Consider the following 72089-nt stretch of genomic DNA (forward strand, 5'->3'; position numbering starts at 1 on the left):
AACTGAGGTTTAATGAATAAAAGCTAAATTATGAAACTAATGATCGGCTAGGCCATAATGAAGCATGAACTAGAAGTCACCTCTGTTATGCCAGGAACATGGTAACCTTGGGCAAGAAACCAAGGAATGCTTCAGTTAGACACAGAGGGCAAAATACAATGAAAGCTCTTTTCATGACATCAATAAATGTTATAACTAGTAGCAGAAATTGTAAAATAATATAACATTTTAATTAAAGAAATTGGCAGAGAAAAGCGTGAAATGCTTTAACCAATGGAATTGTCATTAATGAGTTTTAATGTAAGAAAAATCCATAGCGTGAGATGTTTAAACCAATGAAATTATCACCAATGTATTTGAATGGAAAAATAATGTATAAGTATTAGTGCTGTAAAATCTCCCGTTGCGACTTCCGAAGTCCCTTTTGGAACTCGCCCAATCTTCGAAGATCGAATAAACATCTGTTGCTCCGTTTGTGTGTGTCTCACAGTATTTCGATTTGCCACGGGAAAAATGACAGCCGGTGGGGATAAGGGCTGATACCAGTCAACTTGGAGTTCGCCTTTTTGAACTTAACCTTGCAGACAGTCTCCCTTGATACAAGGGTTAAAGGACAGTCCGCGGTTGGCAGAGTTCGGAGGCAGGACCCGGTTGTTCTGAATCAGATCCCTAGAGTTAGAATAGTTAGCCAAGTGTCAGGAACTATTCTCCGGAGATTCAGAAAGCCTAGACAGAAATCACTTATAACAAATTTGGGGGCTCGTGTCCGGGATCCTAAACAGAACTCCCACGGGAGGCTCTGAATGATTCTGGGACACTGTGACACACACAGATGTTTGAGCAAACGATGTGAATAGGTGGCGCTCGCAATAAAGTAAAAAGGTTGAAGCTTCGAAAAGTAAAAAGGTGATTTTTTTACTTTGAGTCGGACAACTCCGTGCACAGGATCAAGGTAAGAACCTTCTCTGGTATTTTGGGGCTTTCACAGTAGGGAAGGGTACACTGCCTTGTCGACTCGGTGGTTGTGACAGGTAACCGGGGTTAATTGAGTAACCAGAGTGTAGGTTAGCCTGAAGACCAACCATGGGTGGCCGAGGTTCCAGGTCTAAAAAGGAACGGGAAAACGAAACCCCACAGATTCCCCATAATAGTCCGCTGGGACGAAAATTGGGGAATTGGAGTCCCTACGAAAGTTGGCGCTTAGGAAATGATAAAATACTGTTGTTTTGTTTGGGTAAAAGAACCCATCCCGTCCGCCATCAGTGATCTGGCCAAAATTTGGATCGGACGAGGATTGGGTTTGTCAAATTTTAAATGATTATGTAAAGAATAAACAGTATCCAGGTTTAAAGGAGAGCGAGTATGCTGCATGTTGGGTAGGGAACCTGACAGCAACTGCTCCAACCCCAGTACCCTTATATCCTTTAACCCCACTGAATGAGAGTAAGTGGGAAGTGTTAGAGAACTTACCCCTGTCTGTGGCACCCCCGCCATATGCTCTTCAGGAGGAACAACGGCAGCGGCCGTTGGAGAATCAGGGAGCGGGATCAAGGGGATCTGGCGAAGGGGACGTAGAAGCCACAGCAGCAGGGGCTGAGGGGGTAAGGAGATCTGCACGACTAAAGGAGAGAGAGATGAGGGGAAAAGGTGAGAAAGAAGTAGTGAGACTGTGTCCCCTACGGGAGGTCCCGTTTGGGGAATGGACCACAGGATTTGTTGTAGCCCCATTAAACTCAAATTATATAAGACAACTGAAGTTTATTTTTTACCAGCAGCTTGCAGTAAGACCGACAGAGACAGAGAGAGTGCGAGAACTGCTCGCAAAACATTTAACCCTCTGTGATTCGGTTTGAATGCACATTGGTTTGTTGGTGATTGAATGAGGAAGTTTTATTCACTGGAGCTTGAGTTCCAGGATTGTTTTAAATGTGATCTTTATGTAAACTTAACATGATTTATTTTCAATATGTGAAGGACAGTTGTAGTTTCAGTTCAACAGTAGACTGTCGGGAAAAAAAGACGATAACTTCCATGGTTATTATCTGAGACCTTGGATTCGGCCATTAGAATTTTTTTTTAAACTTGAATTGACAAATTATTGTAAGACAGCTCTGATTATTTTACGACCTAAAGTATTGTAATTGAGAAATAATTGGTCAGGAGTACATCAGAAAACTAATTTTGGATCTAAATTAGAGTACTAAATCTGGGTGAATACAGTGGATTTCAAAATTGGGAACTGTATGCATTTTACATTTTAAATATTAAATACTGAATAAATGGACGTAAATATATAAATATGTTTACAAGTTAGGAACAGGCTTTAAAGTTAGTCAAGCATGAATTAATAAATTGGTGTTTGAGGATATGAGAAGCTAGGAACATTGCAATATTTCTTAAAAAAAGGAAGAACGTATCGACTAAAGTGCCGATAGGGGACAAGGAGATTGGGTTTGTGTGTGACACCCTCACCAGTGGGGAGGTCGGAACATTTAGAAGGAAATGACGGTCCTGGATGAGAATCCGATAGGATTGTCAGAACAAATTAATTTTTGAGGCCCAGTCTGTATATGTGGGCTGAGTTAATGTCAATTTTTGAATATACTATTTACTGGGGGAGAAAGGAGACTTATATGGGGATACTGGATAGGGAAAGTGTTAATTGAGATTAAAAAAAAACTAGTAGCAGTGCCGGTATTAAGCTTGCCGGACAATTTGGCATGAGAGGGGGATGGTTAGGGGTGAAGACAAATATCCCCTTCAGAACCCTAACTGGGACCACCACAATATAGAAGGGTGGAATAATATGTTAGACATGCAAAATTTGATAATCCAAGGGATACAAACTTGCATCCCCAAACAACAAAATTTAGCCAAGGTTTTCGACCTGAGGCAGGGAAAGGACGAGTCTCCCTGTGCATTCTTACACAGATTAAGGGAGTCGGTTAGGAAATGTTCGGGTATAGACCCAGATGGGGAAATAGGATGACGGATGGTAAAGGTTCACTTCGTGAAGGGAGGACTGTATGAAAGACAAAAGGAGTCGGATAAATAAGGTGGTTATCTAAATCTGAATATTTATGTCTTTGTGGGCCGGCCCCCGATAGGAATTTTGTGTTGGTGAAGATTTATGTGTGTCTTTGTGTGTGTAAATTTGATTGTAAAAAAAAAGTCTCTGTGGATGTGAGAATTTGTGTTTGTGTATTGATTTTTTTTATAAAAGGCTTCTCAGCTAACAAGCAGTTTAACACTTTGTGCTCTGGCTTGAATTCATCTGTTTGTTAATGGTTTTATGTGTGAAACTTGTTGTTTGTCATTTGATTCAGTGCGCTATTTTTGATTGTAATTTTATGAACGCTCAACGTTATTTTTTTTTCTCATGATATGATTTTATTAGAACTTAAGGAGGACCCTGATACTGGGAGAAAACAGCAGTATAGGTGGACTGTCTTAGCTGAAGGTTTTACCGAGTCACCAAACTTGTTTGGACAGATCCTAGAACAAGTTCTTGAGGGCTTGACTTTAAGACCAACTTTAAAGTTAATTCAGTATGTGGACGACCTCCTGTTGTCCGGTCCCACCCAAATTGACACACAGCAGGGAACCAATGATTTATTAAACTACCTTGCAGTGAAGGGATTGCGAGTTAGTCAGAACAAACTACAGTATGTGGAACGGGAAGTAAGATATTTAGAGCATTTGATCAGTCAAGGGCAGAAGAGAATAAGCCCTGAAAGAGTAAAGAGAATTGTAGAATTAGGACTACCCCGAATTAAAAGAGAACTCAGAAAGTTCCTGGGTTTGCTGGGTTATTGCAGACTCTGGATAGATGACTATGCTATTCTTACAAAAAGCTATATCTACAGCTAACAGAAGAAGCTCCGGACAGAGTTAAATGGGACCCAGAAGGAAAAATGCTGATTGAAACTTTAAAAGAAAAATTAGTTACAGCACCCGTTTTGAGCTTGCCAAATTTTAATAAAGATTTTAGACTATTTTGTTAATGCTAAAAGCGGGACAGCTTTTGGGGTCTTAACTCAAGAATGGGGGGGGGGCATAGAAAACCTGTAGCTTTCCTCTCCAAAATTCTAGACCCTGTCTCACGGGGTTGGCCTGAATGCGTTCAAGCAGTAGCAGCCACTGCTAAACTAGTGGAAGAAAGCCAGAAACTGACGTTTGGAGCACCACTGACTGTGGTTACTCCTCACCAAGTCCGCACTATTCTGAATCAAAAAGCGGGACGATGGCTCACAGACTCCCGAATCCTGAAATATGAGGCAGTGCTCTTAGATAGAGGGGACCTTAAGATAGAGGTGGGTGCATGTTCAAATCCGGCTGACTTCTTATGGAAAGGAGGACCATTCATGAGATTGAGTGCAAAGTAGTAATAAGTTAGAACAATTCCAAATTCACACGACATGAGGGGTGGTATCCACCTTCAGGAAAATGAGGCAGGGGAGCAGTGGCTCCGGAACAGATGTACAAAGAAATAGGCTGCTGATAAGGCAGGGGGGAACAGAAACTCTGAGGGTAGATGTGAATTAATATGGGTAACTTGAGAGTGAGTTTCAGGACGTTGAGACAGTAAGTAGACTGTATTGCGCTGAGATTGTTCGTGGGGGCTATACGGCGCGTAGGGCCGCATTGAAAAATGGTAGGTAAGGAGCGGGAGCTCCAGGGGCGGATGCGCCCAGACACAGGGAAAACATTACATTTGACAACTGCGATGTGCTTGAAAGAATTAAAATGTTACTGACAACCGACCCTGAACAGTTCCATTTGTAGAGCAGTGACCTCCGGGAAAAAGGGGGGGAAGATCTGCCACATGGGGACTGCCCAGCAGTACTGGAGACTGCGAGTGGAGATAGTTGGGGAAACGAATTAGCACTTGAAGACCTGGTGGTCGAGGGGAGGTCGCTATGAGCTCCGATGCGCAGACACAGGAGACAGTAACAGGCAGACATAGACAGAGAGACCAACACCGTATGAGAGAGAGAGAGAGAGAGAGAGAGACTGGCTGTGTGTGAGGACCTACAGAGAGAGAACGGAAGCTATTACATTTTGTTGTGTTTCTGGCTGAAAGTCATCTGTTCGTTAGTGCATGAATGTTTGAGTTTTTATCACCTAGAGCTTGAGTCACGAGATATGTGTATATGTAAATATGTTGAGACCCTGGTCTTCGCTATTTCTCTTTTACTTCACCAGGGACTCCTGACTCAGACACCACCTCTGGATTTCGCTGTGCACACTATTGAACCCGGTGAAGGGGTTTTGATCAAACATTAACAACAGTTAACTCTCGAACTTGTGTGGGACGGCCCGTTTCTAGTACTCCTCACCATTGAACGGCGGAGAAAAGCTGGCAAATGGCCAGTCACCTCTCCAGTTAAGAAAGGAGTCTGGACAGCCGAATCAACACGTGACCCACTATAACTCAGACTGAACAGACTTTGATTAACTGACTATACTATGGTGACGTGAGTGCGGGGACTGTTTCTTCAGAATTGTATGTTAATCTTGTTTTGTGCTTTGATATATTGTTTAAGTTCTTAGCACTAGTCAGAATTATGCTGCTATTCCTGTTACTTCTGAGTTTTGCTCATATATCTTTTTCAGATGTTGTGTTAATGATTTCTGTTTCGGAATTTCCACAAGTTATAAAAATTGATGCTTGCAGCCTAAGTAGAATGCCCAGATGTAGAGTTTCAAAGGGAATATCTTTCCTCCAAGATATTTATTCACACCATACCGAACTGCAAAAGCCACCGCCTAGCATCACTATCCATAGAGCCCCCTTTAGCCCAGCCCTAAACTGTTTTGACAGGAAGTGTCATCCTATATATATATATCTCACCATTAAAAATGCTTCCTCTGAAGACTCATTTCCCCATAAAAATGGGTCCCAACTCCTTAGTAAAGATTTAAAGATAGAGATGACAGTGTATGGGAAGCGTTTTGTGGGCTGCTATTTTTGCTAAACTGCAACCTTTAACCCCTTACACTGATCCAAAGTCACTGCAGATTATAGAGGTTAAAGACCTGAGACAGACTCTTGAAATAGAAACAGGATATGGATAAACAAATGCCTGGATTGAATGGGTTAAATATACTGTAAAAAGTCTGAACAAAAGCAATTGCTATGCATGTGCCTCTGGTAGGGCAGTGTCTCAGGTAGTTCCCTTTCCGCTCGGGTGGGAGCGAAACAAACAGGGCATGGAATGCATGATAGCCCTATATCAAGATGAGACTGCATGGAAAAATCCGAATTGTGCTTCTTTGTCTTTGATGTTCTCTTCCTTAAAAGGACATAAGAGGCAAGCTCCCCCTGTGTTTTCTGCCGCTGTTGGGAATCACACATCGTGTGTTTATAGACAGGGTGGATCTATTGATTTGGGGGAGCTGAGATTGTGTTCGGTGATTAAAAACGTTACTGAAGCAGTGGAAGGAAGAAATTACTCATCTTTAAACGTTCCCCGAGCGGATCTGTGGTGGTATTGTGGAGGAAAACTACTGAGACCCACCCTGCCCCCTGATTGGAAGGGGATATGTGCAATTGTACAATTGGCAATACCATTCACCTTGGCATTTGAAAGAGAACAGTTAGTTGGGAGAAAAGGAAGAGATAAGAGATCACTGCTACCCACTTCTGTTGATGAAAGGATTTATCTTGATTCAATAGGGGTCCCTGGGGGGGGGGGGGGGTGCCTGATGAGTTCAAAGCTCGTAACCAGACTTCAGCAGGCTTTGAATCATCCCTATTCTGGTGGGTTACTATTAATAAGAATGTGGATTGGATAAACTACATTTATTATAACCAAGCACGGTTTATTAACCATACTAGAGATGCAGTAAAGGGTTTGGCCGAATAACTGGATGCCACCAGTCGTATGGCTTGGGAAAATAGACTGGCCTTGGACATGCTCTTAGCTGAAAAGGGGGGCGTTTGTGTCATGATAGGCTCTCAATATTGTACTTTTATTCCCAACAATACGGCTCCTGATGGCTTGGTCACCCGTGCCCTGGAAGGTCTCCAGTCACTGGCTGATGAGATAGCTGAGAATTCAGGTGTAAATACTAATTGGACTGGCTGGCTAGAGCGGTGGTTTGATAAATGGAAGGGGGTGATGGTCTCAAGTGGTGATTACACTTCTGTTGGTAATCGGGATTTTAGTTGCTTTGGGCTGTTGTATAATTCCATGTCTGCGTGGTCTAATTACCCGCCTTATTGAGACTACTTTGATTAAGAGTGACTCGCATACAGTTGTGGGTATTCACCTTCAAGCTGATGCAAATGATCCTGAGGCTGATTGGAATAGACAGGCCATGATTATGTTGCAGAAATTACAGACTGTATAAAAAGACAGGGGGGATTGATATGGTTAATGTAATTTCTGCAGTTTCATGCATTCACACACACACACACACACCTCACACATAACCCACACACATACACACACACACATACATACACACACCTACTCACACACATACACGCACACACATACACTCACTCACACACACACACACATACTCACACACACACACATACACACACACACACGCATACACACACACATACACACACACACACACACATACACACACACACACATACACACACACTCACTCACACACCTACACACACACTCACTGTACTAAAACTGAGGTTTAATGAATAAAAGCTAAATTATGAAACTAATGATCGACTAGGCCATAATGAAGCATGAACTAGAAGTCACCTCTGTTATGCCAGGAACACGGTAACCTTGGGCAAGAAACCAAGGAATGCTTCAGTTAGACACAGAGGGCAAAATACAATGAAAGCTCTTTTCATGACATCAATAAATGTTATAACTAGTAGCAGAAATTGTAAAATAATATAACATTTTAATTAAAGAAATTGGCAGAGAAAAGCGTGAAATGCTTTAACCAATGGAATTGTCATTAATGATTTTTAATGTAAGAAAAATCCATAGCGTGAGATGTTTAAACCAATGAAATTATCACCAATGTATTTGAATGGAAAAATAACGTATAAGTATTAGTGCTGTAAAATCTCCCGTTGCGACTTCTGAAGTCCCTTTTGGAACTCGCCCAATCTTCGAAGATTGAATAAACATCTGTTGCTCCGTTTGTGTGTGTCTCGCAGTATTTCGATTTGCCACGGGAAAAGTGACAGCCGGTGGGGATAAGGGCTGATACCAGTCAACTTGGAGTTCGCCTTTTTGAACTTAACCTTGCGGACAGTCTCCCTTGACACAAGGGTTAAAGGACAGTCCGCGGTTGGCAGAGTTCGGAGGCAGGACCCGGTTGTTCTGAATCAGATCCCTAGAGTTAGAATAGTTAGCCAAGTGTCAGGAACTATTCTCCGGAGATTCAGAAAGCCTAGACGGAAATCACTTATAACAAGGTCTCAAAGGATGTGTGGTGAAGGGAGCTCGGGATGATCACAGCCAGGAATTATATGAAGAATAAGTTTTCTAAATTGTTGTTGCTTATGAATAGGAGCCTTTTGATGGATCAACATGTTTTGGGAGAAGTGAGCACATGGGTGACAGTTTTCAATTTTTCTTGAGATTACAGGGTGGTTGAATTTGGGAGGCTGGCCAGAAGTGTGTTTGGATAATTAAGTCTGGAGATAACACACGATGGATGAGAGTTTCAGTATATGAGCTGAGATGAGGGTGGAATCAGCTAGAAATAGTGGTGTTGGAGTGGGACTGGGCTGTCACTCTCTCCTCACCTCTGGGATTCAGCTGGTTGTCAGGTTGTGAATCAGGGCAGTAACACAATCGGGAGCTGAGTTGCCCTGGTGGAGCCTAAAATGAGTGTCACTCAGCTGGCTGTTGCTGAGCAGCTGCTGCTTGGACGTCCTGCTAATGATTACTTCCATCACTTTACTGCTGATCGAGTGGGACTGATGGAGGGAAATTGTCTGGATTGGATTTGCCCTGTGTTTTTATTTGAACATCCCTGGGCATTGTTGGTAGCTGCCAGTGCTGGAGCGGTACGTGGCTTGGTGGGTGGCAAGTTCTGGAGCACAAGCTATCAGTATTATTGCCCGAATGTTAGCCTTTACACTACTTAACCATTCTGTTGATATTATTCAAACTAAATTGAACTGGCTTAAAGTTCACATCCGTCACGTTCAGAACCACTGGAGAAGGCTGAGATGGATCATCCCACTTTCAATCTTGCTGAAAATTGCTGCAAATGCTGTCATCTTATCTTTTACATGGATGTTTTGATTAGATTACTTAGATTACTTACAGTGTGGAAACAGGCCCTTCGGCCCAGCAAGTCCACACCGACCCGCCGAAGCGCAACCCACCCATACCCCTACATTTACCCCTTACCCCTATGGGCAATTTAGAATGGCCAATTCACCTGACCCGCACATCTTTGGACTGTGGGAGGAAACCGGAGCACCCGGAGGAAACCCACGCAGACACGGGGAGAACGTGCAAACTCCACACAGTCAGTCGCCTGAGTCGGGAATTGAACCCGGGTCTCCAGGCGCTGTGAGGCAGCAGTGCTAACCACTGTGCCACCGTGCCGCCCATGTGTGAAACCCCTCCATCAGTAAGGGTGGGGATATCTGTGGTGCTTCCTGCAACTAGTTGTTTAAATGTCCATTACCATTCACAACTGGGTGTAGCAGAACTGCAGAGCCCTGATCCACTCCATTGGTTGTGGGAGCACTTAGCTCTGTTGCTTGCTGCTGATGCTGTTTGAAATGCAGATGGTCCTGCTTGGAAGCTTCACCAGGTTGGCACTTCATTTTTAGGAATGCCTGGTGCTGCTCATGGCATGCCCTCCTTTCCTGTCCATTGTGATGGGTAAGTGCAGGATGTACAAACCCATGAGATTACAGATTGTGCTGGAGTACAGTTCTGCTGCTGTTGTTATCCCACAGTGCCTCAGAGAGATCCAGTGTGAGTTCCTACATCTGTCCCATTTAACACGGTGATTGTAGCACTCAACACAAGGGAGGTTTTTCTCAACTTTATGGCGAGGCTTTGCCTCCAAAAGGACTGTGGGATGGTCGCTCTTACCGACACTGTGATGGACAGATGCATTTGCAGCTGGTAGATTCATAACGATAAGATGTAGTACCTTGTTCCCTCACCACCTGCTGCAAACCCCATTTGAACAGTTATGTCCTTGAGGACTGAGACAGCTCAGTCTGAGCTACTCTCTCAGCTACTGAGTTAGACTCACCTTCCCAGAAGTCCTTCGCTCCTACCTCGCACCTCTAATATTCCATGTCTTTTTTTTCACTGGAGAAGGATGTGGAAGCTTGAGAGTTTGGAGAAATGAATAGTGATAACTTGAAAAGTGTCTGTTACAGAGGAGGAGTTTCAGGATGTCTTAAATTGCATCAAGGTGGATAAAGCCTTGGGACCTGATCAGGTGTATTCCAGAAATTTGTGGGAAGCTCGGGAAGTGATTGCTGGGTCCCTCCCTGACATATTGGTTTTATCGTTCGTGACAGGTGAGGTGCTGGAAGACGGGTGCCATTTTTTTTAAAAATAAAGGTGGTAACAAAAGGCCAAGGAACACGAGAACAGTGAGCCTGAAGTCAGTGGCTGGCAAGTTGTTGGAAGGGATTCTGAGGGACAGGATTTACATGTATTTAGAAAGACAAGGAATGATTAGAGAGTCAGCATGGCTTTGTGCGTGGGAAATTGTCGCTCTAACCTGATTGAGTTTTTTTTGAAGAAGTGTTCGGAAGATTGATGAAGACAGACTGTAGATATTGTCTATATGGGCATTGAACAAGGTTCCACAGAGCAGACTGGTTAGCAAGGTTAGATAACATGGAATGCAGGGAGAACTATCTATTTGGATACAAAACAGGCTTGAAGGTAGGAGACAGTGGGTGGTGATGAAGGGTTGCTTTGTGGACTGGAAGTCTCTGAAAAGCAGTGTGCTGCAGGAATCGATATTGGGTCCTTAAATAAATGACTTGGATGTGAATATATGAGGTAGGTTTACAGAAAATACAAAATTGTAGGTGTAGTGGACAGTGAAGAAGGTTAGTTTAAAATACAACAGGATCTTGATCAGATGGGCCATTCGAGTGAGGAATGGCAGATGGAGTTCAATTTAGACAAATGTGAGCTGCTGCATTTCGGTAAGGCAAATCAGGACAGGACTTAATGTATTTAATGGTAAGTTCCTGGGGAGTGTTGCTGAAAAAAGAGTTACATTGTTCCTTGAATGTAGAGTCGCAGGTCGGCAGGTAGTGAAGGTGGTGTTTGGTATGCTTATATTTATTGGTCAATGCATTGAATACAGAAGCTGGGACGTTATATTGTGGCTGGATAGGACATTTGACAATGAGAACCTTTTTCCACGTATGGAGTCCGCTATTACGAGGGGGCATAGCTTTAAATTAAGGGGAGGTAGGTATAGGACAGATGTTAGGGGTAGATTCTTTACTCAGCGAGTCGTGAGTTCATGGAATGTCCTGCCAGTAGCAGTGGTGGACTCTCCCTTTTTATGGGCATTTAAACGGGCATTGGATAGGCAAATGGAGGGTAGTGGGCCCGTGTCGGTTCGTTGGGCTTGGGTCAGCGCAACATCGAGGGTCAAAGGGCTTGGACTGCGCTGTATTTTTCTGTTCTTTGTTCTATGATAAAGCCATTTCAGGAATTCCGTTGTCAGTTCGAATTTTCCTGTTCTGAGAAGGATGTTGTGAAACTTGAAATGGTTCAGACAAGATTTACAAAGATTTGCTACAGTTGGAGGATTTGGGCTACACAGAGAGGCTAAATAGGCTGGGGTTAATTTCCCTTGAGAATCAAAGACGGAGAGGTGGCGTTTGGGAGATTTATAAAATCACGAGGGGTGTGGATATGGTGAACAGCTGGGGTCTTTTTTCCCCCCCAGGTTAGGTGAGTCCAAAACAAGACCATGTGGGTTTAAGTTGAGAGGGCAAAGATGTAAAAGGGATCAAAGGGGCAACGTTTTCAAGCTGAGTGTGGTGTGTGAATGGAATGAGCTGCCAGATGAAGTAGTGGAGACTGATACTATTACAACATTGAAAAGGCATCCAATTGGGTACGTGATGAGGAAGGGTTTTGAGGAATTCAGACCAATATCCGGCAAGTGGGACTCCGTTAGTTTAGGATTCCTAGTTGGCATGGGCGAATTGGTCCATTGTTTCTGAGCTGTACATCTCAGCACAGATAATTCTTGGATCTGAGAAGGTTAAGCAGTGATTTCGACAAGGGGGAGATTTGTTTCTAGGATATTTTAATTTTCAGAGAGAGGGGAATTGTTAACAATGTTACAATATTAGTAACTACTTGAAGTTAAATGGAAAATAATGTGAATATGTGACCTATATTTTACTGAGTGCATTCTGAGCATCTGGAACAGTCTGAACAGCGGGTGGACACAGATTCAGCAGGTGTTCTCAAACAGATTTGCAATTTTACTTCTTACGGAAAGATTGGGAAGCTGTGGGTAAATGCGAGGGGAGTTGGGACGGATTTGCAGCATCTCCAGAGGGAGAGCGTACAGCCTCAATGTGCTGAATAGCCCCCAGCCACTGTGCTCTGTGATACTGCCCCATTCACTGTGAAGTATGAATCTCATCCCAAGGCATAGAGAGCGAGGAGCCCACCACTCACCTCACAATGGGGGATGGTTTGATTGATGGCAGCTCCAGACCAATGGGAGGAGAGTCTGTGCGGTCCTGCAGCCAATGGGAGTGAATGAGGGGTGTGGCCAGCAAGCCAACACCTGTCCATGAGCTGTGGAGGTGCAGTGTCACTGGGTGGGGGTGGGAGAGACAGCAGAGACTGGGACAGTGGCTGTTGGACCTGAATTACTAACTCCCGGTAAATTAAAACCAAAAGAACTGCAGATGCTGTAAATCAGAAACAACAACCAGGAGGTTCTGGAGAAGCTCAGCAGGTCTGGCAGCATCTGTGACGAGAAATCAGAGTTAAATCAGATCCGGTGTCCCTTCCTCACAGCTGATGTTACTGTGAGTACAAATGTTGGTTTATATGCAGAAGGTAGGGTTTAGGGGAGGATGTAAGGAGTAAAGGATAGGTAGGGATAGAGTGAGAAGAACGGTTGGATAAAGGAGTAGATAACTATCTGGCTGGGGGAGGGTGACGAGCTGTTAATGGAGACTATTAGTGGCAAACCATAGGTAGAGTGTAATGACAGGCTGTGAGCGCAACGCCTAGTGTGTGGGGTAGGGGGCTAGCACGTGGGGTTGTTAAGCTATGGTTAACCACTAACTTTTTCCGTTGTAAGCTGTTCCCCACATACATCACTCCACGATTGGAGCTGCAGATGGGCGGCACAGTGGTTAGCACTGCTGCCTCACAGCGCCTGTAGACCCGGGTTCAATTCCCGACTCAGGCGACTGACTGTGTGGAGTTTGCACGTTCTCCCCGTGTCTGCGTGGGTTTCCTCCGGGTGCTCCGGTTTCCTCCCACAGTCACAAAGATGTGCGGGTCAGGTGAATTGGCCATGCTAAATTGCCCATAGTGTTAGGTAAAGGGGTAAATGTAGGGGTATGGGTGGGTTGCGCTTCGGCGGGTCGGTGTGGACTTGTTGGGCCGAAGGGCCTGTTTCCACACTGTAAGTCTAATCTAATCACATCGCCAGAGACCAGCGTTCAATTCCCACTTCAGGCAACTGTCTGTGTGGAGTTTGCACATTCTCCCCGTGTCTGTGTGGGTTTCATCCGGGTGCTCCGGTTTCCTCCCACAGTCCAAAAGTGTGCAGATTAGGTGAATTGGCCATGCTAAATTGCCCGTAGTGTTAGATGTAGGGGATTGGGTCTGGGTGGGTTGCTCTTAGAGGGTTGGTGTGGGCTTGTTGGGCCAAAGGGCCTGTTTCCACACTGTAAGTAATCTAATCTAGAAAAAAAAACTCTTGAATATCTTTCCTAATCCCCTCTGTCCTCCTTAAATATGTATCTTAAAGTTTTTCTCTTTAATCAATGTTTCCAGCATTCGTGAAACACTTTCGGAGAATTGTCAGTGTGAAAGGCTCCATAAAATGCAGGTAGTTGTTGTTAATGTCTGACATCAGGAGAAATGGGAATGAACCCTCACTCTTATACCTCTTATAAGAAGATGGGGATGGGACTGGAAGACCAGGCAGTGCCTGTCGGTCCTCCAACCAATCGGAGTGAATGAGGGGCGTGGCTATAAGCAACCACGTGATCAGCTTCACTGGCAGCACAGTGTGTGTTGTGACCAAGGCATTGGGAATGTGTGAAGGTGCAGGGCAGGGGAAAGGAAAGACATATTGACCAGGAAGAGAAGGAAATTTTAATGCAGCGGGCTGAGACGTTTTCCAGAACTTAGTGCACATCGGAAAACACAAATCTGAAAATCCCAGGCCCGTGTTTGTGGCAAACGGGAAAATGCTTCAAATGGTGAATGGTGCGAGTGAGCGCCGCCATCTTTATTGGGGGCAGTGATTCATGGGACATGAGTGTGGCAGCCAACTTTGTGAGGGGCAAGCTGCAGGGGGGCGCATGCACAGCTTTGCCTGGCAGGGAGTGATAGGGCAGGATTTACAGAGTGTCAGAGTCAGGGTGTTTCCAGTGTCAGAGTGTGATGCTGGAAAAGCACAGCCGGTCAAGCAGCAGCCAATCGGTGGGAAGGAAGATGGACAAGAAGGTGGTGCCGAGTTGGAATGCTGGATCTGGGATAAGGTGGGGGGAGTGGAAATGAGGAAACTGGTGAAATCCACATTGATCCCATCTGGTTGGAGGATCCGAACACAGAAGATGAGGCGTTCTTCCTCCAGGCATCAAGTGCCTGGGATTTGGCGGTGGAGGTGGCCCAGGCCCTGCATGTCCTTGGTGGAGCGGGAAGGGGAGTTAAAGTGTTGGGAAACAGGGTGTTTGGGTTGTTTAGTGTTTTACTGTTACTTTCACAGACCTTTTGTAAGTTAATTTTCCTCTGCTGCCCAACCCCTGACAACGTGCTGCTCTCTCAACGGACTGAATTTTCCACAATCACTTTGCCAGTGAATCATTCCTTTTTACAACAAAAGAGGGCATTTTCCTTCCATTTCTGACCATCAAATTCTGCAACATTTTCATTCCCTGAAATATCAACTGTGTTTCTCCCTCCACAGATCCCAGTGATTAATGCCAAAGCCCCATTGCCTGGGGAGAGGGTGATGTTTGACTTCCTGTACAGCTGCAGTTTGTGTGGTGAAGGTGCTCCCACAATGTGGTTGGGTAAGAGATGTTACAGATTATTCACTCAGCAACAGAGAAAAGTTGAAAATGTATGTGCAAATCAACAACAGTTTGTATTTTTATCATTTTTATAATTTCACGAAATACTATTGATGATTTCTGACATTAGGCAACAGATGGGTATATTAGGTCAGGTGATCAAACGAATTGCCAAATAAGCAGGTTTTCGGGAATACCTTAAAGGAGAAAAACAGATATGAAAGGGTTAGGATAGGAATTCCAGACCGTGTTGCCTTGGCAACAGTAGAAACAGCCAAGCTGGAGAAGCAATGAATAAATGCATCGTTGGGAGTCTGACAGAAAATGAGTTGTCGAGATCTCACAGGTTGTGTGGTGCAGGGAGACAGGGATGTTCACAGCCAGGAATTACATCGAGTGAGAATTTGAAGTTGCTTGTAAACGGGAGCCTTTTGTTGGATCAACAAGTTATAGAGCAAGCAAACACTTGGGCAGTAGAGTTTAAGATATTCTTGAGATTATATGTAAGTTGAATGTGGGAGGCTGGCCAGGCGTGTGTTTGGATAATGAAGTCTGGAGATAACACAGGGATGGAGCAAGTATTTCTGTAAATGAGCTGAGACTAGGGTGGGGTTGGGTAATCTCACGAATGTAGAAATAGAATGTAGAGTCAGGCTCCTCCTCCTCCTCATCATCATCATCATCACTCCCCCTCACCCATTCACAGATATTGTTCCTTGTTCTGTCTGTCTGTTCTGGTTATGTCCTGCTCACCCATTCTGCTACTAACTAATATTTGACTTCAAGGTTGTTGGAAAATCCTTCTCCATCTCCACTCTCCCTTTGCTTTCTGAATTCCTTGTATTTGGTGTAACTCAAAGATCTATCCTGGGTCCCTTCAGTTTCTCACCTACATAGTGCCAGGAGGTGACATCGTCCAAAATCACTGTTAGGTTTCACATGTACACTGGCAATGTCCAGCTCTACCTCCCCATCATCCCTCTCCAATGCTCCACTGTTATTCTGTTATCAAACGCTTGCCACACTCCCACTACTCGATTAGCTGCAATTTCCTCCAATGAAACATTGCAATGGTTCAACCCATTGCCTTCAATTGCTATTACAAATTCCTTTCCCTTACTGCTGAGCCCCTCTCTCTCACTGGGAACTGAGGCAGAACTACACTTCACAATATTGCTCTCCTATTCTGACCCCAAGGTGACCTTCTGCTCAGACATCTACACAATCACAAGCACCAGGAATTCCAATCTGTAAAATTTTGCTTGTCTCCCCCTCGCCCGTAGGAAGCCGATATGTTTGAAAGAGTTCACTTCTCATTCTTCCCAAATCGAGTGAGTAGAGTCCCGACTTCTTCAGCCTTTTCTTAAAAGAGAATGCCTTCAAACCAAGGATCATCCCAGTCAATCGTCTCTGAATGCCTCCGATGAAGCGATGTATTACCTTAAATAAAGGGACCAAAACTTCTCTCATTACTCCAGATGTGGTCTCACTCACACTGTATAAAGTTGCTCTCAGGTATATACTTCAAACTCTTATACTGCAAATCCCTTGAAATCCGGAGCAATATTCCATTCCCCTTCCTGATGACCTGGTGTAACTTTGTGCTAGCTTGCTTTGTTTCCTGCACATTTCCCTCTTGGTCCCTTTGTGGTGCAGCTTTCGACAGTTTCCACAAATTAAACAGTCCTCTGTTCTTTTTATTATCTCCTCCAAAATGAACAACTTCACATTTTCCCAAGTGATACTCCATTTGCCAACTTGTTGCCCACTTCTCCAATGGATCCCTCTGTGTAAACTGTTTATAATCCTTTTGGAACTTTACTGTTATGCCTTTCCTAGGAGATTTTCCCCATCATTCTTATAAACTTTTCCTGGGAACACTGGGCAGTGGGAAGCATACAGAGTTGCTGGCTTTTAAGGGATACTCTATGGAATGGCTGGGAGGAGCTTGCTGCCTATTTGGTCAGAATGGAGACATCTTGCCCCTGAAGCTGCATGAGCCTTTCAGCCCCCCCCCCCCCCCCCCCCCCGCCATGTCTTATTGATGAGGCACAGCGGCAGCACAGAAGGAAAGAAGAAGCAGCAAATCCTGCTCTCCACATCTCACTAAAACTTGGAACATTCTCTCCCATGTGTCAAAGATCTGCCCTGTTCAGTCACATGAAGTCCCAAGATGGAAACTGATAGAAACCCACATACATTTCCCCCTGAACTGACTGCTGACCTCCACAAGGGGTAATGTGTCCAGTCATCCTGGGCCAGGAGGAGGGGATGGTGCGGGTTTCTAACCTGATCTGACAGTGACGGATTTTGTAAACTTGTATTACAGGTGGACATTCAGATGGTAACCTCAGTATTTGTAACACCAAACTCTGACAGAATTACTCAATTCATCAGGACCTGGATATTTGCATTTAGTTGTGAGTATTGTGTTCCAGCTCATTCCTATTTGATGCATACAAGTTCTCCTTTGAATCAAACCATCCTGTCAATAGATCTCCCTCCAAGTCTTTCATATATGTCTTGTCAACAGTTTATGATGAGCTGATGAGTGTAAGGTTGATTATTCTAATGTATAATTTCTGTAAACCCCTCTGTCACAGGGCACCCACAATTTCCTCTGCTACAAGGAGAACAACCTCAGTTTCCCCAAACCCCTGATTCCCCAATGTCTGTTTGCTCTCTCTAAGGTACACATCAGGATTGTGTTGGAACATTCCCCACTTGCCTGCATCAGTGCAGCCCTCAACAATATTAAAGAAAGTGACCATCCTCCAGGACAAGGCACTGTGCCTGAGTGGTGTCCCATCCACCACCTTCAGCATTCCCTCTCCCCACCCCCGGGGTACAGTGGCATCACTGTGTGAAAGGGAAAGGCAGCATTGTCCTCCCAGACCATAGGGCTGCTCTCTCATTAGGGAGAGATGGCTGGTGGTGGGTTTAACCTGAAGGTTACCACAGCCCAGGCAAGGGGAGAGGTTAGAAAGGAGAGTCCATCTATTGTAGATGGATATTCTCTAAGTATTAAAATCACCAATATCATAAAAATGAATAGTATAAAAAAAAATCCAAAACACACTACTAAAATCCCCCATTCCTTGTACCATCCTGGTAAATCTCCTGTGCCCCCTCTCGGGGACCCTGCTATCCTTCCCAATGTGTGGGTGATCTTTGGTTTGCACAGACCCAGCTGCTCTGTGTTCCTGTGGGTGATGGCATCATCGAGCACCAGTTGCACTAAACCTCACTGTCTTTCAGGGTGGGAGACACAGAAATCCCGAAAACATTTAAGATGTATTTAGGTGCATGCTTGCGATGCCATGATAGATGATGCGAATGTCTGTGTATTGGAAAATGGATTAGGAGAGTTCGGTGATAGTTTTCTTTACTGAAATAGACTCAACGGCCCACAGAGCCTTTTTCTGTGCTGTCAACCTCGAGACAATTAATATAGGGATATGACAGGCCACATGGCTTGGAAAGGGTGGATACTAGGAAATTGTTTCTGTTAGGCGAGAAGACTAGGACCCGTGGACACAGCCTTAGAATTAGAGGGGGTCAATTCAGAACAGAAATGCGGAGACATTTCTTCACCCAGACAGAGGTGGGCCAGTGGAATTCATTGCTGTGGATTGCTCAGCCTGACCCTCACTACCACGCACTCACCGCACCCAGCCTGACCCTCACTACCGTCCACACACCGCACCCAGCCTGACCCTCACTACCACCCAAACACCGCCCCCAGCCTGACCCTCACTACCACCCACACACCGCACCCAGCCTGACTCTCACTACCACCCACACACCGCACCCAGCCTGACCCTCACTGCCTCCCACCCACCGCCCCCAGCCTGACCCTCACTACCACCCACAAACCACCCCCAGCCTGACCCTCACTGCCACCCACACACCGCCCCCAGCCTGACCCTCAATACCAACCACACACCGCACCCAACCTGACCCTCACTACCACCCACACACCGCCCCCAGCCTGACCCTCACTACCACCCACACTCCGACACAGCCTGACCCTCACTACCACCCACACACCGCCCCCAGCCTGACCCTCACCGCCGTATACACACCGCACCCAGCCTGACCCTCACTACCACCCACACACCGCCACAGCCTGACCCTCACTACCACCCACACACCGCCCCCAAACTGACCCTCACTCCCACCCACACACAGCCCCCATCCTGACCCTCACCGCCACCCACACACCGCACCCAGCCTGACCCTCACCGCCACCCACACACCGCACCCAGCCTGACCCTCATTGCCGTCCACTCACCGCACCCAACCTGACACTCACTGCCACCCACACACCGCCCCCAGCCTGACACTCACTGCCACCCACACACCGCCCCCAGCCTGACCCTCACTACCACCCACACACCGCCCCCAGCCTGACCCTCACTACCACCCACACTCCGACACAGCCTGACCCTCACTACCACCCACACACCGCCCCCAGCCTGACCCTCAACGCCGTACACACACCGCACCCAGCCTGACCCTCACCGCCACCCACACACCACACCCAGCCTGAGCCTCACTGCCAGCCACACACCGCACCCAGCCTGACCCTCACTACCACCCACACACCGCACCCAACCTGAACCTCACTACCACCCACACACCGCACCCAGCCTGACCCTCACTGCCACCCACACACCGCATCCAGCCTGTCCCTCACTGCCACCCACACACCGCCACCAGCCTGACCCTCACTGCCACCCACACACCGCACCCAGCCTGACCCTCACCGCCACCCACACACCGCATCCAGCCTGTCCCTCACTGCCACCCACACACCGCCACCAGCCTGACCCTCACTACCACCCACACACCGCCCCCAGCCTGACGCTCACTGCCACCCACACACCGCCTCCAGCCTGACCCTCACTGCCACCCACACACCGCCCCCATCCTGACCCTCACTCCCACCCACACACCGCCCCCATCCTGACCCTCACTACCACCCGCACACCACCCCCAGCCTGACCCTCACTACCACCCGCACACCACCCCCAGCCTGACCCTCACTGCCACCCGCACACCGCCCCCATCCTGACCCTCACTCCCACCCACACACCGCACCCAGCCTGACCCTCACTGCCACCCACACACAGCACCCAGCCTGACCCTCACTGCCACCCACACACAGCACCCAGCCTGACCCTCACTTCCACCCAGACACCGCACCCAGTCTGACCCTCACCGCCACCCACACACCGCACCCAGCCGGACCCTCACTGCCACCCACACACCGCCCCCAGCCTGACACTCACTACCACCCACACACCGCCCCCAGCCTGACCCTCACTACCACCCACACTCCGACACAGCCTGACCCTCACTACCACCCACACACCGCCCCCAGCCTGACCCTCACCGCCGTACACACACCGCACCCATCCTGACCCTCACTACCACCCACACACCGCCACAGCCTGACCCTCACTACCACCCAGACACCGCACCCAGTCTGACCCTCACCGCCACCCACACACCGCACCCAGCCGGACCCTCACTGCCACCCACACACCGCCCCCAGCCTGACACTAACTACCACCCACACACCGCCCCCAGCCTGACCCTCACTACCACCCACACTCAGACACAGCCTGGCCCTCACTACCACCCACACACCGCCCCCAGCCTGACCCTCACCGCCGTACACACACCGCACCCAGCCTGACCCTCACTACCACCCACACACCGCCACAGCCTGACCCTCACTACCACCCACACACCGCCCCCAAACTGACCCTCACTCCCACCCACACACAGCCCCCATCCTGACCCTCACCGCCACACACACCGCACCCAGCCTGACCTTCACCGCCACCCACACACCACACCCAGCCTGACCCTCATTGCCGTCCACTCACCGCACCCAACCTGACCCTCACCGCCGTCCACACACAGCACCCAGCCTGATCCTCACTACCACCCACACACCGCTCCCAGCCTGACCCTCACCGCCACCCTCACACCGCACCCAGCCGGACCCTCACTGCCACCCACACACCGCCCCCAGCCGGACCCTCACTGCCACCCACACACCGCATCCAGCCTGTCCCTCACTGCCACCCACACACCGCCCCCAGCCTGACCCTCACTACCACCCACACACCGCCCCCAGCCTGACCCTCACTGCCACCCACACACCGCCCCCAGCCTGACCCTCACTGCCACCCACACACCGCCCCCATTCTGACCCTCACTCCCACCCACACACCGCCCCCATCCTGACCCTCACTACCACCCGCACACCACCCCCAGCCTGACGCTCACTACCACCCGCACACCACCCCCAGCCTGACCCTCACTGCCACCCACACACCGCCCCCATCCTGACCCTCACTCCCACCCACACACCGCACCCAGCCTTACCCTCACTTCCACCCAGACACCGCACCCAGTCTGACCCTCACCGCCACCCACACACCGCACCCAGCCGGACCCTCACTGCCACCCACACACCGCCCCCAGCCTGACACTCACTACCACCCACACACCGCCCCCAGCCTGACCCTCACTACCACCCACACACCGCCCCCAGCCTGACCCTCACCGCCGTACACACACCGCACCCATCCTGACCCTCACTACCACCCACACACCGCCACAGCCTGACCCTCACTACCACCCACACACCGCCCCCAGCCTGACCCTCACTACCACCCGCACACCACCCCCAGCCTGACCCTCACTGCCACCCGCACACCGCCCCCATCCTGACCCTCACTCCCACCCACCCACAGCCCCCAGCCTGACCCTCACTGCCACCCCCACACAGCACCCAGCCTGACCCTCACTGCCACCCACACACAGCACCCAGCCTGACCCTCACTACCACCCAGACACCGCACCCAGTCTGACCCTCACCGCCACCCACACACCGCACCCAGCCGGACCCTCACTGCCACCCACCCACCGCCCCCAGCCTGACACTAACTACCACCCACACACCGCCCCCAGCCTGACCCTCACTACCACCCACACTCAGACACAGCCTGACCCTCACTACCACCCACACACCGCCCCCAGCCTGACCCTCACCGCCGTACACACACCGCACCCAGCCTGACCCTCACTACCACCCACACACCGCCACAGCCTGACCCTCACTACCACCCACACACCGCCCCCAAACTGACCCTCACTCCCACCCACACACAGCCCCCATCCTGACCCTCACCGCCACACCGACACCGCACCCAGCCTGACCTTCACCGCCACCCACACACCACACCCAGCCTGACCCTCATTGCCATCCACTCACCGCACCCAACCTGACCCTCACTGCCACCCACACACAGCACCCAGCCTGATCCTCACTACCACCCACACACCGCTCCCAGCCTGACCCTCACCGCCACCCTCACACCGCACCCAGCCGGACCCTCACTGCCACCCACACACCGCCCCCAGCCGGACCCTCACTGCCACCCACACACCGCACCCAGCCTGACCCTCACTACCACCCACACACCGCCCCCAGCCTGACCCTCACTACCACCCACACACCGCCCCCAGCCTGACCCTCACTACCACCCACACACCGCCCCCAGCCTGACCCTCACTACCACCCACACACCGCCCCCAGCCTGACCCTCACTACCACCCACACTACGATACAGCCTGACCCTCACTGCCACCCACACACCGCCCCCAAACTGACCCTCACTCCCACCCACACACAGCCCCCATCCTGACCCTCACCGCCACCCACACACCGCACCCAGCCTGACCCTCACCGCCACCCACACACCACACCCAGCCTGACCCTCATTGCCGTCCACTCACCACACCCAACCTGACCCTCACTGCCACCCACACACAGCACCCAGCCTGATCCTCACTACCACCCACACACCGCTCCCAGCCTGACCCTCACCGCCACCCTCACACCGCACCCAGCCTGACCCTCACTACCACCCACACACAGCACCCAGCCTGACCCTCACTGCCATCCGCACACCGCACCCAGCCTGACCCTCACTGCCATCCGCACACCGCACCCATCCTGACCCTCACTGCCACCCGCACACCGCACCCAGCCTGACCCTCACTGCCATCTGCACACCGCCCCCAGCCTGACCCTCACTAACACCAACTCACCGCACCCAGCCTGACCCTCCCTACCACCCACACACCGTCCCCAGCCTGACCCTCACTGCCTCCCACACAACGCACCCAGCCTGACCCTCACCACCAATAACATACCGCCCACAGCCTGACCCTCACCGCCGTCCACACAAAGCACCCAGCCTGACCCTCACCACCAATAACATACCGCCCACAGCCTGACCCTAACCGCCGTCCACTCACCGCACCCAGCCTGACCCTCACTACCAGCCACTCTCTGGCCCCACCCTGACCCTCACTACCACCCACACACCGCACTCAGCCTGGCCCTCACTACCACCCACTCACCACCCCCAGCCTGACCCTCACTGCCACCCACACAACGCCCCCAGCCTGACCCTCATTGCCGTACACACACTGCCCCCAGCCTGACCCTCACTACCACCCACACACCTCACCCAGCCTGACCCTCATTGCCGTACACACACCGCCCCCAGCCTGACCCTCACTATCAACCACACACGGCGCCCAGCCTGACCCTCACTGCCATCCGCACACCGCACACAACCTGACACTCACTACCACCCACATAACGCCACCAGCCTGACCCTTACCAACAATAACATACCTCCCACAGCCTGACCCTCACTGCCGTCCACACACCATACCCAGCTTGACCCTCACTGCCGTCCACACACCGCACCCAGACTGACCCTCACTGCCGTCCACACACCGCCCCTAGCCTGACCCTCACTGCCGTCCACACACCGCCCCCAGCCTGACCCTCACTGCCACCCATACACCGCACCCAGCCTGACCCTCACTGCCATCCACACACCGCACCCAGCCTGACCCTCACTGCCATCCACACACCGCACCCAGCCTGACCCTCACTGCCACCCACACACCGCACCCAGCCTGACCCTCACTACCACCCACACACCGCACCCAACCTGACCCTCACTACCACCCACACACCGCACCCAGCCTGACCCTCACTGCCACCCACACACCGCCCCCAGCCTGACCCTCACTCCCACCCACACACCGCCCCCAGCCTGACCCTCACTCCCACCCACACACAGCCCCCAGCCTGACACTCACTGCCACCCACACACAGCACCCAGCCTGACCCTCACTGCCACCCTCACACCGCACCCAGTCTGACCCTCACCGCCACCCACACACCGCACCCAGCCGGACCCTCACTGCCACCCACACATCGCCCCCAGCCTGACACTCACTACCACCCACACACCGCCCCCAGCCTGACCCTCACTACCACCCACACTCCGACACAGCCTGACCCTCACTACCACCCACACACCGCCCCCAGCCTGACACTCACCGCCGTACACACACTGCACCCAGCCTGACCCTCACTACCACCCACACACCGCCACAGCCTGACCCTCACTACCACCCACACACCGCCCCCATCCTGACCCTCACTCCCACCTACACACAGCCCCCATCCTGACCCTCACCGCCACCCACACATCGCACCCAGCCTGACCCTCACCGCCACCCACACACCGCACCCAGCCTGACCCTCACCGACACCCACACACCGCACCCAGCCTGACCTTCACTGCCACCCACACACTTCACCCAGCCTGACCCTCACCGCCACCCTCACACCGCACCCAGCCGGACCCTCACCGCCACCCACACACCGCCCCCAGCCTGACACTCACTACCACCCACACACCGCCCCCAGCCTGACCCTCACTACCACCCACACACCGCCCCCAGCCTGACCCTCACTACCACTCACACACCGCCCCCAGCCTGACCCTCACTACCACCCACACTACGACACAGCCTGACCCTCACTACCACCCACACACCGCCCCCAGCCTGACCCTCACTGCCACCCACACACCGCCCCAAGCTTGACACTCACTGCCACCCACACACTGCACCCAGCCTGACCCTCACTGCCACCCACACACTGCACCCAGCCTGACCCTCACTGCCACCCACACACTGCACCCAGACTGACCCTCACTGCCAGGCACACACCGTCCCCAGCCTGACCCTCACTACCACCCACACACCGCACCCAGCCTGACCCTCACTACCACCCACACACCGCACCCAGCCTGACCCTCACTGCCACCCACTCACCGCCCCCAGCCTGACCCTCACTGCCACACACACACCGCACCCAGCCTGACCTCTCACTACCACCCACGCACCGCCCCCAGCCTGACCCTCACTACCACCCACACACCGCACCCAGCCTGACCCTCACGACCACCCACACAAGGAACCCAGCCTGACCCTCACTGCCACCCACTCACCTCCCCCAGCCTGACCCTCACTGCCACACACACACCGCACCCAGCCTGACCTCTCACTACCACCCGCACACCGCCCCCAGCCTGACCCTCACTGCCACCCGCACACCGCCCCCATCCTGACCCTCACCCCCACCCACACACAGCCCCCAGCCTGACACTCACTGCCACCCACACACAGCACCCAGCCTGACCCTCACTGTCACCCACACACAGCACCCAGCCTGACCCTCACGACCACCCACACACCGCACCCAGTCTGACCCTCACCGCCCACCCACACACCGCCCCCAGCCTGACACTCACTACCACCCACACACCGCCCCCAGCCTGACCCTCACGACCACCCACACTCCGACACAGCCTGACCCTCACTACCACCCACACACCGCCCCCAGCCTGACCCTCTCCGCCGTACACACACCGCACCCAGCCTGACCCTCACTACCACCCACACACCGCACCCAGCCTGACCCTCACCGCCACCCACACACCGCACCCAGCCTGACCCTCATTGCCGTCCACTCACTGCACCCAGCCTGACCCTCATTGCCGTCCACACACAGCACCCAGCCTGACCCTCACTGCCACCCACACACCGCTCCCAGCCTGACCCTCACCGCCACCCACACACCGTCCCCAGCCTGACCCTCACCGCCACCCACACTCCGACACAGCCTGACCCTCACTACCACCCACACACCGCCCCCAGCCTGACCCTCACTGCCACCCACACAGAGAATTTTTCCCAGTGCAGAAATTGTTAACACGAGGGGTCGTAGTTTTAAGCTGGTTGGACGAAAGTATAGAGGGGATGTCAGAGGTGGGTTCTTTACACAGAGAGTTGTGAGAGCATGGAATGCGTTGCTAGCAGCAGTTGTGGAAGCGAGGTCATTGGGGATATTTAAGAGACTGCTGGGAATGCATATGGTCACAGACATTTGAGGGTTTGTACATTAGGTTTACGTTCCATAAGGATCAATGGTCGGCACAACATCGTGGGCTGAAGGGCCTGTTCTGTGCTGTACTGTTCTGTGTTCCATGAAGTGTATCTGTACCTTTCGACCATCTGCACCCTGTACTGACAGGTAGGGCTCCCTCAATACCTTAGAAACCATCCCCCAGTATGTTTAAGTAAAAAATGAGGTCTGCAGATGCTGGAGATCACAGCTGCAAATGTGTTGTTGGTCAAAGCACAGCAGGTTAGGCAGCATCTCAGGAATAGAGAATTCGACGTTTCGAGCATAAGCCCTTCATCAGGAATAGGAGAGAGAGAGCCACCAACCTCCGCATACAACGTATCATCACCAACCTCCGCATACAACGTATCATCACCAACCTCCGCATACAACGTATCATCACCAACCTCCGCATACAACGTATCATTTTCTCACCAACCACCCCACCAACCTCCGCATACAACGTATCATCCGCCGCCATTTCCGCCACCTCCAAACGGACCCCACCACCAAGGATATATTTCCCTCCCCTCCCCTATCAGCGTTCCGCAAGGACCACTCCCTTCGTGACTCCCTCGTCAGATCCACACCCCCCACCAACCCAACCTCCACCCCCGGCACCTTCCCCTGCAACCGCAGGAAATGTAAAACTTGCGCCCACACCTCCACACTCACTTCCCTCCAAGGCCCCAAGGGATCCTTCCATATCCGCCACAAGTTCACCTGTACCTCCACACACATCATCTATTGCATCCGCTGCACCCGATGTGGCCTCCTCTATATTGGTGAGACAGGCCGCTTACTTGCGGAACGCTTCAGAGAACACCTCCGGGCCGCCCGAACCAACCAACCCAATCACCCCGTGGCTCAACACTTTAACTCCCCCTCCCACTCCACCGAGGACATGCAGGTCCTTGGACTCCTCCACCGGCAGAACACAACTACACGACGGCTGGAGGAGGAGCGCCTCATCTTCCGCCTGGGAACCCTCCAACCACAAGGTATGAATTCAGATTTCTCCAGTTTCCTCATTTCCCCTCCCCCCACCTTGTCTCAGTCGGTTCCCTCAACTCAGCACCGCCCTCCTAACCTGCAATCCTCTTCCTGACCTCTCCGCCCCCACCCCACTCCGGCCTATCACCCTCACCTTGACCTCCTTCCACCTATCCCACCTCCATCGCCCCTCCCCCTAGTCCCTCCTCCCTACCTTTTATCTTAGCCTGCTTGGCTCTCTCTCTCCTATTCCTGATGAAGGGCTTATGCTCGAAACGTCGAATTCTCTATTCCTGAGATGCTGCCTAACCTGCTGTGCTTTGACCAGCAACACATTTGCACCCCAGTATGTTTATCCCAGAACACCTCGTAAACCTGTTTGTCAACTTTCAGCAGAGGCTGCCTCAGGGCATTGAGCACAGACTGAATGACTCAGTGACGCTTGGATCAGGTCAGATCAAATTCTCAAGCAAACAGATGGCTGGGGATATTCAGCAGCAACGGTGAGGAGAGAGAGGAACAATTCACATTTCAAGTGACCCTTCCTCAAAACGGTCTGTTCTGAAGGAGCTTTCCCGCAGAAATCACTGGATTGAAAGGTGAACTCTCTCTCTGTCTCTTTCTCCCTCTCCCATCAGAGATGCTGCTGGACATGCTTAGCTTCTTCAGCAATCTCTGTATTGATGTTTCAGGTCTCCAGCGGGTCCGTACAGATTGGTTTTAGTGTTGAATTCTCAAGCTTGCTCTGTTCAAGGGATTGAACCCCTCGGCTACAAAGGGGGGGTCAGTTACCTCAGCTAACAGGTTTGTGATGCCAACACTGTTGGCTCAATCTCTATCATGTCTGAAATTACCATGAAGGCCCCAGCTTCTCAACCTCGCCCCTCACCTGAGGTGTGTCACCCACCAGGCCTCTCTCTCTGACAGGACAGCAGCTCTCGGGTCCTCCTGGTCTATACTAACTTCCCAACTTTAAAAAGGCACTCCAGGAAGAGAGCTCTTTACATGGTTCAGGCCAAAATCCTGGAGCTCCCTCCCTAACATCACTGTGGGACACCCAAGGACTGCAGCAGGAGAGTACAGCTCACCCCCACCTTCCAGGTAACTATTAGAGGGTGTGGGACTCACATGCAAGCCCCATTTGAAAATAAGTGTATTACAGGGTGACGGTGGATGGTCACTAAGACTGTTTCTGTACCTGTGCTGCAATCAGCATAACGATGAAGCAAAGGGTGGGTTGAAGATGACAGTGATACCCTTTTGTAGGTTGGTGTTTATTGGAGTTTGTATCGACAGTATGAATGTTTGAGCACTTATTCAAGGGCATGCGGGTAGCTGCCAGAGGAAGTGATGGGGGCTGGTACAATTGCGACATTTAAATGTATGAGTATGTGAATAGGAAGGGTTTAGAGAGATATCAGCCAAGTGCTAGAAAATGGAACGAAATGAGATGAGAATATCTGGTTGGTATGGTCGCGTTGGACAGGAAGGATTGTTTCCAAGCTGTGTATCTCTGTGACTCTGAGGGAGTGCTGCACTGTCAGAGGGTCAGTACGGAAGGAGAGCTGCACTGTCAGAGTCAGTTCTGAGGGAGAGCTGCACTGTCAGAGGGTCAGTACGGAAGGAGAGCTGCACTGTCAGAGTCAGTTCTGAGGGAGAGCTGCACTGTCAGAGGTATTTTCATGAGATTGGGCCACACTGTCGGAGGGTCAGTACAGGGTCACTTCCACACTGTCAGAGTCAGTACTGAGGGAGTGCATCACTATCAGAGGATCTGTGTGGAGGGAGTGCAGCATTGTCAGAGGGTCTGTGTGGAGGGAGTGCAGCATTGTCAGAGGGTCTGTGTGGAGGGAGTGCAGCAATGTCAGAGGGTCAGTGTGGGGGGAGTGCAGCATTGTCGGAGGATCAGTGTGGAGGGAGCGCAGCATTGTCAGAGGGTCTGTGTGGAGGGAGTGCAGCATTGTCAGAGAGTCAGTGTGGAGGGAGCGCAGCATTGTCAGAGGATCAGTGTGGAGGGAGTGCAGCACTGTCAGGGGGTCAGTGTGGAGGGAGTGCAGCATTGTCAGAGAGTCAGGACGGGGGGATTGTTATGCAGTGAGAGAGTCAGCAATGATGAAGTGCGCACTCTCTGAGGGTCAGTGCTAATGGATGGCCATGCTGTCAGAGTGTTGCACTGAGAGGGTTACTACTGATGGAGCGCCACACTCTGAGGTAGTTAGTACTGAGGGATCACCGCGCTGTGAGGGGGTCAGTACTGATGGAGCGCCACACTATGTGTCGGACAGTCAGTACTGAGTAATTGCCGCATTGCCAGAGGGTCAGTACTGAGGGGGTGATGGACTGTCAAAGGGTCATTACTGAGGGAGCGCTACACGGTCAGTGTGTCAGTTCTGAGGGAGTGTTGTTTCAGAGGGTTAGTACTGAGGCAGTGCTGCACTGTCAGAGGGTCAGTACTGAGGGAGAGCTGCACTGTCAGAGGGTCAGTACTGAGGGAGTGCTGCACTGTCAGAGGATCAGTACTGTGGGAGAGCTGCACTGTCAGAGGGTCAGTACTGAGGGAGTGCTGCACTGTCAGAGGGTCAGTACGGAGGGAGTGCAGATTGTCAGAGGATCAGTGTGGAGGGAGTGCAGTAGTGTCAGAGGGTCAGTGTGGAGGGAGTGCAGCACTGTCAGAGGGTCAGTACTGAGGGAGTGCAGCATTGTCAAAGGGTCAGTGTGGAGGGAGTGCAGCATTGTCAGAGGGTCAGTACTGATGGAGTGCAGCACTGTGAGAGGGTCTGTACTGAGGGAGTGCTGCAATGTCAGAGGGTCTGTACTGTGGGAGAGCTGCACTGTTGGAGGGTCTGTACTGAGGGAGAGCTGCACTGTCGGAGGGTCAGTACTGAGGGAGAGCTGCATTGTCAGAGGGTCAGTACTGAGAGGGTGATGGACTGTCAAAGGGTCATTACTGAGAGAGTGCGACACGGTCAGTGTGTCAGTTCTGAGGGAGTGTTGTTTCAGAGGGTCAGTACTGAGGCAGTGCTGCACTGTCAGAGGGTCAGTGTGGAGGGAGTGCTACACTGTCAGAGGGTCAGTACTGAGGGAGAGCTGCACTGTCAGAGGGTCAGTGTGGAGGGAGTGCTGCAGTGTCAGAGGGTCAGTACAGAGAAAGTGCTACACTATCAAACGGTCAGTACTGTGGGAGTGCCGCACTGTAAGAGGGTCAGTATTGAGGGAGTGCTGCACTGTCAGAGGATCAGTACTGAGGGAGGGCTGCACTGTCAGCGCATCAGGCTGGGGGATACCTGCATTGTAAGAGAGTCAGTACTGAGTGAGTGCCACACTGTCAGATGGGCTGAATGGCCTAATTTCTGCTCCCATGCCTTGTGGTCTACGAGGAATATCTGGAATTGTTCAGTACATTTCTGCTTCTGCGTCCTACAGACCCTGCTCAGCAATGATTCCCGTGTCCAGATTCCAGAGACTGTTCAAACAGACCGTCTTCATTTGGTTTTTGAACTTGAAGAGGTTACATCCTCTTTTCTCAGGGTTGGAGGGTTCGTTTCACGTGATTGACATGCCAGCTCAAAGGGATATTTTCATGCTGCAGGGCGAGGTTTATTCCTCAGCTTCCGTGTGCAAATCCCAAATGGATCCCACTGCCCCACACTCAGCACAGTCGTGTGTTCCTTATTTCTGAGCTTCCCAATGCTCATCCACTTCCAGAATGACATCCCACACTCCTCCAAACCGTATCGCAGGCTAATTGCCTGGGAGAGAGGAGGGCTAAGAGAGGAAATAAAAATCTGAAAATTCCTTACAGTGACATTAAGGGTGAATTGATAATGAGAGAAAGAGTAGGTTGTGGAACACAGGGAGAGTTTGTGCATGAACCCAGAGGTTGTAGTGAATGGATGCATTTTGCCAGTGCTCACTGGGACAGGGTTGATAATAAATCGTGGAGATGCTCTGTGATATAATTAAATGAATTAGCATATATATAGAGAGAGATGGTTCTGAGTGGTCTGGCCTCCTTACAACCCAATAAATCTCCAAAGACGGTGGAAATGTATCTCAGTTTACAGAATGAGGTGTTGGAGGAAGTGACAGGTACACTAGCAAGCATTTTCAAATCCCCTCTGGCCACAGGAGAGTTGTCTGTAGACTGACCATGTGGTACTGTTATTCAAGAGGGAGCATGGGATATACCAGGCAGCTCCAGGCCAGTCAGGCTAATATCGTGGGTGGGATGTCTGTTGGAAGCAAGTTTGGGAGATAGAATTAATCAGCATTTAAAGAGACTGGAGTTCATGAAGAACAGTCAGAATGGCTCTGTTAAGGGGAGGTCAGGTCTGACCAATGGGATTGCACTGTTTAAGGAGGTGACCAGGTGTGTAAATAAGGGCAATACTTTCCTGTCGCCTGCTTGGAGGTTAGTGAGGCTTTTATCAGGATCCATACCGGAAACTGATAGTGAACACAAAAACTCAAGATCCAAGGAATTTGGCGCAGAATGCTGAGTGACAGGAAGCAGACAGTGATGGCCCAATGAGAAATCTCTGTCCGTTCATGTCTCACTGTTGGGGTCTTGCTGATGTGGCTGATAGAAAAGATGTAGGTTTGAATGGTGGATGGTTAATCATTGGGTTCATGAATGATGTGAAGATTGGTTGGGTGATAAATACTGAGGAGGATAGCCTTAGGTTACAGAAGGATGGAGATGGCCTTGTCAGATGGACCGATCAGTGACAACGGGTGAGGTGCCTGAAGACTGGAGGGTGATTAATGGTGGGCCATTATTGAAGTAAGGCTGCAAGGTACAGCCATTGTACTATGGAGCTGTGAGCCTGATGGCAGTGGTGGGTCAGCTGTTGGAGGGCATTCTGAGAGACAACTTACATACATTTGGAAAAGCAAGAATTGATTAGGGATGGTCAGCTTGGCTTTGTTTGTGGAAATGATGTGTCCAACTTGATGGAGCTTTTGAAGGGATGACCAAGGACACAGATGAGATGTTTTCACATGGGAGACTGCTTAGTAAAAGGTTAGATGAGATGACATCCAGGGAGAGAGGACAGCAAGGTGCCTCAGTGGTTTGATTCTAACTCCCGGTGACTGTCTGTGTAGAGTTTACACATTCTCTCTCTATCTGTGCGGGTTTCCTCCGGGTGATCCAGTTTCCTCCCACAGTCCAAAGATGCCATGGGAAATGCAGCATTACAGGGATAGAGTAGAGGATGTGAGTCTGGGTGGGATGCTGTTCAGACAGTCAGAGTGGGCCCAATGGACGGAATGGCTTGCTTCTACACTGTAGGAATTCTAAAATTAATCCACAGAGACAAGTCATGTTCTGGGAACATGGGCTCCAATCTTGGACAGGAGTGGATGTGGGTCCTCACCGTCTGAAGGGGGGAGCTGGGCAGAGCCCTGAAGTGTTGAGGATGTGAATGTTTTGTGGAGCTACTGTCTGAGGGGCTTTGGGGGTTAAACACAACAAAGTGGTGCTTTCAGAGGTACTGAGGGAGCACTCTCTGAGGTACTGAGGGAGCACTCTCTGAGGTACTGAGGGAGGAATATCTCGGGTACTGAGGGAGGAATATCTCGGGTACTGAGGGAGGAATATCTCGGGTACTGAGGGAGGAATATCTCGGGTACTGAGGGAGCACTATCTGAGATATCGAGGGAGCACTATCTGAGATATCGAGGGAGCACTTTTTGTGGTATTTAGGGAGCACTTTTTGTGGTATTTAGGGAGCATTATCTGAGGTACTGCGGGAGAACTTTCTGAAGTATTGAGGGAACATTATCTAATGTATTGAGGGAGCACGTTCTGAGGTACTGAGGGAGCAATTTCAGAAGTATTGAGGGAGCACTGTCTGAGGGACTCAGGGAACACTTTCTGAGGGACTGAGGGAACACTTTCTGAGGTATTGAGGAAGCAATTTCTGAGGTATTGAGGGGGCACTGTCTGAGGTACTGAGGGAGAACCATACGAGGTGTTGAGGGAGCACATTCTGATGAATTGAGGGAGCATTTTCTGAGGTACTGAGGGAACACTGTCTGATGTACTGATGGATCACTATCTGAGGTATTGTGGGAGCATTTTCTGAGGTACTGAGGGAGCTCTTTCTGATGTGCTGAGTGTGCACTGTCTGAGGTATTGAGGGAGCACTATCTGAGGTATCGAGGGAGCACTATCTGAGGTATCGAGGGAGCACTATCTGAGATATTGAGGGAGCATTATCTGAGGTACTGCGGGAGAACTTTCTGAAGTATTGAGGGAGCATTATCTGAGGTATTGAGGGAGCACGTTCTGAGGTACTGAGGGAGCAATTTCAGAAGTATTGAGGGAGCACTGTCTGAGGGACTGAGGGAACACTTTCTGAGGTATTGAGGAAGCAATTTCTGAGGTATTGAGGGAGCACTTTCTGAGGTATTGAGGGAGAAGTATTTAAGGTATTGAGGGAGAAGTATTTGAGGTATTGAGGGAGCACTATCTGAGGTATTGAGGGAGCACTATCTGAGGTATTGAGGGAGCACTATCTGAGGTATTGAGGGGGCACTGTCTGAGGTACTGAGGAAGCACTGTCTGAGGTACTGAGGAAGCACTGTCTGAGGTACTGAGGAAGCACTGTCTGAGGTACTGAGGGAGCACTGTCTGAGGTACTGAGGAAGAACCATACGAGGTGTTGAGGGAGCACATTCTGATGAATTGAGGGAGCATTTTCTGAGGTACTGAGGGAACACTGTCTGATGTACTGATGGATCACTATCTGAGGTATTGTGGGAGCATTTTCTGAGGTACTGAGGGAACACTGTCTGATGTACTGATGGATCACTATCTGAGGTATTGTGGGAGCATTTTCTGAGGTACTGTGGGAGCTCTTTCTGATGTGCTGAGTGTGCACTGTCTGAGGTACTGAGTGTGCACTCTCTGAGGTATTGAGGGAGAAGTATCTGAGGTATTGAGGGAGAAGTATCTGAGGTATTGAGGGAGCACTTTCTGACGTATTGAGGGAGAACTATCTGAGGTAGTGAGGGAGAACGATCTGAGGTACTGAGTGAGCACTTTCTGACGTATTGAGGGAGAACTACCTGAGGTACTATTGGAGCACTTTATGAAGTATTGAGGGAGCACTGTCTGAGGTATTGAGGGAGTACGTTCTGAGGTAATGAGGGAGAACTATCTGAGGAATTCAGGGCGCACTTTCTGAGGTACTGAGGGATAACTATTTGAGGTATTGAGGGAGAACTATTTGAGGTACTGTGGGAGCACTTTCTGAGGTACTGTGGGAGCACTTTCTGAGGTACTGTGGGAGCACTTTCTGAGGTACTGAGGGAGCACTGTCTGAGGTATTGAGGGGCACTTACTGAGGTATTGAGGGGCACTTACTGAGGTATTGAGGGAGAACTATCTGAGGTACTGTGGGATCACTTTCTGAGGTATTGAGGGATCACATTCTGAGGTATTTAGCGTGCAGAATCTGAGGTCCTGGGGTAGGACTGTCTGAGGTATTGAGGGAGCACTTTGTGTGGTACTGAGGGAGAACAACCTGAGATATTGAGGGAGCACTTTCTGAGGTATTGAGAGAGCCCTTTTTTAGACTCTGAGGGAGCAGTTTCTGAAGTACTGAGGGAGCAATTTCAGATGTGCTGAGGAATTGAGGTAGCACTTTCTGAGGTATTGAGGGAACACTTTCTGAGGTATTGAGGGAGCATTTTCTGAGGTACTGAGGGAGAACTATCTAGGGAATTGAGGGAACATTATCTGACGTATTGAGGGAGCACTTTCTAAGATGCTGAGAGAGCTTTTTCTGAGGTATTGAGGGAGCACTGTCAGAGGTATTGAGGGAGCATTTTCTGAGGTATTGAAGGAGCACTATCTGAGGTATAGAGGGAGAACAATCTGAAATATTTAGGGAGCACTTTCTGAGGTATTGAGGTGGCACTTTCTGAGGTACTGAGGGAGAACTATCTGAAATATTGAGGCAGCACTATCTGAATGATTGAGGGATCACTTTCAGATGTATTGAGGGATCACTTTCAGATGTATTGAGGGATCACTTTCAGATGTATTGAGGGAGCACTTTCAGACGTATTGAGGGAGCACTTTCAGACGTATTGAGGGAGCACTTTAACAGGTATTGAGGGAGAACTATCTGAGATATTGAGTGAGCATTTTCTGAGGTATTGAGGGAGAATCATCTGAGGTATAGAGGAAGCTCTTTCTGATGTACTGAGGGAGCACTTTCTGAGAAATTGTGGGAGCATTATCTTAGGTATAGTGGGAGAACCATCTGAAATATTGAGGGAGCAATTTCTGAGGTACTGAGGGAGCACTGACTCAGATATTGAGTTGGCACTTTGAGGAATTCAGGGAGCACTTTTTGAGGTACTGAGCGAGAACTATCTGAGGTACTGAGGGGCAAATATCTGAGGAATTGAGGGAGCACTTTCTGAGGTATTGAGGGAGAACTATCTGAGGTACTGTGGGAGCACTTTCCGAGTTACTGAGGGAGCGCTGTCTGAGGTATTGAGGGGCTCTTTCTGATGTACAGAGGGAGCACTTTCTGAGGTACTGAGGGAGAAGTATGTGAGGTATTGAGGGAATACAATCTGACGTATTGCGGGAGCACTTTATGAGGTATTGAGGTTGAACTATCTGAGATATTGAGGGTGCATTTTCTGAGGTACTGAGGGAGCACTTTCTGAGGTATTGAGGGAGCACTGTCTGAGGTATTAAGAGAGCAACTTTTGAGGAACTGAGGGATCACTTTGAGGTCCTGAGGGAGCACTATTTGAGGTATTGAGGGAGAACTATCTGAGGTACTAAAGGAGCACTTTGTGATGTACTGAGGGAGAAATATTTGAGGCATTGAAGGCGAACTACCTGAGGTACTGAGGGAGAGCCATCTGAAGTATTGAGGAAGTACTTTATGAGGTATTGAGTTAGCACTTTCTGAGGTACAGAGGGAGCAATTTCAGATGTACTGAGGAATTAAGGTAGCACTTCCTGAGGTATTGAGGGGACACTTTCTGAGGTACTGAGGGAGAACTATTTGTGGTATTGAGGGAGAACTACCTAAGGTACTGAGGGAGAGCCATCTGAGATATTGAGGAGGCAGTTTCTGGGGTACTGAGGGAGCACTTTCAGAGGAATTGAGGTAGCACTTTCTGAGGTGTTGAGGGAACACTTTGAGGTATTGAGGGAGCATTTTCTGAGGTACTGAGGGAGAACTATCTGGGGAATTGAGGGAGCATTATCTGAGGTATTGAGGGAGCACTGTCAGAGGTATTGAGGGAGCACTGTCAGAGGTATTGAGGGAGAACTACCTGAGGTACTGAGGGGGCACTTTCTGAGGAACTGAGAGCTCTTTCTGAGTTACTGAGGGAGCGCTGTTTGAGGAATTGAGGGGCACTTTCTGATGTACTGAGGTTGAACTATCTGGGGAATTGAGGGAGCACTATCTGAGGTATTGAGGGAGCACTATCTGAGGGACTGAGAGAGCATTTTCTGAGGTATTGAGGGAGCACTGTCAGAGGTATTGAGGGAGCACTGTCAGAGGCATTGAGGGAGCATTTTCTGAGGTATTGAGGGAGAACGCTCTGAGGTATTGAGGGAGAACTACCTGAGGTACTGAGGGGGCACTTTCTGAGGAACTGTGAGAGCTCTTTCTGAGTTACTGAGGGAGCGCTGTTTGAGGAATTGAGGGGCACTTTCTGATGTACTGAGGTTGAACTATCTGGGGAATTGAGGGAGCACTATCTGAGGTATAGAGGGAGCACTTTCTGAGGAACTGAGGCAGCATTCTTGAGGTATTGAGGGAGCACTATCTGATGTACTGAGGGAGCACTTTCTGAGGTACTAAGGGAGAAGTATTTGAGGTATTGAGGGAATACGATCTGAGATATTGCGGGAGCACTTTGAGGTATTGAGGTAGCACTGTCTGAGGCATTAAGAGAGCACCTTTTGAGGTACTGAGGGATCACTTTCTGAGGTACTGAGAGAGCGCTTTCTGAGGTTATTGGGGAACACTGTCTGAGGTTATGAGGGAGCACTTTCTGAGTTTTTGAAGTAGCACTGTCTGAGGTATTAAGAGAGCAACTTTTGAGGTACTGAGGGAGCACTTTATGAGGTACTGAGGGAGCACTTTATGAGGTACTGAGGGAGAACTATCTGAGGTACTGAGGGAGAACTATCTGAGGTACTGAGGGAGAACTACCTGAGGTACTGAGGGAGAACTATCTGAGGAATTGAGGGAGCACTTTGTGAGGTACTGAGGGAGAACTATTTGAGGCATTGAAGGCGAACTACCTGAGGTACTGAGGGAGAGCCATCTGAGGTATTGAGGAGGCAGTTTCTGGGGTATTGAGGGAGCTCTTTCTGAGGTACAGAGGGAGCAATTTCAGATGTACTGAGGAATTGAGGTAGCACTTCCTGAGGTATTGAGGGAGCACTTTGTGAGGTACTGAGGGAGAACTATTTGAGGTATTGAGGGAGAACTACCTGAGGTTCTGAGGGAGAGCCATCTGCGATATTGAGGAGGCAGTTTCTGAGGTACTGAGGGAGTCACTTTCAGAGGAATTGAGGTAGCACTTTCTGTGGTACTGTGGGAGAACTATCTGGGGAATTGAGGGAGCATTATCTGAGGTATTGAGAGAGCACTTTATGCGGTATTGAGGTAGCACTGTCTGAGGTATTAAGAGAGCAACTTTTGAGGAACTGAGGGATCACTTTCTGAGGTACTGAGGGGGCACTTTCTGAGGTAGTGTGGGAGCACTTTCTGAGTTACTGAGGGAGCATTTTCTGAGGTACTGAGGGGCACTTTCTGATGTACTGAGTTAGCACTTTCTGAGGTACTGAGGGAGAAGTATTTGAGGTATTGAGGGAATACGATCTGAGGTATTGCGGGAGCACTTTGAGGTATTGAGTTTGAACTATCTGAGATATTGAGGGAGCATTTTCTGAGGTATTGAGGGAGCACTACTGAGGTACCGAGAGAGCACTTTATGAGGTATTGAGGTAGCACTGTCTGAGGTATTGAGGGAGCACTACCTGAGGTACCGAGAGAGCACTTTGAGGTATTGAGGTAGCACTGTCTGAGGTATTAAGAGAGCAACTTTTGAGGTACTGAGGGAGCACTTTCTGAGGAACCGAGGGAGAACTATCTGAGGTACTGAGGGAGAACTATCTGAGGAATTGAGGGAGCACTATTTGAGGTACTGAGGGTGAACTATTTGAGGTATTGAGGGAGAACTATCTGAGGTGCTATAGGAGCACTTTGTGAGGTACTGAGGCAGAACTATTTGAGGCATTGAAGGTGAACTACCTGAGGTACTGAGGGAGATCCATCTGAGGTATTGAGGAGGCAGTTTCTGGGGTACTGAGGGAGCACTTTCTGAGGCACTGAGGAAGTACTTTATGAGGTATTGAGGGAGCACTTTCTGAGTTACAGAGGGTGCAATTTCAGATGTACTGAGGAATTGAGGTAGCACCTCCTGAGGTATTGAGGGAACACTTTCTGAGGTACAGTGGGAACACTTTGAGGTATTGAGGGAGCACTTTCTGAGGTACTGAGGGAGAACTATTTGAGGTATTGAGGGATGAACTACCTGAGGTACTGAGGGAGAGCCATATGAGATATTGAGGAGGCAGTTTCTGGGGTACTGAGGTAGCACTTTCAGAGGAATTGAGGTAGCACTTTCAGAGGAATTGAGGTAGCACTTTCAGAGGAATTGAGGGAGCACTGTCTGAGGAATTGAGGGAGCACTGTCTGAGGCAATGAGGAAGTACTTCGTTCCTCAAAGTGTTCCCTCAATACCTCAGGAAGTGCTAACTCAATTCCTCATAGAGGGAGAACTATTTGAGGTTTTGAGGGAGAACTACCTGAGGTACTGAGGGAGAGCCATCTGAGGTATTGAGGAGGCAGTTTATGGGGTACTGAGGGAGCATTATCTGATGGACCGAGGTAGCGCTTTCTGAGGTATTGAGGTGGCACTTTCTGTCCACCCTCCCTGTCCCCCTGTCTTCTGTCCCCCTTCGCTCTGTCCCCACTCTCTGAAACCCTCTCTCTGTCCCCACTTTCTCTGGCCGCCCACTCTCTGCCCCCTCTCTTTGTCACCCCTCTCTCTGTCCCCTTCTCTCTGTCCCCTTCTCTCTGTCCCCTTCTCTCTGCCCCTTCTCTCTGTCCCCCTCCCTCTGTCCCCCCTCCCTCTATCCCCCCTCCCTCTATCCCCCTCTGTCTGATCCCCTCGCTCTGTCCTACTCTCTCTGTCCCCATCGTTCCGTTTCCCGCTCTCTGTCCCCTTTTCACTGTTACCCTCTCTCTGTTCTCCTCCCTCTGTTCCCTTCTCTCTGTCCCCTTCTTTCTATTCCACTCTCTCTTTATCCCCCTCTCTCTGTCCCCACTCTCTCTATTCCCCTCTCTCTGTCCCCTCTCTTTGCCCCCTCTCTCTGTCCCCAAACTGTCTGTCACCCCTCTCTCTGTCCCCTTCCTCTATCCCTCCCTCTCTATCCCTCCCCTCTCTATCCCTCCCCTCTCTATCCCTCCCCTCTCTATCCCTCCCTCTCTCTATCCCTCCCTCTCTCTATCCCCCCTCTCTCTATCCCCCCTCCCTCTGTCCCCCTCTCCCTCTGTCCCCCTCTCCCTCTGTCCCCTCTCCCTCTGTCCCCATCTCCCTCTACCCCTCTCTTGTCCCCCCGCTCTCTGTCCCCCGCTCTCTGTCCCCCGCTCTCTGTCCCCCGCTCTCTGTCCCTCACCTCTCTGTACCCCCCATCCCCACGTCTGTCTTTCCCCCTAAGTCCGTCCTGCTCTCTCTGTCATCCCCCTCTCTGTTCCCCCTCTCTCGGTCCCACTCTCGCTCTGTCCACCCTCCTTGCCCCCCTCTCTCAGTCCCCCTCTCTCGGTTCCCCCCACTCTCTGTCACCCTCTCTCTGTTCCCTCCTCTCTCTGTCCCCCCTCTCTCTGTCCCCCCTCGCTCTGTCCCCCCTCGCTCTGTCCCCCCTCGCTCTGTCCCCCGTCTCTCTGTGCCCCGTCTCTCTGTCCCCGCGCTTTCTTTCCCTCTCTCTCTCTGTCCCCCACCTTTCTTTTCCTCCCCTCTGTATCCACGTCTCTCTGGCCCCCTTAGTCTGTCCTCCTCTCTGTCCGCCCTCTCCCTGTCCCCCCTTTCTCTGCCCCACCCTCACTCTGTCCACCCGCCCTGTCCCCCTCTGTCTCTGTCCCCCTCTGTCTCTGTCCCCCTCTGTCTCTGTCCCCCCTCTCTCTGTCCCCCCCTCTCTCTGTCCCCCCTCTCTCTGTCCCCCCCTCTCTGTCCCCCCCTCTCTCTGTCCCCCCCTCTCTTTGTCCTCCCCTCTCTCTGTCCTCCCCTCTCTCCTGTCCCCCCTCTCTTCTGTCCCCCCTCTCTTCTGTCCCCCCTCTCTTCTGTCCACCCCTCTCTCTCTCTGTCCACCCCTCTCTCTCTCTCTGTCCACCCCTCTCTCTCTCTCTGTCCACCCCTCTCTCTCTCTCTGTCCACCCCTCTCTCTCTCTCTGTCCACCCCTCTCTCTCTCTCTCTCTGTCCACCCCTCTCTCTCTCTCTCTGTCCACCCCTCTCTCTCTCTCTCTCTGTCCACCCCTCTCTCTCTCTCTCTCTGTCCACCCCTCTCTCTCTCTCTCTGTCCACCCCTCTCTCTCTCTATTTCACCCCTCTCTCTCTGTCCCCTTCTCTCTGTTCCCCCTCCTCGTCCTCCCCTCTCTCAACCTCTCCCTCTGTCTCACTTCCCTCACTCTCCCCCTCTCTCGCCCTTCCCACCCTCCCTCACTTCTCTCGTACTCTCCATCCCTCTCGTCCTCCCCTCCATCTCCCCATCTCTTGCCCTCCCTCTCACTCGTGCTTCCCCTCTCTCCCATCCCCTCTCTCACCCTTTTTCTTCCTCTCACCCTCCCCTCCCTCCCTCTTCTCTCTCACCCTCCCCTCCCTCCCTCCCTCTCTCCTTCTCGCCCTCCCTCTCTCCTTCTCGCCCTCCTCTCTAGCCTCCTCCCTTCTCTCTCCTCTCTCGCCCTCCCCTGTCTCACTCCCCTCTCTCGCCCTCCCCTACCTCTCCCCCTTGTCTCGCTCTCCCCTCTCTCGTCCTCAATTTCCTGTCCTCTCTCGTCCTCCTCTCTCTCTCACCTTCACCCTTCTGTCGCCCTCCCCTCCATCCCTACCCTCTCTCGGCCGCTCCCTCCCTCTTGCCCTCCCCTCTTAACCCTCCCCGCTGTCTTGCCCTCCCCTCTCTCGCCCTCTTCTTCCCTCTCACACTCACCTCCTTCACTCCCCTCTTTCGCCCTCCCCTTTATCGCCTTCCCCCTCACTCGCACTCCCCTCTCTCGCCCTCCCCGTGTCTCACCCTCCCCCTCTCTTGCCCTCCCTACTTTCTCGTCCTCCCCCCGTCTCGCCCTCCCCTCCCTTCCCTCTCCTCACTCGGTCACCCCTCTCTCGCCCTCCTCTTCTCTCGCACTACAGTCTCTCGCCCTCCCCCCTCTCTCCCCTCCCCTCTCTCCTTCTCCCTCCCTCTTGTGCTCCTCTCTCTTGCTCTCCCCTCCCTCACTTCCCTGTCTCATCCTCCCCTCTCTCAACCTCTCCCCTCTCTCTCCCTCCCCTACCTCCCTCCCCTCTCTCGCCCTCTCCCTCTCCCTTTTCCTCCACCTCTCTCGCTCTCCCTCTCTCTCCCATCCCCTCTTTCACCCTCTCCCTCCCTCTTGACATTCCCTCCCCTCCCTCCGTCCCATCTCTCGCCCTCCCCTATCTCACCCTATCTCTCCCTTGCCCCCTCTCTCTCCCCCCGTTCCTTCACTCTCCCTCCACCTTCTCTCACTCTTGACCCCCCTCAATCAGTGTCTCTCTCTCTCTCTCCCCCACCTTCCTCCGTTTCTCTCTGACTGAATCGCTCTCCCTCCTGTCCCTCCCTCCCCCTGTCTCAGACACATTCTGTCTCCCTGGTCCTTCCCTCTCCCTCTGACCCAGAGACTGGGGGGTGTGGGGTTGGTTGGTCGTGAGGCTGCGTGTGTGGGGGGGGGGGGTGAGATGTGGGAGGTAGGAGGAGGGGAAAATGGGGTAGAGATGGAACTGCTGGAGCTAGACAGAGACAGCAGGACAGAGAGAGTGAGGGTGAGGGGATAGGGAAGATGTAGGCAGGTGGAGAAACTGGGGTTGGGGGGATTGTGAGTGTGAGGGGAAACGAGGGAGTGTGAAGAGGAGAGATGATAGAGAGAGAGAGAGAGAGAGAGAATTGAGGAGAAAGAGTAGGGGAGAGATAATGGGGAGACCAGGCTGCAGTGCTGGGACTGAGGGCGTTAACCCCAGCTCCTGAGCTCAGGGCGCGGTGTCCTCCCCTTCCCTGAGGACCAGGACTTGGGGCTGAGTCTGTCTCTCTCCAGCTCAGCTTCTCCAACACAAAGACACACAACAACATCGGTCCCTCTGCTGCTCGGCACGCTCTAATCAGCATTTTTATTGGTTACAAATGGAAGTGATGGATACAGTCAGTAGGATGGTGCCTTTTCTCACTGGCCCCTGAGTTGTGAGAAACATTGAAATGTTTCCCTGTAACCCCGCTGTGGGATAAGGATGGACAAACCAGCGCTCCCCTCAGTCTGTTACCATAGCAACAGGCTGCTCCATCGCTGAAACACTGAACTGAAATGAGAAAATCCCGGATGGTGTGATTAATGAGGGAATTTGATGGATGGATGGATTTGGGTGAAGGGATATTTCAGCACATTCTTCAGCTGCTGCCTGAACTTAGTCTGGGTCACGGCATAAATCGCGGTGTTTGTGCAGCAACTGAGGAGCTGCAGCATGAATCCCAGTTCCAGCACAAAGCGATGGAGAAACACAGACTTATACCCAATATACCACATCCGGAACCATATCGAATACAGCATTAACGTTGACCATAACAGGATGAAATTGGCCGAGATCACAAACAGTAAAATGATGGATTTTTTTCGGTTTCTCATTTCAGTGTCAGACTGAGCGTCCCCATTGGTGTGAGCGCGGAGTCTCCTGCGGGCTCTGCTGGTCACTAAAATGTGTCTGATGGTGAGAACATTGAGCAGCAGAATCAGGAGAAATGGGACACACGGGGTTAGAATGTGGTGGAGGAACTCGATTGTGACCCAGACACTGGAGAATGTAACAGCGACTGTTACATCACAAAACCAGGGGATGTTCCCCAGCCGATACCGAGCCGTGAGCATAAAATACCAGGAAATGTTCTTTAAACAGCTCAGCACAGTCACTGCTCCCAGAACCACAGCCGCTGTTTTCTCACTGCAATATTTACTTTTCAGCTTCTGGCAACAAATGGCCACAAACCGATCAAAGGTGAAAGTGACGGTGAACCAGACAGAGCAGTCAGTGGCTGCATAAAGCAGGACGGCGTGGATATTACACACGGGGACGGAGTACCTCAGGAAATAAAACTGTTCCTGATAAACAATGGGAATGTGTCTCAGGATCAGTTCGAGGATAATGACCAGGAGATCCGCCGCTGCCATGGCCCCCAGGTAACGTCTGACACATGGAGACAATCCACAATCTTTATAAATCAGGACGTAGATGGTCACTACGTTAACTGTGAGGACGGAAAACAAACCCATTATCCATCAGCCTGGAGGCAAAGGGACCCGTTTGATCGGGGACCCAGTGAGATTTTCAAATGTGTCCCTGTATTCAGGGATTTATTAAAATAATTGGAGCTGGAATAACAAATGGGAAGGTCGGAATTACTGACAAAAATGTGACATAAACCACAAGAAACCCTCCCTCCCCAAACACACAGAGACACATCCATAAGGACAGATGGTTTCTAGAACATTCCCACACACTCGATCACTCGCGAGCAGACACAGGTCACTCCTTCCCAGTTCCTAATACGGAGGGTGGGAACGTTGTTGTCCTGAAGGTTTCTCTCCCAGTTTCCTGAAGACAAACGGAGTCTGGGAATTTCGTATATTTTGGTCTGAATTGTGGTCGATCCTGTATCATGGAGAAATGTAAACGCAGGGGAAACGTATTCCCCCTTTAACTGCCTGAGGGGCCTTCGGAACAGTGTCTCCTTCTCCCTGGAACGGGATCTCTTCCCTCGGGATCTTATCGTTTGTTCAATTCACTGACGTCCGGCCGTTCACAAACAAACAACGTCAGGGACAGAACGTTCCGGGAATGGCAGTTATAGAATGTCAGGGACGGAAACTTCCGGGAAACTCCGTGACCGGTCCATCACCTTTCACCCCCATCCACCCCACCAACATGATGTACTGTGCACAGGCTACATACCTGACCAGCACGGGGAGCTGTGCAGTGATCACCCGTGAATTCATCTGTAACCCAGGAGCAATTACCCTCCCAGCATGTAGGACGGTGTACCCAACCCCAGTGCATTGATCTGTAACCCAGGAGCAGTTACCCTCCCAGCATGTAGGACTGTGTACCCCACCCCAGTGCATTGATCTGTAACCCAGGAGCAATTACCCTCCCAGCATGTAGGACTGTGTGCACCACCCCAGTGCATTGATCTGTAACCCAGGAGCAATTACCCTCCCAGCATGTAGGGCTGTGTGCACCACCCCAGTGCATTGATCTGTAACCCAGGAGCAGTTACCCTCCCAGCATGTAGGGCTGTGTGCACCACCCCAGTGCATTGACCTGTAACCCAGGAGCAGTTACCGTCCCAGCATGTAGGGCTGTGTACCCCACCCCAGTGCATTGATCTGTAACCCAGGAGCAGTTACCCTCCCAGCATGTAGGACTGTGTACCCCACCCCAGTGCATTGATCTGTAACCCAGGAGCAGTTACCCTCCCAGCATGTAGGACTGTGTACACCACCCCAGTGCATTGATCTGTAACCCAGGAGCAGTTACCCTCCCAGCATGTAGGACTGTGTACCCCACCCCAGTGCATTGATCTGTAACCCAGGAGCAGTTACCCTCCCAGCATGTAGGACTGTGTACCCCACCCCAGTGCATTGATCTGTAACCCAGGAGCAGTTACCCTCCCAGCATGTAGGACTGTGTACCCCACCTCAGTGCATTGATCTGTAACCCAGGAGCAGTTACCCTCCCAGCATGTAGGGCTGTGTACCCCACCCCAGTGCATTGATCTGTAACCCAGGAGCAGTTACCCTCCCAGCATGTAGGACTGTGTACCCCACCCCAGTGCATTGATCTGTAACCCAGGAGCAATTACCCTCCCAGCATGTGGGACTGTGTACCCCACCCCAGTGCTTTGATCTGTAACCCAGGAGCAGTTACCCTCCCAGCATGTAGGGCTGTGTGCACCACCCCAGTGCATTGATCTGTAATCCAGGAGCAGTTACCCTCCCAGCATGTAGGGCTGTGTGCACCACCCCAGTGCATTGATCTGTAACCCAGGAGCAGTTACCCTCCCAGCATGTAGGGCTGTGTGCACCACCCCAGTGCATTGACCTGTAACCCAGGAGCAGTTACCCTCCCAGCATGTAGGGCTGTGTACCCCACCCCAGTGCATTGATCTGTAACCCAGGAGCAGTTACCCTCCCAGCATGTAGGACTGTGTACCCCACCCCAGTGCATTGATCTGTAACCCAGGAGCAGTTACCCTCCCAGCATGTAGGACTGTGTACACCACCCCAGTGCATTGATCTGTAACCCAGGAGCAGTTACCCTCCCACCATGTAGGACTGTGTACCCCACCCCAGTGCATTACCCAGTAACACTGTTAGATCCCTGCCCAGTGAGGAGAAACTTGCAGCCCATGCTGGAAGTGACAGGATGTGCAGCTCCCACCCATTTCCAGCTCCATATCCCCACTGTGCCAACAAAAGGGGGTGCTGTGGGTGTGAACATAACTGCCAGAGAGAGATGGCAGGGGTATCAGTTTAAATATCACCACATGGGAGGGGTTTGGGGTATAGACAGAGAGGGGGAGACTGAGAGACAGTGTCATGGAAGGATGTGTTCACAGGTGTCAGAATGCTGAAATGTCGACACTTCGATAACATCCTGTAACATGAACCATACTTCCCAGGAAAGATGGGAAAAAGGGAGATTGGTGAGAGGTCAGATGAAACAACAGCTGCTGTGTGGCTTTGAAATTACGTGTATGTAATTTTAGTAAGTGTCTCATTGAAACAGTATATTGCTGTAGAGTTGGAGTAGGGTAATAAGCAGTTTGGAGAAAGAGGGTCCCAGAGTTGTGAATAGTTGATGTAAAATGTTCACTTTCAGAGTAAAAAAAATACATTGATACTTTTGTTTAAACACTGGAATTTGGGAGTTCTCTATCACTCATATTTCAACAGTTTACAAGGTAACTTGAGCATTTCTTTATGTTTAGTTTAGTTTAACTTACCAGATGAGCTTCACGCCGTGTCCTAACAATTGCTGTGTGTGTATGTGTGTCTCTGTGTGGGGCAGGTCTGGCTGTCTCTGTGGTGCTGAAAGTGATGCAATGCCACCCTCTGCTGGCCTCCACACGCCACTGCACAGACATTGGCAGAGGGTGAAAACCAACAGGGATTCACTCAGAGAGGGGGAGGGAGAGGGCAGCTGCTCACAGCACCATCCAAACTGATGTCTTGTCCATTTACTGATCTAAATGTCCTTTAAACATTGTAACTGTCCCTATTTTCACCAGTTCCTCTAGAAGTTAATTCCACACACACGCCAGCTTCTGTCTGAAATAATTACCTCTCCTGACTTTTCTAAATCTTTTTCCTCACGCCTCAAAATATCCCTCAGTTTTGAATCCCCAACTCTCGGGAAAAGACATCAGCCCTTTAGCTTATCTGTACCCCTCATCATTTTATAAACCTCTGCAAAGTTACCCCTCCACCTCATACTCTCCAGTGAAAAAAGTCCCAGCCTATTCAGCCTCTCCTTATAGCTCAATCCCTCCATTTCCAGCAACATCCAGGTTAAACTCTTCTGAACCCTCTCCAGCTTAATAATATCAAGGTCAATAATATCAAAGAGAATAGTCAAGGTATTTGCTAAGGGTATGGGGGAGACCAAACTAGAGGACATAGGCTTAAGGTGAGAGGGTAACATTTAAAAGTGACGTAAGGGGCAGCTTTTTCACCCAGAAGGTGGTGTGGCTATGGAATGAGCGGGCAGGATGTCCAGACTGGACACAGTATTCCAGGAGAGGTCTCACCAATGTCCTGTACAACCTCAATATGACGTCCCAATTCCAATACTCAAAGGTCTGACCTATGAAGACAAGTGTGTTAAACACCTTCTTAGCCACTTTCTATATCAGATGCAAATTTTAAAGAATTAAACATGACGGCCTAGGTCTCTGTACTACAACACCACCAAAAGACCCTACTTTTAATTGTATAGGCCCTGTTCTTGTTTGATCTACCAAATCCAATGCCTGGCATTAATCCAGACTATCCTCCATCTGCCACCCCTCAGCCCAGTGTGCGATATGACTGCCATCTCCCCCTCCCCCTTCAATTTTAAAATGCCCACCCCTCTCCAGGAGGCCTGCACACTCTTGCCATGATTTTCACAAAGACCCTGAGCTTGGGTTGCCTTGTGTGGTTAGAGGGAGGAGGGACAGATTGCAGACACAGTCAGTGGGGAGGAGAGGCTGGACAGTAATCAGCGGCCTGGTATCATTTCATGGTTTTAGACAGAGGGCAGACACATGTTAGAGTGGGTAAGATTGATCGGTGTTTTGGGGTCAGAAATTAAGCTCTTCCTTCGCCTCTGGTGTTCAGTAATAAATGTCTATTTGAGACCCTTCATTGGGCAGAGTGTTTCTGCAGGATTTCTTTCCCTAATATTGCAGACTACAGATAATAGCGATTAAAGATGGTCATAGTTAATTTCAATATTCAGCAAGTGCACTCAATATCCTACAGTTGAGACAAATATCTTGCATTTGTTTAATAATACAAAGTGTTGTTTGTAATTCAGTAATAGTAACCTGATTATAATCAATCCACACTGAGCTGGAAGAGGGCACTAAAATATGACCCAAAATCTGGGTATGGTAGTATAGTGGGCAGTGTCCGTGTCTCTGAGCCAGAGCTCTGGGTTTGATTCCAATTCCTGAACTTGTGTGGTAGTGTTCCTAGCTCTGGACGAGAAGGCCTGGATTGAAGTCCTGCCTGTTGCAGAGGTATGTCACAGTATGACAGAACAGGCTGATGAACAAACATACAGGAGAATGAGGTGAGGGAAGCCATTAGCGTCCCTGCTGAGTACACTTGCAAGAAGTGCACCCTTCTCCAGCTCCTCCAAGCCCGTGTTAGGGAACTGGAGCTGGATTTGGATGAACTGCGGATCATTCGGGAGGCAGAGAGGGTCATAGATCAGAGCTTTAGGGAAGTAGTTACTCCGAAAGTTCAAGATAGATGGGTGACAGTGAGGGGGAGTGGGAGGAGGAGGCCAGTGCAGGGACCCCCTGCGGTCATTCCCCTCAAGAACAAGCATACCGTTTTGGATACTTGTGGGGGGGATGACTTAGCAGGGGCAAGCAACGAGGTTCAGGCCTCTGGCACGGAGCCTGGCCCCGTTGCTCAGAAGGGAAGGGTGGAGAAAGGTAGAGCGATAGTTCTTGGGGACTCGATAGTGAGGGGTACAGACAGACGGTTTTGTGGGGGTGACAGTGACTCACGTTTGGTATGTTGCCTCCCAGGTGCAAGGGTACGTGATGTCGCTGATCGTGTTTTCCGGGTCCTTAAGGGGGAGGGGGAGCAGCCCCAGATCGTGGTCCACATTGGCACCAACGATATAGGTAGGAAGAGGGGTGAGGATGTCAGACAGGCTTTCAGGGAGCTAGGTTGGAAGCTCAGAGTTAGAACAAACAGAGTTGTAGTCTCTGGTTTGTTACCCGTGCCACGTGATAGAGAGTCGAGGAATAGGGAGAGAGAGCAGTTAAATGTGTGGCTACAGGGATGGTGCAGGAGGGAGGGATTCCGGTTTCTGGACAACTGGGGTTCTTTCTGGGGAAGGTGGGACCTCTATAAAAAGGATGGTCTACACCTGAACCTGAGGGGCACCAGTATCCTTGGGGGGAGGTTTGCTAGTGCTCTTTGGGAGGGTTTAAACTAACTCCACCGGGGCATGGGAACCTGGACTGTAGCTTTAGGGTACAGGACCTTGAGTGTAGGGAGGTTATGAATAATGCAACGATCTCGAAGGAGGGTGCCTGTAAACAGAAGGGTGGATTGAAGTGTGTATACTTCAATGCCAGAAGTATAAGAAATAAGGTAGGTGAACTTGCAGCGTGGGTTGGTACCTGGGACTTCGATGTTGTGGCCATTACAGAGACGTGGGTAGAACAGGGACAAGAATGGCTGTTGCAGGTTCCAGGGTTTAAATGTTTTAGTAGGATCAGACATGGGGGTAAAAAAGGAGGAGGTGTGGCATTACTTGTCAAAGATAGTATTACAGCAGTAGAATGGACGATGGAAGAGGACTTGCCATCTGAAGTAGTTTGGGCTGAGGTTAGAAATAGGAAAGGTGAGGTCACCCTGTTAGGTGTTTTCTACAGGCCTCCTAATAGTCCTAGAGAAGTAGAGGATAATATTGCGAGGATGATTCAGGAAAAGAGTGAAGGTAGCAGGGTGGTTGTTATGGGGGACTTTAACTTCCCAGATATTGACTGGGAGAGCTATAGCTCGAGTTCATTAGATGGGTCGGTGTTTGTCCAATGTGTGCAGGAGGGTTTCCTGACACAATATGTAGACAGGCCAACAAGAGGTGAGGCTATACTGGATTTGGTTCTAGGTAATGAACCAGGCCAGGTGTTAGACTTGGAGGTAGGTGATCACTTCGGGGACAGTGACCACAACTCGGTGACTTTTACTTTAGTGATGGAGAGGGATAAGTGTGCGCCGCAGGGCAAGAGTTATAGCTGGGGGCAGGGAAATTATGATGCAGTGAGGCATGACTTAGGATGTGTGGATTGGAAAAACAGGCTTCAAGAGAAGAACACTAATGAGATGTGGGGATTGTTCAAGGAGCCGCTACTACGTGTCCTCGATAAGTATGTACCAGTCAGGCATGGTGTAAAGGGCCTTGTGAGGCAGCCGTGGTTTGGTAAGGAATTGGAATCCCTTGTGAAAGGGAAGAAGGCGGCATATGTAAAGATGAGGCGTGAAGGTTCAGTTGGGGCGATAGAGAGTTATAAGGTAGCCAGGAAGGATCTAAAGAGAGAGCTAAGAGAAGCGAGAAGGGGACATGAAAAGTCTTTAGCTGGTAGGATTAGGGAAAACCCAAAGGCTTTCTATAGGTATGTCAGGAATAAAAGGATGACTAGGGTAGGTATCGGTCCAGTCAAGGATAGTAGTGGGAAGTTGTGTGTGGAGGCGGAGGAGATTGGAGAGACACTAAATCAATACTTTTCATCAGTATTCACTCAGGAACAGGACACTGTTGCTGATGTGAATATGGAGTCACAAATGATTAGAATGGATGGCCTGGAAATATGCAGGGAAGAGGTTCTGGGAATATTGGAGAGGATGAAAATAGATAAGTCTCCTGGGCCTGATGGCATTTACCCTAGGATCCTATGGGAAGCTAGGGAAGAGATAGCAGAGCCATTGGCCTGGATTTTTATGTCGTCATTGTCAACGGGAATAGTACCAGAGGACTGGAGGATAGCGAATGTGGTCCCCTTGTTCAAGAAAGGGAGTAGGGATAGCCCTAGTAACTATAGGCCAGTGAGTCTGACTTCAGTGGTGGGCAAAGTCTTAGACAGAATGGTAAGGGATAAGATTTATGAACATCTGGATAGGAATAATGTGATCAAGGATAGCCAGCATGGTTTTGTGAAGGGCAGGTCGTGCCTCACAAACCTTATTGAGTTCTTTGAGAATGTGACTACGGAAGTGGACGAGGGTAAAGCAGTAGATGTTGTGTATATGGATTTTAGTAAGGCGTTCGATAAGGTTCCCCATGGTAGGCTAATGCTAAAATTACGGAGGTATGTCATTGAGGATACATTAGAGGTTTGGATTAGGAATTGGCTGGCTGGAAGGAGACAGAGGGTAGTAGTTGATGGACTATGTTCATCTTGGAGTGCAGTTACTAGCGGTGTACCACAAGGATCTGTTTTGGGACCATTGCTTTTTGTTATCTTTATAAATGATCTAGAGGAAGGGCTTGAAAGCTGGGTAAGCAAGTTTGCGGATGTCACAAAAGTCGGTGGAGTTGTGGATAGTGAGGAAGGAAGTGGTAGGTTACAGCGGGATATAGATAAGTTGCAGAGCTGGGCAGAAATGTGGCAAATGGAATTCAATGTAGCTAAGTGTGAAGTCATTCACTTTGGTAGGAGTAACAAGAAGATGGATTACTGGGCTAATGGTAGGCTACTTGGTATTGTGGATGAGCAGAGGGATCTTGGTGTCCATGTACACAGATCTCTGAAAGTCGCCACCCAGGTAAATAGTGCTGTGAGGAAGGCATATGGTGTACTGGGCTTTATTGGTAGAGGAATTGAGTTCCGGAGTCCTGAGGTCATGTTGCAACTGTATAAGACTCTGGTGCGGCCTCATCTGGAGTATTGTGTGCAGTTTTGGTCGCCATACTATAGGAAGGATGTGGAGGCATTGGAACGAGTGCAGAGGAGGTTTACCAGGATGTTGCCTGGAATGGTAGGAAAATCTTATGAGGAAAGGCTGAGGCACTTGGGGCTGTTCTCATTGGAGAAGAGAAGGTTTAGGGGAGATTTGATAGAGGTGTATAAGATGATTAGGGGTTTAGATAGGGTCGACACTGAGAACCTTTTACCGCTAATGGAGTCAGGTGTTACTAGGGGACACAGCTTTAAATTAAGGGGTGGTAGGTATAGGACAGATGTTAGGGGTAGATTCTTTACACAGCGGGTTGTGAGTTCATGGAATGCCCTGCCAGTAGCAGTGGTGAACTCTCCTTCTTTATGGTCATTTAAGCGGGCATTGGATAGGCATTTGGAAGTTATTGGGCTAGTGTAGGTTAGGTAGGATTCGGTCGGCGCAACATCGAGGGCCGAAGGGCCTGTACTGCGCTGTATCTTTCTATGTTCTATGTTCTATGTAGAATACTGTTACAGCTTTATGGGTATTGCCGAGTGGTGTTCGTGTCCCTACCTCTGGGCACAAAGGTCTAGGTGTAAATCCCAAAGAAGTGTCACCTAATATATCTGAACAAACCGATTAAAGTGGTTTTATAATTGTGGCTTGATGGAGAAAGAACAGGTGTCGGTGTTGCATTTCAGCATTTCGGCCTGGGATTATTGGAAGTAGAGCCATTCTTGTTGATTGAAGTCACATTTCACAGCAGTAAAGGTTTATAAAATCAGAACGGTCATGGATAGGGTTTGTAGTCAAGGTTTTTCCCCAGGTTAGGGGCGTCCAAAACTAGAGGACATTGGTGGAAAGTGAGAGCGGAAAGATTTTGAAGAGACCTAAGGGGCACCTTTTCACATAAAAGGTGGTGCGTGTATGGACTGAGCTGCCAGAGGAAGTAGTGGAGGCTGGTACAACTCCATCATGTAAAAGTCATCTGGATGCTGACAGACCTGCCGAGCTTTTCCAGCAATTTCTGTATTTGTTAAAATAAAACATTCATTTTAACACAGGTATCTGTGTTACCTGTTTGGATACAGGATTGGCTGGCCAGCAGAAGACAGCAAGTGGTAGCGGAAGGAAAATATTCTGCCTGGAAGTCTGTGGTGAGTGATGTTCCACAGGGCTCTGTCCTTGGGCCTCTACTGTTTGTAATTTTTTTAATGACTTGGATGAGGGCATTGAAGGATGGGTCAGCAAGTTTGCAGATGACACGAAGGTTGGAGGTGTCGTTGACAATGTAGAGGGCTGTTGTAGGCTGCAGCGGGACATTGACAGGATGCAGAGATGGGTTGAGAGGTGGCAGATGGAGTTCAACCTGGATAAATGCGATGTGATGCATTTTGGAAGGTCGAATTTGAAAGCTGAGTACAGGATTAAGGATAGGATTTTTGGCAGTGTGAAGGAACAGAGAGATCTTGGTGTGCAGGTACATAGATCTCTTAAAATGGCCACCAAAGTGGACAGGGTTGTTCAGAAAGTATATGGTGTTTTGGCTTTCATTAACACGGGAATTGAGTTTAACAGTCGTGAGATCTTGTTGCAGCTCTTTAAAACTTTGGTTAGACCGCACTTGGAATACTATGTCCAGTTCTAGTCATCCTATTATAGGAAAGATGTGGATGCTTTGGAGAGGGTTCAGAGGAGGTTTACCAGGATGCTGCCTGGACTGGAGGGCTTATCATATGAAGAGAGGTTGACTGAACTCGGACTTTTTTCATTGGAGAAAAGGAGGAGGAGAGGGGACCTAATTGAGATATTCAAGATTATGAGAGAGATAGATAGTGTTGATAGCCAGAGACTATTTCCCGGAGCAGAAATGGCTAACACGAGGGGTCATAGTTTTAAGCTGGTTGGAGGAAAGTATAGAGGGGATGTCAGAGGCAGGTTCTTTACACAGAGTTGAGAGAGCATGGAATGCGTTGCCAGCAGCAGTTGTGGAAGCAAAGTCATTGGGGACATTTCAGAGACTGCTGGATATGCATATGGTCACAGACATTTAAGGGTGCTTACATGAGGATCAGTGGCCGGAACAACATCATGGGCTGATGGGCCTGTTCTGTGCTGGACTGTTCTAAGTTCTATGTATTCTGAATACATTAAACATTTTATTTTTTAATGACGCAGGGACATATAAACATATCCACAAATTGACCGAGACCATTTTCTGCTCAGGGTATGGCTCTGTGTATGACAGCAGCAATGATGCACCGACATGGAACAGGGAATGTGATGGAGACATAGTTTGGACAATGTACAAGGAGACCTCACATGGTCCAGTTTGGGAGAGAATGACATTATTGTGTGATTCAACTCAGAGAGGGAGAAAATGTCACCTGCCCGAGAAGAAACGGCCTATTGCACTCTCTCTCCTTCATTATTCCTCATCACAGTAACGTGTACGAGCTAAAACAAAACTCTACTGTTATTGTTACCATTCTTATTTTTATAGAATCTCAGCAGTGTGGAAACAAGCCCTTCGGCCCAACAAGTACATACCAACTTTCCAAAGAGTAACCTTCCCATGCCCTTACAGTTACCACTGACTAGTGCACCTAAAGTAGAAATCGCGGAACACGATGGACTATTTGACCAATCCACTTGAATTATACAGCTTTGGGCTGTGGCAGGAAACGGGAGCACCCATCAGAAGCTCACGCAGACAAGGGGAGAAGATCCAAACTCCACGCAGATAGTCACCCGAGGCTGGAATTGAACTCATGTCCCTGATGCTGTGATGGAACAGTGTGAACTACTGAGCCACTGTGCTAACCTGGAACCTCCTGCCAGCCTAATGCAAAGGGAATTCAGCCAAATCCAACTCTCCCAGGATAAAATCCCATTGCTAGCGGCTGTGTGAGTGCAATATCTTCAGAAGCAGAATCACATTTTGGACAATCTCTCAATTTTTCCTTTTGTCATGAGTTACACTAATATTTGGATGAGTTTCTTTCAACGTGAAATTACACAGATTTGTGTGTGTGTGTTTGTGTGTGTGTGTGTGTTTGTGTGTATCAGTGTTTTTAGAATGGGAAATATCGAGTCTTTATTTGCAATACGCAAACAGTTTGCCATCCATCTTTCCATCATAGTTGGAGTAACATTGCTCTGGATCGTAAACGTGTTGTTTTAGCAGATTACAGAAACTAGCCTGACTTGTTCCTAAAACTGACCCTGACCCAGTCTGAGACTGATATCATCGGCCATATCACCGACCTGGTTACATTTAACATTTGTTGTGAGCAGTGGAGGAGTGGGACTAGAAAAGGAGACAGTGACCCAAAAAGCCGGGGAACTATAGACCGGTGAGCCTGATGTCAGTGGTGGGTGAGTTGTTCGAAGGGATTCTGTGGGATAGCATTTACATACGTTTGGGAAGGCAAGGACTGATCTCATTAATGTCTCATTAATTTGATTGAGTTTTATGAAGAGGTGACAAAGAAGATTGATGAAGGCAGTTTGGTAGACATTGTCTATGTGGACCTCAGCAAGGTGTTCATAACATTCCGATTGGTAGGCAGATTAGGAAGTTTCAGTCACATGGGATACAGAAGAAGCTCATCACAATTGGCTTGAGGGAAGAGGGATATTTTTCAGACTGGAGGCTTGTGAGCAGAAATTATACACTTAATGTTAAGGGCCTGGTGAGTGTTGTGAAACAAATGGACATAAGGCTGCAGGTACATTGTTCCTTGAAAGTGAAGTTGAATGCAGACAGTGCGGTACTGAACACATTTGACACATTTGCCTTAATCAGTCAGAGCATTGTGTATAGGAGTTGTGGTGGAGGGAAATGGGGTTAGCGTGGATGGATATTTACAAGGTGGAGTCGAACCCTTCTGTTAATTAAAACCAAACACCCAGAAAAGCTCGCCTCACCTCGTAATCTGTTAAAATATGAGCGACACAGATCTCCCACATTCCACTATTTAAACAAAGATTAACAAGTTTATTTCTTAACTTTATTCGTGAAAACTAAACAACAGCTATTCACAAATACAAGCCCCTCTTTTCTTAGCTACTTACTATCTGACTCCAACTCTGTAAAAAGTATGTTGTTCCAACAACCCACATATTAAACATTACAATCTCAAGACCATACAGTCTGTATCTTCCCCGCTGTATTCACTCTTTCAGCTGCTGATCTCCTTGGTTCATTTTTTTTATTGCAAAGAGGTTTGCATGAACATGTGTCTTTGATAGAGTGTGTTTGAGATGGTCAGTTAGCACTCCTGCTCTACAGCAGTTGCTCTACTGTTGGATGGCAGTAGCTCTCCCTCCAGTGTTCAAAATGCTGGGTTTATATACTTCCCATGATACAATAATTCTCATAATTTGATTGCTTTCCAGGTGTCCAAACAATAATATTCTAATTCTGTTGGCATCTGGTATCCTGAGCGTTATTTAAACTCTTTGGTTACATTTGAATGGCTGTCAAACTAGCAACCAAAACTCAGGAATCCATTTCTCAGCTAATGGTGACATGTGGAACAGTGTGACCTTCAGCTGGCATCTGTGGCTTTAATTTCTATTCAGCAAAACCCGATCTGTTTTGAAGTGTCCATACATGTTTTTGTCTTCATAACATCTCCCCGCTTCAGAAAATAAAATGAACTAGCAGAATGAAAAGATGGCTGCATTTCTTTTCCTTTAATTCTTAATCCCAATTTTATGAAATACAAAAGTATTAATCTCAGTTATATCATTCATATTAATTCTGCACACCAATACAAAACTGGAATAACTCGAAACTTACCTACACTTTTTCCTTTAAATCCACGAAAACGCATCTGCTATCACATTATAGAAGACACAGCATGTACATTTTGTAAGTTTCAAGTCGGTCAGGTAAGACTCCAATGAAATAGTCTCGTATTCTGGTCTTTAAATATTCCAAAAAATGCGAGAGATTTGTCGTTGTCCACAGCCATCTCCGACAATTTGTTTGTCATATACACGTTAAAATATTGTCAGGCCAGTGTGGAACTTCATCATTCTTATTCAATAATGGAGATTTTCTATTTTTTTTCTCTGTTGGATATTGAGTTTTTTCGACAAGTAGCCAATTAGCCATTCAATTCCATCACCTTTTTCCATATCAATACATCTCTGACCCCTATATCCCGAGCATCAAACACAATTTTCAAAGGGTTTCAGAATATTTGGTGCAGCTAAAACTGGTGTAGTGATTAAACCTGCTTTAAAATTCTCAAATACCTCCTGGCATTGTTCTGTCCACCATAATTCTGTGTTCTTCTTCAGTAAATCCATCAGTGTTGCCAAGACGCTGCTGAAGTTTTGAACAAACTTCCGATAGAATCCACTCAGTTCCAAAAATCGAAGCACTTCCTTCTTCGAGGATGGTCGTGGAAATTCCTCAAAGCCCTTCGTTTTTGTGTTCCATGGAGTCAACCTTCCATGTCCAATGTTATGTCCCAAGAACGTCACCTCTGCCTTCGCGAATTCTTTTTTCTTTAAGTTTATTACCAAGTTTGCTTCTTGTAATCGTTCAACATGCTCTGCCAACTGTAACATGTGAGCTTTCAATCACTTGCTGAAGATCACTACATCATACAGATAAGTTGCACAATTTGTTCATATGGCCACCCCTCTATTCTTGAGTGTTAAATGTGGCTGGAGCATTATACATCCAGATGAAATACTCGATAAAGTTTTTTTGTCATCTCCGGTATCTTTACCAGGTAGTTTAACTGACTTCACACTTTTTTTTAATTTGAAAGGGGCCTGGCTTTGAATGGTTTTCTTACCACTGGTGGCGAAACTAATACGTCATCCCAACGTAAATCGTCAAAGTTTCAGAGTTTTTATCTGCCACCTGCGTCACTCTACACTGTGCCCTCTTCAGCTGCTGTTTAACTAACTCACCTACTCCATCCAATCTCTCCCTCACCTCTGATACATAATCCAAGTGTGAGATGTCTGACTTTGGTCCTGTCAATTTATATTTAATTAATTTCTAAGGACCTGTCACTTCATGTACGAATGTTACGTCAAATGAAGTAAAGTGAGTAGATTTATTTGGGGCATCTCTAACGGCAAACAATTTAATGGGGCAGCTTTATCCCAACCATTCGGGTAATCCTGACAGTACGCTGTATGCATGATCCTCAGTGTCTGATGCTAACTTTCCAAGGCTCCCTGGGATTCAGGATGGGACGCACTTGATTTGAAGTGCTGTATGCCTAAGATATCCATGACTTCTTCAAACAGCTGAGCAATAAAATGAGACCCTTGGTCTTACTAAATCTCTCTGGGCAGTCCACAGCGAGTAAAGAAAGCTACCAATCCCTCCACCTTCATTTTTGCCTTAACACTCCAATAATGGAATTGCCTCTGGAAATCTGGTAGACGCATCCATTATGGTCAGCAAATATTGGTTTCCACTTTTACTTTAGAAAGGGGAGCTACACAATTAATCATAACCCACATGAAGGGTTTTTCGAATGCAAGAATTGGCAACAAAGCTGCTGGTTTTATTACTGCCTGGGACTTACCTACCATTTGGTATGTATGTCAGGTACAACAAAAATGAACCGCGTCCTTGTGCATTCCAGGCCATTAGAAATGCTTCTGTACCTTAGCCTGAGTCTTCTGTACACCTAGGTGACCGCCTGCAGAGAGTTTATGTGCGACCCAAAACACTGTACATTGCTGCTAACACAATCTCGTGCACTTCGGCCCATTTCCCTTCTGCAGTAACCTATCATGGTCTCCATTTTAATTTTATGATTCTATGTTTAAGTTAATAACGTTCAACAATATATTCTGATTCCTTTTCTGTGTGTGTGCATGTATATGTGTGTGTGAATGTGTGTGTATATATCTGTTGTAAGTCCATTAGACTTTCTGGACTAAACAGCTCTGCCTGATCCTCTGCCTGTTCAGGTTTTTCCTGCACCGTTACATCAAACAGGGTGTCAGTTCACTGAGCATCAACTCATTTGTCTTTTGAGTTCATTTCTTCTTCCTGCTGTAACTTATGACAGTGGGATCTTGTTACTACACAGTCTGGAAAATATCCTGGGTAATTTTCCTTTAACTCACCAATTCCCTCATCTTCCTTTGTCTTCTCCACCACAAGAGGTGTCCCTCCCAACTTGCTTCCTGCTAAATCGTTCCCAAGAACAAGTTCTATTCCTAGAACTGACACTCTGTTACTCACTGTCACTGTTACTTCCCCAAACTTGATTTGGCATTCCATCCTGATGTTACAGAAGGGAATGCTTAATTTCTGTCCCCATTCCACAAGTTATCACGTTCTTGATTATAATGCCAGAAAGAGTGAAAAAAAACCTTTCAACTCTTACTATTAGAGGGTGAGAGAAAGTGAGGGCGGCAGATGCTGGAGATGAGAGTTGAAAAGTGTGGGGCTGGAAAAGCCCATCATGTCGGCAGCATCCGAGGGGCAGGAGCGTTGACGTTTCAGGCATCAATCCTTCATTAGGAAAGTTGGGCGTAAGGGAGGGGGAAGGAGGTTGAGAAATAAATGGGAGGGTGGGGGGTGGAGCTGGGTGAAAGGGAGCTTGGAAGGCAATTAGTAGATGCAGGTGCATTGTGATGGTGATAGGTCGGAGAGGAGGGTGACAGGACACCTATCGGTGGTAGGACAGCTGGAACCCTCAAACTGTACAGCATCAACGTTGACTTCACCAAATTCCAAATCTCCCCTCCACCAACCTCTCCTAGATCCAACTGTTCAACCTAGCATAGCCCTCTTGAACTGCCCTAACTGTCCATCTTCCTTTCCACCTATCGATTCCACCCTCCCCTCCGACATATCACTGTCACTCCCACCTACATCTTCTTATTGCCTTCCCAGTGACCCTCCCACCAGCCCAGCTACTACTCTCGTATTTATCTTCCAGCCCCCTTGTCCCCCCACCACCTTCCGGACAATGGGTTTCTGCCTGATATTCGATTGTCCTGCTGTTCGGACGCTGCCTGATCTGATGTGCTTTTCCGGCGCCTCACTTCCCAACTAATAGAGAGTGAGCAGATCCCTTATCTCACAAAATTATAATTTCTTATCCTTCTCCCCCTGTTCTTTCTGAGTAAACTTTACCTACAGAGGCGAATTCTTTAGAGAGATCAGGCACTGCCTCCATACCCAGCCCTTGCCGAGGCTGCGCAATGTCCTGCAGCTCCTTGGCTGCACTTGGGGTTTCCTTTACCAGTTTTACAAATGCCACTGGCTTAGCCTCTTCTACCGCATCTTTCGCCAAAATGTCTTCCTTTAACGCCCAGCATGGTGTGTCCCAGCTAACTGCAGTGAAAACAACTTTTTCCCTGTGCCCTTCTTAAACCATTGGCACTGTAATATTATGTGTTCCACTCCCTTATAGTGAGAGTACCTGAGGCCTTTCACCACCTTTCAACCCCCTTGGGCTCCTTTCTTCACCTGTGGTAAACTATTATGAGCTACTGTTCGCTGTGTAATGTGTGATCTTCCCTTCTCCCAATTTCTATCCCTCACAGGATGAAATTCTTGCCAGAAGCTAAATTGCATCACATGCCACAATGCATAGTTACCTGCCATTTCTGCGCGCTTCTCACTTCTTGAACTTCCTATTCATTCACATGACTTTTTCCAATCTCTGGAAGTGAGTCTTTTAACTTCTCCAGCTGATTAATCTTCCTTCAAGCCTCACAGGTCTTATCCATTTTTAAGGCCATAACCCACCTATCAAAATGACTGTGGTTAATTCTTTCAAACTCAATATAAGTCTGACCTGGTTCCGTCTTTATTTTTCCGAATTTCTGTCTATATGCTTCTAGTACCAATTCATAACGAATCAAAATAGCCAATTTGACATCTTGATAATGTCTGGATTCCTCGTCTGACAGCGCTGCACATACCTCACTAGCTGTGCCCACCAGATTAGTCTGAACTAGCATTACCCATAATTTCACTGGACACGTCATCTGCCGTGTCATTTTTTCAAATGAAATAAATAAAGGTTTTGACATTTTTCTCACCGAAATATGACAAGTTACTAACCTAGTTGAATACATCCCTACGTTCTCCCTTCATCTCCATTCTGTTAATTTAACTTTCTTACCTAATTCCCAACTTCTGAATTTCAATTCCCCTCTCTCTTTCTTTCTCTTCTCTTTCTCTTTTTTCTCTCTCTGTTTCCGTCCCTTTATTTATCTTCTAACTCCAGTTGCCACATTTGCAAGTTAAGTTTTTATAACTCTACTGCAGTTGCCTATTTCTCTGATACATCAAAGTGCTTGACCAACTCCATTACAATTTCAGCTTCCCTTTTCTCCCAGGTTAAACCCAATTCCAACCTATTGGATAATTCTAAAAAATGTTCTCCTTCTGTCTTTCTAAATTTCCTTGGAAAATTCGGGAACCTCTTCAGTAATGTTAAAAGCCATTTCCCTCACTTTTCATTTAACCAACCACAAGTAACAAAATTAAACGAATTTTCCCAATGGTTTCATTTGAAGTTCAAAGTTGCAATGAGTTGGAATTTGCTGGGACCTGTTGTATCACAGATCTGTTCAAGTCTGTCCAAATGCCATATGGCAAGGCCCCAAACTGTTATAACATCAATGTCAAACCCCTCTGTTAATTAAAACCACATACCCAGAAAAGCTCACCTCACATCATAATCTGTCAAAATGTGAGCGACAGAGAACTCCTAAATTCCACTAATAAACAAAAAAAAACAATTTATATGTATGCAAGTTAGCTCACTGAGCTTGACGGTATGTTTTCAGAAGTTTCGTCACCATGACTATGTTTCTTACATTGGGTGATGCCATTTCCGGTTATTTTAACAATAGTATGTAGACAGAATCTAAATTGATGAGTTTATTGATGGACTTCTGCTTAGAATACCATTTCTCTAAGAAGGTTCTTGCGTGTCTTAGTATGTGTGTGTGCTTTGTCCCAATCAAAGTGGTGCCCTTCTTTGTCTGTATGTATGGAACATAGTGATAGTGCGTCACGTCTTTTGATGACTACTTGGTGTTCATGTATCCTCATAACACAACAACAGGACAGTTTCAATGGTGGAAAAAAGATTTTATATACACTGTTTAATCAATGTGTGTGTGTGCAGATAAGTCACAAATGATGTATAAAATTTATAAAATATTAAAACATTATTTGATCCTCTCAACGTTCCCTCTTTTTCTGGGATTCCCAACTCTAATTTCTCATTCTTACCAGGATGTGTGCTCCAAATTCTTGATTCTGGTGTCCCAACTTATTTCAATATGTTGGCCTGCTGGGTTCTTTCCAAAGCTAGTGTCTGTCATATCATTGCAGACAAATATTCTGGCATCAGACTCAGCATTTGAATATATGACTCTGTTGTACGTGCACTGTACAAAGGACCACAGCACACAGGCATTGCCAAAACATTGGGGGACGTTCATCTGCTTCTTTCGAGAATGTGGTTTTCTCATTTTCCATATCTCCATATCTATATCCTCTCTCTCTTGTTCTCCCTTTGTAGCTGGTTTAGAATTCCACCAATTACTCTTCGTGTCCCATCTCTCAAAGCTCCTTCTTTTAGTTTACATCTGTTCAAGATGTAATGTAATTATAATTAAGCAATGTAACTACAAAGACATGCGGGAGGAACTGTCCAGAGTTAATTGGAAGGGGAGCTGAGCAGGAAAGACCATGGACCAGCAATGGGCGGAGGTTCTGGGGAGAATTTGGAAGATAATACAAGGAATGCAACCCCAAGAACATGAAACATACTCATGGGAGGACAAGGCAGCCATGAGTGTTAAGGCATCAATTCAAAAGAGAAAATATACAATGTGGTGTAGATGATTGGGAATCCAGAGAATTCGTTGTCTCTGAAACTACATAACTCTGGTATCACTGACACTACAGAGATCTTAATCATGATCAGGGAAAGAAAGAGAGGAAAACTAATCACTTAAACACAGAAGATTGTATTTCTCAAGGAAAAAGACTCAGGTGAATTAAACATTTGAATTAAGATAAGCTAAGTACTTTTGCGGAATGTGTCGGATTGGAAGCAAGACCCGGGGAGACAGACTAGCAGCAGAATGAGAGTTTGAAAATTGAAGTATTTCTACATCAGAAACCAGGTTAGGTCACTGAGTGCAGGACTGATGGGTGAATGGGTCTCAGTGAGAATTGGGGAACAGACAGCAGAATTGCATTGCAGATATTGCAGCTGGAAACTGCGTATTCATGTAGTGCTTTAGACCACAGCAGCGGGAGAAGCAGAACAGCATCCAACCACAACCTGTAACTTTTTTGCCAGGATAACACCTCAGTCTGTCATTACCATCAACACCATCTATGGCTCAGTGACGAGTGTGGGTGAACATGTCAGAGTCAGAATCACATGAACCTTAACCTGATGCTAACACATTAAAGCTACCAGACTTGACCAACAGATCTGAACGAAGCCCTGCAGTCCTGCCACATTCAGTTATAAATGGTGATGGACGATTAAACAAATGACTGGAGGAGAGGGCTCCACAAACATCCCCATCCTAAATAATGGAACAGACCTGCACATCAGTGTAAAAGAGAAGGATGTTTTATCTGCACCATCCTCTGCCAGAAGTGTTGAGTCGATGATAATCATCACCCACGCCATGATGCCCACAAAATCACAGATGCCAGTCTTCAACTAATGTGATTCGCTGCACGTGACATGAAGAAACAGCTGAACACAGTAGATATGACACAGGCAATGGGCCCTGACCCCATTCCTGCAATAGGACTGAAGACTTGTGCTGCGCAACAAGCCGTGTCCATGGGGGAGCTTTTTCATTCCATCTCCAACTCTAACATCTCCCTGGCAATGTGGAAAATTACTCAGCTAAGTCCCGTTCCCTAAAACGGGAATAATTACAATCTGATCATTTACCACCCCCTCAGTCCCATCACCACAGTCAAATTGGTGGGAGTTCTTTTTGACAGAGTTGTCAAGCAGCACAGAAATATCCTGCTCAGTGTTGTCTCTGACAGGTCCCCATGTGGAGATGGTGCTGTTGTGGAAATGTCACTGGATTACTAATCCAGACCAGGCTAATGCTCTGGCAGCAGGTGGAAGTTAAAGACAATTAATAAAATATCGAGATCTAAAACCTGGGTTCAGTAACAGCGACCTTGAAGCCAATATCGATTGTAAACAGAATTTCCTTCTCCAATGTACTTTTAGGAAGTGAATCTCCAGGGATTTCGTGGGCTGGCCTAAAACTGACTCCAAAGACCCTGACATGAGATAAACATTTCAATGGTCTCTGAAACGGCCAATCAAGGCACTCACTTGTATCAAACTGCTCCGAGGACTGAAAGGATGAAACCGGACAGAACATCCGGCCTCAGCATCAGTGTCGGAAAAGGGAATGGGTACACAGTCCTGTCGACCCTGCAGAGACCTCCTTCTTAACATCTGAGAACTTGTGACAACATTTACCGAGCTTTCCCACAGACTGCACAGAAACAGCGGGAAAGGAGTAGGTCATACAACACATTGAGCCTCCCCATTCTAGTTCATAGAAAAACATCTCCTCAATGCAATTACCCCACATGATATACATATCCTTTAATGTGAGTAACCTTGGGAAGTTATAAAATAGGAAATGCAGTAGTACGTTTGGTCCATTGAGTTTGCTAACCAATTCCATGTAATGATGGTTGGCCCTTCATTTCCGCCCCGTACTCCTGCTTTCCCACCATCCCTTTACTGTCTCTGAATCCTTATTTATAATCAGTGTCTTGGTTTCCAGGAGCAAGCCAATTCCCCATGTTCACCAGTCAGTGAGTGCAGACATTTATTCTCATCTCATTGCAGAGTGACCTGCCTTACCTAATACTGTGGTTCCTTGTTTTAGTCATCCCAGCCAGGGGAATATCATTCCTGCTGTTAATCCGTCTCATCCTGTCAGAGTTTTGTATATTTCACTGAGATCTCCACTCATTTTCCTAAACCCCATGGAATATTGGCCCAGTCACCCCAAACTCTGTTCCCACAACAAGCCTGTCATCCCAGATATCAGTCTGGTCATCCTTCACTGCTCTCTCTCAATGTCCGGTTGGTCCTTTATTAGGTAAGGAGACCAAGCCTGCACACAATATTGCACAATACTCGAGATGGGATGTCTCCAAAGGCCTGTACAGCTGCAGTAAGATACCCTTTCTCCTGGACTCACATCCCCCTGAAATGAAGGTCAACACACCATTTATCTTCTTTACTGCTTTCTGTTTCTGCAATATTGCTTTCAGCGACATATGTACAAGGATATGCAGATCCTTTTCCGTGTTATAGCTCCCCACTTGGTGGGTCTGTGTACACTGGTCAGCGTGTCAATGCCATGCCCAGTATTGACTTCTGGTTACAGAACTCACTGCGCTGCAGGGACCTCAGAGGTTGATGCAAAAGGAAACAACAAAAAGGAGCATATGTCCCCTTGTAAAGCAACGTATTTCAACCAATCCCTTTCAAATTGTAGGATTCCAGTTTATCATTTCCACCAAAGGGCACACCGTCACCTCTATCCACATTGTTCTCCATCTGTCACGTATTTACCCATTCACTCCATTTGTCTTAGTCTTCTTGGTGCTTTTTTACATCCTTCGCACCCACTCACAATCCCACATCCATTAGTGCTATCAGCAGGCTGGGATGTATTGCATCTGATTCCAGCAACCAAATATTTAAAGGACATTGTGAACAGCTGGGCCCCAAACACCGATCTCTGTGATACCTCAGCAACCGTCCTCTGTTAATTTCTATTTCTGTATTTCGTCAATCTGGGTGTCACTGGCTGGGCCAGTATTTATTGCCTGTCCCTAGTTGCTCTTGAGAAGGTGATGGTGAGCTGCCTTGTTGAACACCGCAGTCCACCTGCTGTGGTTGACCTCCAATGCCATTAGGGAGAGAATCCCAGGATTCTGACCCAGCGACTGTGAAGGAGCTGTGATATATTTCCAAGTCAGGATGGTGAATGGCTTGGAGGGGAACCTAAAGATGATGGTATTTCCATACATCTATAGCCCTTGTCCTTCTAGATAGAAGTGGTCATGAATTGGGAAGATGGTTTCTGAGGATCTTTGGTGAATCATTTCATTGCAGCATGTGGATAGTAAAACACTGCTGCTGCTGCGCGTTGATGGTGGAGCATTGTGGATGAAGGGACAGTCAAACTGGCTGCTTTGTCCTGGATAGTATAAAGCTTCTGGAGTGTTGTTGGGGCTGCACTCATCCAGGCAAACTGGGAGTCTTCTGTCACACTTCTGACCTATATTGTATTGACATGCATTGTAGATGATGGACAGACTTTTGGAAGTCAGGATGTGAGTTACTCGCCGCAGCATTCCTAGCTTCAGACTTGCTCTTATAGTTACAGTGTTCATGTGGGGAGACCAGTGTGTTTCTGAGCAATGATTACCCACCAGGACTTTGATACTGGGGGATTCAGTGATAGTACCACCATTGAATGCCAAGGGGCAGGTTAGATTGTATTTTATTGGTGATGGTCATGGTCTGGCATTCGTGTGGGCTGAACATTACTTGCCACTTGCCAGCCTGGATACTGTCCATTTCTTGTCGTGTTTGAACATGGACTGCTTCAGTATCTGAGGAGCCACAAATGTTGCAGAACATTGTACAATCATTGGCGAACATCCCCACTTCTGACCTTAACATGGAGGGAAGGTAATTGATGAAGCAGCCCTGAAGAAGTTTCTGTTCACTGCTCGAGGGACTCCTACAGACATGGAGCTGAGTTGACTGACCTTCATCAACCATGACCATCTTCCTACGTGTCAGGTATGACTCTAAGCAGCGGAGTGTTTGCCTCTGATACCCATTGATTCCAGTGTTGCTGAGGCCCCTTGATACCACACAAGGTCGAAGGCAGCCTTGATTTAAAGGGCTGTCACTCTCACCCCACCTCTGTAATTCAGCTCTTTTGTCCATGTTTGAATCAAGGTAATGAGATCCGGAGCTGAGTGGTCCTGGGGGAGCCCAACCTGGTCATCATTGACAGGGTATTGCTGAGCAGGTTGCTGCTTAAAAGCACTGAGACCTTCCACCACTTTACTGATGATCGAGAGTAGGCTGATGGAGTTGTAATTGGCCAGATTGGATTTGCCCTGCTTTTTATATACAGGAGATACTTGGGGTAATTTTCCACATAATCAGGAAAAGCCATTGTTGTAACTGTATTGAAAGAGTTTGTTTAGGGGAGTGGCAAGGTATGGAGCACATGTTTTCGGTACAATTGCCAGAATGCTGTCAGAGTATGGACCCTTTGAGTATTCAGTGTCTCCAACTCGAATTGGTTGATGACTTGTAACTGAATCGCTGAGGACCACTGGAGGAGGCTGAAATGGATCATCCACTCAACATTTCTGACTGAAGATTGTTACGAATGCATCAGCCTTATCTTAGACACTGAAGTGCTGGGCTCTTCCATCATGGAGGAAGGGGTTATTTGTGAAACCTCTTCCTCCAGTGAATTGTTTAATGGTCTCCAACGTTTCTCGACTAGATGTGGTAGGACTGCAGAGCTTAGATCTGATCCTTTGCTTATGGGATCACTTAGCTCTGTTCATCACTTACTGCTTATGCTGTTTGGTGCACACAAGTAGTCCTGTTTGGTGGCTTCACCAGGCTGACACTTCATTGTCAGGTTTGCCTGGTGCTGCTCCTGCCATCCTGCACATCCATTGAACCAATGTTGATCCTCTGGATTGATGGTAATTGTTGCGAGGGGGATATGCCAGGTCATGAGGTTGTGTGGCTGTACAATTCTGCTCCTATAGATGAACCACAGCACCTTATGGACACCCAGACTTGAACTGTTAGATCTGTTCGAAGTCTGCCCTATTTCGCACTGTGATAGTACCACCCAAAATGGTGAATGTTATTCTCAATGTGCAGGTGTGACTTTGTCTCCACAATGACTATGCGGTGGTCACTCTTAACGATACTGTCATAGGCAGATACTTCTGCAATTGGCAGATTAGTAAGGCTGTTGTCAAGTGTATATTTTCCTCTTGTTGGTTCCTTCACTGCCTGCCGCAGAACCACTCTAGCAGTTATATCCTTTAGGACCCAGCCTTCTCGATCAATAATGCTGTAGCTGAGATACTGTTGGTGGTGAACATTGAAATACCCCACCCAGAATGCTACCCTCAGTGCTTCCTCCAAGTGTTGGTCAGCATGGAGGAGTACTGATACATCAGTTGAGAGACGCTGGTACTTGGTAATCAGCAGGAGGTTTCCTTTCACAAATGCAAACTAATGCCATGGGATACGAAGTCACTGTTGAGGACTCCAAGAGCAATTCCCTTCTAACTGCATCCCACTGTGCCGCCACCTCTGCTGTGTCCATCCTGCTGATGAGACAGGACATATCCGGGGAAGGTGATGGGGTGTCTAGGTCATAGTCATACTCACAGAATCATACCTTACAGACAATGTCAGGCTGTTGCTTGATGAGTCTGTTTATTTCTATTCACTGTTTACTGCCAGCTGTCCCATTCTCAAAACATGTCCATATATTAGCCCCAATCTACTCAGATTTGATATTGCAAATTGGGCTTGGAGCTTTACCAACATTTTCCTCAAAATCAAAATGTTTTACATCCATTACTGCTCTTTCATTTGTCAGCCAGTCTGCTTCTCAAACATAATTCCCATTTCATAAATCTATGTTAGTGTTGTCTATGACTATTACTTTCAGCCACAATAATTTCTGCTAAACCATTTACTTACTATGTTCTATGTTCCACGTACTCTATCATTTTCCCACACCAGACTTGGTTTTCCTTATATTGTTAGAAAGTTTTGTGAAGACAGAACTGAAGTAGTGGCTTCATAGTTCTGCCATTTCCCTGTTCCCCATTCTCCATTCTCTGGTTCCAAACTGTAAGGAAACTACGCTATTTTTCTCATATTTCTCACATTGACATAATTTAACAAGCTATTACAGTTCACACTTATAACCCTTATGAATATAACTCTTCAGAGACCCATCAATTCCTGCCTTAAAATGCTCCAATAATTGACCTTCCACATGGTACACTCAGGGGAGCAAAGACTCTGTGCCGACAGAAGTGCAGCACGATCTATATTAGTCCCACTTTCTACAGCAGTCCCATAGCCTGGAATGTTAAAACACTTCCAAGTGCTTGCCCAAGTACTTTTTAACGATTGTGAGGTTACTCGTGATAATTCCCCTCTCAGGAAGTAATCCCAGAAGCCCACACATCGACGTGAAAAAATGTTTAAATCATCTCTGAACCTCAAACTTTTCACTTTAAAAGTGTGCTCCTTTGTTCTTGACCCTCTGACTAAAAGGAACAGTTGCTGTCTATCCCCCCTGTCCGTGTCGCTTATAATCTTATCCTTCTGAATCACTGACCCCTCAGCTTTCTCTGCTCCAGAGTAAACAACCCGAGCTTATCCAGCCTCTCTCCATAGCTGATATGCTCTACCCCAGGGAACATCCTGGTGAATCACCTCTGCACCCTCTCCAGTACAATCGCATCCTTCCTGGAATGTGGCTCCCAGAGCTACATATAGTATTCCATTTTGGCCGAAACAAAGCCCTGTATAGGTCTTATATCTCCACCCTGATTAGGAAACACAATACTCAAGGTCCAATTCTTAACTAGTCCATTAACCTGCCCAGGAGAAAGTGAGGACTGCAGATGCTGGAGATCAGTGCTTAAAAATGTGTTGCTGGAAAAGCGCAGCAGGTCAGGCAGCATCAAAGGAGCAGGAGAATCGTTGTTTCGAGCATAAGCCCTTCTTCACGAATATTTCCGAAACGTCAATTCTCCTGCTCCTTTGATGCTGCCTGGTCTGTTGCGCTTTTCCAGCAACACATTTTTAAGCATTAACCTGTCCAGTCACATTCAGGGATGTGTGGAGAAGCACAATCTGAGCTTCCCAGTGTGCTGCCATTCATTGAGTCCTCCACTGCCTGGTTCCTTCTCCCAATGTGCATCACCTCATATTTATCAAGGTTACATTGTATCTGTTATTGATCTGCCCATCTGACCATTTCATCTGCATCTTCCTGTAACTTAAGGCCTTCCTGCTCACTGCAAACCAACCGGTCAATCTTTATGTCAAATGTACACTTACTTATCACACCTCCCTGCCTCTCCACCTAGCCCCCTCCACATTCACATTTGTTTTTGTTATGAATAACACAAACAATAAGGGACACATCACTGATCCCTGTGATACACCAGGGGACACTGGTCTCCAGTCACACAAACAGCCTTCTCTCACTACCCTCTGCCTCCTGCCACTAAGACAATTTTCGTTGTAACTTGTCAAGTTATCATTTATATTTTGAGATTTTACGTTATTTTTCAGTTTCCCAGCTGGAAATTTGTCGAAGGCTTCCCTACAAAGCTAAACAACCGACCTCCTCAAACTAATTCAATCAAATCAATTAGATGCCACTTCCTTCTGATAAAGTCATGATGATTATCCCTGATCAGACCTTGAGACTCTGAATGGAGTTCAATTTTCTCCTTCCCTATTTTCTCCAGTAGTTTCCTTAACAGTGACCTAATACCCGCTCGTCTATAGTTCCCTGGTCTATCTCTCCCACCCGAACTGTGAAATGGAATCGTGTTAGCAGTTCTCCAGTTCTCTGGCACCTCCCCTATGGTCAGATCCTAATTAAAATATTCAGACAGGGTCTTTCCTCCATTCACCCCAACAGCCGCCTGTGATACAACTCATTCAGACATGGAGTTAGGTCCAAATTTATACAGAACAAAGCCTCAAATCCTTTATCCTATTTTACATCAATCTGTTCAAGAGTTTCCCCGTCCATCTCCTTGAATTCTGTACTTGGCTTCTCCGTCTCTAAAGTAAAATAGATGTGAAGGTCTCATGTAACAATCCATCAATGTTCTCCAGCTTGACACACAGAATGCCCCTTTGGTTTCTAATGGACACTAACTGTTTGCTCATTATTCTGCTCTACTTGTCCGTGTAGAATATCGTGGGATTCTCCCAGATTTCGCCTACTTGTACTTCTCCATGTCCCTGTTATTCAATCCCCTCTGTGTTTTTAAGTTTCACTGCAACCACCTCTCATGTTTCGAAACTCAAGATCACAGGGTGAGTTTCCACATCAGAAAATCTTGCCGTTTTAGGGATGAATCTGAATAATACCTTTTGCAGTTCCTCTGTAGTCAATATCTTATTTATTAGATTGGGACTCCGAACAATACAAAATACTCTCATGAACACTCGATACAACTGGTGCATGACGTCTTCTATATTCCAATTACAATCACCTGAATGTAAAACTAATTTTTTCTTTGCTATTTTCATATGTTCTTCCTAATACCTCTCGCTTTAACTTTTCTTATGAGCTTACTGTGTGAGATTTTTAAAAAATCTCATGAATATTCAACTCTACGTTATCCATTGGTTCTTCATTGCCTATGTCCACAAGAATCATCTTCAAACCATTCCAAAAAAAAAGTTTGCCACTTCTGGTTTTCCTTTCATCGGTATATTCTCACACTCCCAATTTATGTTATTACCTTCTACATATGTAGTCGCATGTTCTTTGTAATCGAGTCCAACAGACACCCAACTGCGGATGACAAGATAACTGCTCTGTAGTTCACCCCTCTCCATCTTCATCCTTTCTTAAACTGTTGGATAATATTTGTAACCTTTGCCTTATACAGATTGGCTAAATGACTTTTGAGAATGTGTCGGAAGATAAAGTAAAAATCTGCGATGCAATCAACATGTCTATTGCTGCTTCCTCATAAATCCTTGTATGAAGTACATCTGGTCTGTCAGATTTATAAATATTCAATCCAGCTTCCTTTTCAAAGATGACCCCAACACTGATAAGAATAATCTTAGACGTTACGTACACAAGTCCCATGGTCACTGGTATTTCTGGAAGAATTTCTGGACATTCTTCCAA

General features: G+C 48.4%; 1 long non-coding RNA gene across 2 annotated transcripts; it reads left to right on the top strand.

The window, feature by feature from the left end:
- Nucleotides 1–27999: 27999 nt before the first annotated feature.
- Nucleotides 28000–56072, top strand: LOC132809149 (uncharacterized). Of its 2 annotated transcripts, none has more exons than XR_009642228.1 (4): nt 28000–28183; nt 43878–44093; nt 53144–53236; nt 54583–56072. It is a non-coding gene; the product is annotated as an uncharacterized LOC132809149 (long non-coding RNA). The 2 variants fall into 2 exon arrangements; XR_009642229.1 differs by having other exon boundaries at nt 53171–53236.
- Nucleotides 56073–72089: the final 16017 nt, after the last annotated feature.

Source organism: Hemiscyllium ocellatum, unplaced genomic scaffold (genome assembly GCF_020745735.1).
Source record: "Hemiscyllium ocellatum isolate sHemOce1 unplaced genomic scaffold, sHemOce1.pat.X.cur. R23, whole genome shotgun sequence".
Classification (NCBI taxonomy): Eukaryota; Metazoa; Chordata; class Chondrichthyes; order Orectolobiformes; family Hemiscylliidae; genus Hemiscyllium; species Hemiscyllium ocellatum.